Source organism: Spinacia oleracea, chromosome 4 (assembly GCF_020520425.1).
Source record: "Spinacia oleracea cultivar Varoflay chromosome 4, BTI_SOV_V1, whole genome shotgun sequence".
NCBI lineage: Eukaryota > Viridiplantae > Streptophyta > Magnoliopsida > Caryophyllales > Amaranthaceae > Spinacia > Spinacia oleracea.
Genome location: NC_079490.1, coordinates 157237814 through 157309328, shown reverse-complemented (window position 1 = coordinate 157309328; position 71515 = coordinate 157237814). Strand labels below are relative to the sequence as shown.

The 71515-nt window shown below is 35.2% G+C and overlaps 6 protein-coding genes across 12 annotated transcripts; 3 read left to right on the top strand and 3 right to left on the bottom strand.

Moving 5' to 3' along the window:
- Positions 1 to 4236: 4236 nt before the first annotated feature.
- On the bottom strand, positions 4237 to 10765 carry LOC110784829 (probable LRR receptor-like protein kinase At1g51890). 7 transcript variants are annotated; one of them, XM_056827787.1, is made up of 7 exons: positions 10420 to 10765; positions 8953 to 9018; positions 8414 to 8529; positions 7101 to 7352; positions 6785 to 6978; positions 6500 to 6676; positions 4237 to 4472 (listed from the first exon to the last, which is right to left on the bottom strand). In XM_056827787.1, the coding sequence occupies exons 2-5, from the start codon at positions 8981 to 8983 to the stop codon at positions 6946 to 6948; spliced, it is 432 nt and encodes a 143-aa protein (XP_056683765.1). In that variant the 5' UTR covers positions 8984 to 9018; positions 10420 to 10765; the 3' UTR covers positions 4237 to 4472; positions 6500 to 6676; positions 6785 to 6945. The 7 variants fall into 7 exon arrangements, 3 of the variants coding, with proteins under 3 accessions (XP_056683765.1, XP_056683764.1, XP_056683766.1); XR_008920061.1 differs by lacking the exons at positions 4237 to 4472; positions 8953 to 9018 and adding an exon at positions 9704 to 9818 and having other exon boundaries at positions 6401 to 6676; positions 7101 to 7312; positions 10420 to 10753; XR_008920060.1 differs by lacking the exon at positions 4237 to 4472 and having other exon boundaries at positions 6401 to 6676; positions 7101 to 7312; positions 10420 to 10750.
- Positions 10766 to 26990: 16225 nt separating this feature from the next.
- On the top strand, positions 26991 to 29518 carry LOC130459225 (zinc finger BED domain-containing protein RICESLEEPER 2). The gene is made up of 7 exons (XM_056826463.1): positions 26991 to 27124; positions 27448 to 27487; positions 27637 to 27759; positions 28358 to 28446; positions 28530 to 28839; positions 28918 to 29082; positions 29211 to 29518. The coding sequence occupies exons 3-6, from the start codon at positions 27642 to 27644 to the stop codon at positions 29034 to 29036; spliced, it is 636 nt and encodes a 211-aa protein (XP_056682441.1). The 5' UTR covers positions 26991 to 27124; positions 27448 to 27487; positions 27637 to 27641; the 3' UTR covers positions 29037 to 29082; positions 29211 to 29518.
- Positions 29519 to 31512: 1994 nt separating this feature from the next.
- Positions 31513 to 35079, top strand: LOC110784831 (early nodulin-like protein 14). The gene is made up of 4 exons (XM_021989279.2): positions 31513 to 31841; positions 31950 to 32065; positions 32152 to 32538; positions 34819 to 35079. Exons 1-4 carry the CDS (start codon positions 31700 to 31702, stop codon positions 34894 to 34896), a joined length of 723 nt encoding a protein of 240 aa, XP_021844971.1. The 5' UTR covers positions 31513 to 31699; the 3' UTR covers positions 34897 to 35079.
- Positions 35080 to 37776: 2697 nt separating this feature from the next.
- On the bottom strand, positions 37777 to 44299 carry LOC110784809 (cinnamoyl-CoA reductase CAD2-like). The gene is made up of 9 exons (XM_021989254.2): positions 43983 to 44299; positions 43234 to 43361; positions 41773 to 42020; positions 41597 to 41681; positions 41447 to 41490; positions 40677 to 40871; positions 40409 to 40571; positions 40189 to 40245; positions 37777 to 37991 (listed from the first exon to the last, which is right to left on the bottom strand). Exons 3-8 carry the CDS (start codon positions 41869 to 41871, stop codon positions 40193 to 40195), a joined length of 639 nt encoding a protein of 212 aa, XP_021844946.1. The 5' UTR covers positions 41872 to 42020; positions 43234 to 43361; positions 43983 to 44299; the 3' UTR covers positions 37777 to 37991; positions 40189 to 40192.
- Positions 44300 to 58447: 14148 nt separating this feature from the next.
- On the bottom strand, positions 58448 to 60296 carry LOC130471487 (uncharacterized). The gene is made up of 2 exons (XM_056841660.1): positions 59616 to 60296; positions 58448 to 58938 (listed from the first exon to the last, which is right to left on the bottom strand). The coding sequence occupies exons 1-2, from the start codon at positions 59701 to 59703 to the stop codon at positions 58628 to 58630; spliced, it is 399 nt and encodes a 132-aa protein (XP_056697638.1). The 5' UTR covers positions 59704 to 60296; the 3' UTR covers positions 58448 to 58627.
- Positions 60297 to 62433: 2137 nt separating this feature from the next.
- Positions 62434 to 63456, top strand: LOC110784832 (uncharacterized). Its single transcript, XM_021989281.2, has 2 exons — positions 62434 to 62656; positions 62757 to 63456. The coding sequence occupies exons 1-2, from the start codon at positions 62515 to 62517 to the stop codon at positions 63263 to 63265; spliced, it is 651 nt and encodes a 216-aa protein (XP_021844973.1). The 5' UTR covers positions 62434 to 62514; the 3' UTR covers positions 63266 to 63456.
- The last annotated feature ends 8059 nt before the right edge of the window (positions 63457 to 71515 follow it).

Genomic DNA, 71515 nt, shown 5'->3' with positions numbered 1-71515 from the left:
CCATATTGTACAATATAATATATTAGGTTATGTGCACCCATTATTCTAAATTTGTCATTTGACCTTTTTTTATATAAAATATTTACCTGAAATATTTCTCCTCCTAAAGCTATTGCATGATTAATAAATTTTGAACGTACTCATTTAAATTTTTTTGTTCTATTATATACTTCGTATTACATACATATTTTATATGCTTAATTGACCAAAATATTTTATTTGTTTAATATACTAACTAGATTAGGTTTCATGCACACATCACCAATTCTTAAATGGACTCGGTCCACATGTGTGTCCTCTTCAACTTATATGACCTTAAATTACCTAAACTTATAGGGCCTAAGGCCCCATTTAGTTCACCTTATTTCTCTTGATCTGGTCTGAACTTATTTTTTCTGATCTGATTTGGTCTGGTTTGATATGATCGAGCTGGTCTGGTCTGATCTAATCTGATCTGATTTTTCTTTATTAAGTTTAAACAAAAATCTATATTTATTAATATAAACTACTTATGTGTAAAAAAATGTTACACAAATTTATAATATTGTTATTATTTATTTGACTTTGCTCATGATTCAATTATTCCTTATATTAGATAGACCTAGACATGATCTAGATAGATCGGTTATGATCTGGACATATCAATTTTGATCTGGATATGATATGTACATATTGATTATGACTTGGGGATGATATGTACAAATTTGGTTTTGATCTGGATATGATCTGGACAGATTGGTTCTAATATCGACATGATCAGTACAGATCTGGACATGATCTATACAGAGAAGTTTTGATCTTGACATAATCTAGACATGATATGTACAGACAAGTTCTGATTTGGACATGATCCGGACATATCAGTTTTGATCGAAATAGATCGATTCAAATTTGGACATGATCTGGATATGTAGGTTTTGATATGGACATGATCTCTGCAGATCAATTCTGATATGAACATAATCTGTACATAGTCGATATCTAGACCGGTTCTAATATGGACATATCGATTCTGATCTGGACATGATCTGTACAAATCAGTTCTAATCTGAACATATTGGTTCTGTAAGAATCTTACATGATTGTAAGGATTGGTTCTGATCTAGACAAGATCTTTGCAGACCTGAACATGATCTGGACATGATTCGTACATATCAGTTATGATCTGCATATTATGTGATCATACTGATTCTGGTTTGGATATATAATGGTTTTGATCTGTAAAAATCAGTTCTGATATTGGCATGATCTGATCATATTGTTTCTGCTCTGGACTTAATGGTTTTAATTTGGACATGATGAATTTGATTATTTTGTTAATTTTTTTTATGCCTTAAATAATAGATTTCAATCGCATCAAAAACAACATTCCGTTTTATTAAAGCAATAATAGTAATAATAACAATGATATAAATATATACCAATAATAATAATAATAATAATAATAATAATAATAATAATAATAATAATAATAATAATAATAAATAATAATAAATAATAATCTGATCTGGTCTGGTCTGGTATGGTCTAGTCTGGTCTGGTCTGATATGATTAAATTTGAAATAAGTAATAAAGTCCTGAAATAAGGTGAACTAAACAGGGCCTGAAGGACCTTATTTAACTTATAAGACCTTATTTATCTTATACTCCGTAGGACCGTATAAGACCTTATAAAACCTTATTAAATCTTATTAGACTTTATTTGAAGTTTATTAGTTTATTAATAAACTTCTAACCGTTAGAATATTGATAATAGTTTATTGTAATATTAATAAATTAGTACTCTGTATAAATATTACAATCAACTATTATCAAACAGATGGCAAAGTAAGATGCTAAAATAAAACAGTTGGTTCTTAAGATAGGCCAGCAGTTCATCAAAATCAAAACTGGTGATTAAGCAATCAAAATTACCTGACTAACAGCTTTCAGAAATAAAATCTATATGCTAAAAAAGAACAAAAACCTTACTTAGCCCGAAACTCTGTTAACATCTATTTCCCTCTCCTCTTTCCACCCCCTGAAATTGTCACTGCCTACACCACCATCATAAATAATACCACGAACCCCTTCCCCTCCACCTCCAACATATTCACATTTACCAAACAAAAGGGTATAATATAAGAATTTGATACTCTAATAAGCATAAACGACAACAAATTCATACCCCTAATTCATTTAATTGAAAAAAATACAAAAGAAACAAACCTAAAATGACCTAAACCAATCTCTCAACCAACAGAAATCCATATATTTACATCAAATAACATGTCAAATGAAGAACAACAAATCAACCATAAAATAATCACATAAGCTAAATATTAATCAAGCAAATTCGAAGAAAACTAAGGGTTTAAGGATCGAATTCTTACCGCAATCGACGAGGCGAAGGTAAAAGAATAAGCAGTACCCTGAACACATTCAACAACCAAAATTAATCAAAAAGTTGAAGAAATTAGGGATTTAGAAAAACCCCAAACCAATGTAGACGAAACCCTAGAAAAAGACAGCAATGAACAATTCGAAAAGAGAGAGATTACCTTGCCTACTATGCAACAAACTGGAAGAATCATGGTTGAATTCGTGTGGCTTCGCTTCTCCTACTATGGTTGTCTTCTCCATGGCTTCGCTTCTCCAACCCAAAGGAAAATAACAAAATTAAATTGAAGCTTCCTCCATAAATACAGGTCATGAAAGGCTGAAATAGCTCCAAAATCAGGTGGAAAAACACCAATCTGTTACCTAATTTATGAAAATTCTTGGTGAGAGCGTAAATCGTCACCGAAATTCGCTCAATATCTGATGATAACGCCGACATTCCTTCGAACATTGGTGAAAACGGCGGAATTCCAACCTTGGAGATGTTAGATGTGAAGAAGAAAGTGAGAGAGGGGGGGATGCTAGGGTTTGAGGGACTGTGAATGGGCGAGCGGAGAATTTCGAGAGACGGAGTGACAAAAAAGGTAAGTCGCAGCGAGCCCACTTCAAGACTAAGTTGCAAGTATACAACTTATTCGCAACCACCGCTCACCACACGCGTTGTGGTTACATTTCTGGATTTTTTATTCCATTAATTCGCAGCGTTTGGAGCCCGTAAAGGTTGCTAAAAGATCATTAAACAGTTGACCGGCGTTGACCTTAGGCTTTTCGTAGCGTTCAGTAATCACATGAGTTGTAAATGGGTTGCTGCAAATGGCATTTTTTCTACTAGTGGTATGATATTTCTAATACCTAAAAAAAAGTACGATATCTCTAATAATATGTGATTATGAACTACTTAATAATAAAAGAAATGATATATTATCTTGACATATTGTATGTTGGATCGGACCGTAGGATCGTATATATTAAGATCCTACAACCCAAAATTTTTATCGATCTAGGTCGGTTGCGTGTTTTTGGATCGTAAAGTCGTAGGATATACCGTAAGATCCAAATTGGGAGTTTAACGCCTGCCACGTAGGACAAAAAATTGGCTATAATGGGTAGTTTACCTGCTGGGCTATTAAAATTAAATGGGTCGTAAAATTGAGATTATTAAAAGAAAACTCATACTTCGTAGTTGGTATTATTCTAAGCGAACTATCCAAAGTTGGGGATTATTCTAATCATGTTTTTCCTATATGTTTTATATGCTTAATATGATAACTTAACCAAAATATTCGATATGCTTAATATGCTAATTTGACAAAACTATTGAGTAAATATTTTTTTATTGTTGATATAACAATTTGACTATAAATTACCAAAATTGTCTTATATTGCCATATTTTGTAGTTCAATGATATTTTCCATACATAAGTTGTTTTTAAAAAAAAAGAGGAAAAAAAAAGTAGCTATAATGTTTAGGAAAGGGTTTTCTGGCCTGAAAATTTTGCACCAGGGACTGACACATGTCATTCCACTAGAAGAAAAAAAACAACATAAGTTACCCTTAAAATAGGCTTATAAGTTGCCCTTTATAAGGGCAACCTATGGCTAGGTCACTTTTGTAAAATTATCAAAAGTTACCCTTAACAAGGGCAACTTATAAGCTTCACATAATTAAGTTGCTCTTGTTTGCAACAAGGGAAACTTATAAGCTTCACATAAGTTGCTCTTGTTGCAAACAAGGACAACTCTGCAATATAATTTCTGATATTTTGCAATATAAATTCTGATTTTGCAATATAAAATTCTGTAGTATAATTTATAGAATACTGTTTCACCAAACATCAGCTTGACATTCCTCAAAAATGATATAAATTTCAAATTTCCAATAATATTACCGAATTAATTCAAATGTAATTAATTAAGTCGATAAATAACAAAATAATGTAAGAGTCACGGATAACTACAAGCCTTCTCTATTTATTATGCTCTATTTATTACACTGAGGGTAGTTCACAATCGTTGAAGTAAGTAGCCCACTTGTCTCGAACTTCATCCAACTCCTCTTTGGTAAAGGGCCCCTCCCTTGGAGTTTTGAAAACCTTTAAAAGAACAACGTACATGCAAACTAATAAATTCAATTAAGTTTCATATGCGAAAACATATTGGTAGTAAAAACAACTTTCTGAGGTTACTAAGATTCATTTCAAGTTCGTTATGCACATCTAAGACTCATTTGGTTCGATATAGGTCATATTTGGCCAAAAATGACATTTTCGATCCCAAATATCAACAAATTAACCTAAGGACACTTTCTAAACCCTTTTTATGTTTCATATGCTTAGTTATATGTTTATAAGACTCATTTCAAGTTCGTTATGCACGCCTATGGTTCATTTGGGACGATATAGGTCATTTGTGGCAAAAAATGGCATTTTCGATCCCAACTATCAACAAACAAACTTATATTCAAATTCTAAACCTTTTTCATGATTCATATGATTAGTATGTTTATAAGACTCATTTCAAGTTCGTTATGCACGCCTATGGGTCATTTGGGTCGATATAGGTCATTTATGGCCACAAATGGCATTTTCGATTCCAAATACCAACAAACTAACCTATTTCCATGTTCTAAAAGTTTTTCATGATTCATATGATTAGTTATATGAATATAAGCCTCATTTCAAGTTCGTTATGCACGCCTATGGGTCACTTGGGTCGATATAGGTCATTTATGGCCAAAAATGACATTTTCGATCCCAACTACCAACAAAGGAACCTTATTTCCACATTCTAACCCTTTTTCATGATTCATATGATTAGTTATATGTTTATGAAACTTATTTCAAGTTCTTTATGCACGCCTATGGTTCATTTGGGTCGATATAGGTCATTTATGGCCAAAGATGGCATTTTCGATCCCAAATATCAACAAATGAACCTAAGGACACTTTCTAAATCTTTTTTATGTTTCATATGCTTAGTTAGAGGTCACTAAGATTCATTTCAAGTTCTTTATGCACATTTAAGGCTCATTTGGCTCAATATAGGTCATATTTGGCCAAAAATGGCATTTTCGATCCCAGATATCAACAAATGAACCTAAGGACACTTTCTAAAACGTTTTTATGTTTCATATGATTAGTTAGAGGTTACTAAGATTCATTTCAAGTTCGTTATGCACGCCTATGGGTCATTTGGGTCGATATAGGTCATTTATGGCCAAAAATGGCATTTTCGATCCCAAATATCAACAAAAGAACCAAAGTAGATGAGAATAAGGATTGGAAACCAAAGTAGATGAGAATAAGGATTGAAAACCAAAGTAGATGAGAATAAGGATTGGAAACCTAATACTAAGTATTTTAAACATGTAAAGAGTTAAGAATTCCTATTTTGGTTCATTAGTTGAGAGTTGGGAGCGAAAACAGCTATTTTAGTCAAAATATGACACACAACGATCGAACGAGCCTCAAATGTGCATAAATTGACCAAAGTAGATAATAATGAGGATCGTTAACCTAATACTAAGTATTTTAAACATGTAAAAAGGGTTAAGAATTCCTATTTTGGTTCATTAGTTGATAGTTGGGAGCAAAAACGACTATTTTAGTCAAAATATGACATATAACGATCAAACGAGCCTTAAATGTGCATAAATTGACCAAAGTAGATGAGAATGAAGATTGGAAACCTAATACTAAGTATTTAAACATGTAAAAGGTTAAGAATTCCTATTTTGGTTCATTAGTTGAGAGTTGGGAGCGAAAACGACTATTTTAGTCAAAATATGACACATAACGATCGAATGAGCCTCAAATGTGCATAAATTGACCAAAATAGATGAGAATGAGGATTGGAAACCTAATACTAAGTGTATTAAACATTAAAAAGGTTTAGTATTCCTATTTTGGTTCATTATTTGAGAGTTGGGAGCGAAAACGACTAATTTAGTCAAAAGATGACATATATCGATCAAACGAGCCTTAAATGTGCATAAATTGACCAAAGTAGATGAGAATGAAGATTGGAAACCTAATACTAAGTATTTTAAACACTATCTACACAATTCACAACAATAATGATTTTCTTTTTAATGATTTAGGATTAGTTTAGGTGTTCTTACATCATGATTTAGTGCTGGTTGTATTATATGAGACCTTAAGCTATACTTTTATCATGTTATGGCTGATTCTCGATTGATCTGCTACTGCTCTACTGATCTACCGATCTTCTGTGCAGCAGCAATAACAACAGCAGTATACAGCCCACTCCAGCAGCTACAACAACAGTATAGAGCCAACTGCAGCAGCAGTAAAGAGCAGTGTAGATCGAAGCATTAGCAGAGTAGTACAAAGCCGGGAAAAGCAAAACAGAAGAGAAGAACAGAGCAATACAGAGAAGAGCATACCCACAACAACAACAGTATAGCAGAAGCAGTAGCATAGCAGCAACAACAGCAGTACATCAGCAGTACCTGATAAATGGTCTTGCAGGTTACCGTTAGGCATGTATTCGTAGATAAGTGCAGTGCTCTCTCCTTTATCGCAATATCCAACAAGAGAAACCAAATTATTTTGGTGAACTCTCATCAACAGTTCTACCCTGTCAGACATTTAATAAGAGGAAAAATCAGAATCACAGATATACTAATGTATGCGCCTGAATTCAGGTTCAAGACTTACGGGTAGGTTTTAAAAAAATTTAATGGGTGTGGATTAACTTACCTCAATTCGAAATGATATCAGAGCAGATGGTAGATTGAGTATCTTGACTGCAACTTTAGTGTTATCTCCTAGAGAGCTGTAATAAACAGCTCCAAATCCTCCTTTTCCTAAGATTCTTTGAAAATTGTTGGTCATACTAATAACCTCAGTGTATGTAAACTGTCGATCCTTTGACTTCATTCTTCCATCACTTTTGGTTAGAGTAACAGGGCCTGTGCAGAAAAAAAAATGAAATCTATCACCTAGCAGGTTCTGCACCAACTCAAGCCAAAAAGGAAAGGATTAGACCAATCAGGCAAGCAGGAAGTTAAGTTGACATCAAGTTGTTGCTGAGGTGCAGAACTGATACTATAAGCTAGAATTTTGAACAAAGGACAAAAGAAATAAAAATAAAAACCAAGCAGTAAAAAGAAATTTCACTCTTGGAAAATAGGCCAGACTATTTTATTCTCATACAGCCAAGGTATTCAATAACTGAGATTTATTATTCAAAAATTAATTTTAATAGAGTACTTTCTCAATGATACAGGGGGTGGGGGATGAACAAGACAAATCCTGGAAAACCAATAGCATAACAAAAAAAGAATGCAAGCCAAAATGCTCCAGCACTGTTGCACATATGCCTCTGGGAAAAACCATTGGTGCATACACAATGTTTTTCAATATGAAATCCGTCGCAAAAATGAAATTGCGACTGAAGCGACTAAATTTTCAGGCGTCGCAGAAACCCTTGTCGCAATTTCATTTTTGCGACCCTTTTTCTTGTAGTCGCAAGGTTTGCGATGGATTCGCGGCGGCTTAGCGAGTACTATATTGCGACTGAATTTTAAATTTTTGCGACCACCTTTTCTGTCGCAAATATTTGCGACTAAAAATCAAATTTTGCGACTAAGAGAAAAGGAGACCGAATTTTGCGACTAATGAAAAAGGAGACCAGATTTGCGACTGAATTTAGTAACTTTGCGACTGATTTAGCAGTCGAGAATTGAATTAAAAAATAAATATATAAAGAAATTAGCAACTAATTAGCTGCTAATTTCTTTGTATTAAACCCAAAAAATACATACACAATAGTATTGAAGGTATCATTTCCACTACCAAATACGCCATCAGGCTTAAAACAACAAGATTACACAAAAAGATAACACAACCCCCTGTAATATACAGGTCTACATCGACCATCTTTGTTGAACTGATCAAGAGAACTTGATTCATCAAAGTAGCGTTAAGCGTCCAAGTTCAAATTCACACCAACATATCAATAGTAACGTAAATTTGTATGCTTGATCTTTAAATGGAATTCAAGAAAGCACCTGAATTGAAGCATCATAAAGAGCGCGGGCAGCCGAAATACCAGCAATTCCAGAACCTATGACTATAACAGATGGTGAGGAACCCTGCTTCCCCTCGATACCAGAGTAGCATAAACCTAAAAGATGCAAGTATGTTCAGACAAGTGCATAATCCATCAGAAGAGTCAGAAGTAATTTGCATCAATCAGTAAAAACCATACATTGGATCTAGATCAAACCATGAAAATTCAAACTATACATTAATTCATGTGAATAAAAGAGAAAATTGATGAATTGGCCAAAATCCTCCAACAAGGCTCTCACCTAGGGCTGAGTGTTCAGATTCAGACTAATGCATTCTACATACTGGATAAGGTTGTCTCTTTAAAATCATACTTTCTAGAATACAGAAGGAGCAGATCTTCTAATGTGATTAAGTAGTTGTCCATTTTCAGCTTAGGGCACAAAGAACAAACCTTCAATGTTAGCACTAGGTGTTTACCTAAAGGACACACACTAGCGCGTGCACAAACACTTATGTGTAAAAATATGCAGAGTACCTAATCCGGTAATCCGGTTGAACAGGGCCATCAACTATTAGCTATGTGTATTCGTTCTTTGAGAGACTGGACAAAAAATTGAATCATAAAATACAAGTTAGCATCTCCTACAGTTTAATACTCCATATGTGATAAAGATAGTGACCCCAACTTTGAATAAGATCGTGAGAGTAACAAATCTCTTGTGTTAAAGGCAAGAACAGAATCATAAGAAAATAAAAAGACTGACAAATTCTGGCTTAAGAAATCTCCCAGTACAATCATGATCACTAGAAAAGCCCCACGTAATTTGGAACAAACCCTATCAAGATGGGCATATCATTCATAACAAATTAACGACGTTTCTTCCACCTTTATCCTTTCTTAAAGAAGATACCACCTTTATATTGTCAAAGGCAACAATATCACTCATAAGAAAAGCTGAAGGCACCATCACTGCTTTTTGTCCATAAATTTTCTTTACTGTTCGACATGCACATGCACCTATAGTTTGTAAAAGCAACAGGTGACATTCTTACAAAGCTAAAGCACATTCAACACTTTTTTTTCATTATTTTTTTGTTCATAATTAATTAATTACCCTTAAACAGTTCGACAATGGACATGCACTCTCCCCCCACCCCTCCTCCAACATTAGGCAACTACATTTCAACAGTTACGATGATAAATGTCCACAATTTTGAACTTTAAACCGTAGCAATGTCATGTTCACTCTAATATCAGCATCCAGTTCCTATTGATTCACATCTACCTGAACAGCAGCTTCCAGTAGGTGTTAAGGTACAATCATACAAGATCCAACCCTCATAAAACCATGACCAAATCAGTGCCCCAACACTGATAAAATAAACCAACTGAAAACAGGCCTGCATAAACCAAAAATCTATTTTGTAACTCCAAATTTAAATTCTTATGTATGTAATGAGATGTATTTTTACATAAGAGGGAATAACTACTATCAGAAATACTAATGAGCAAGTTGTCAATCTGATTTATGTTTCCTAGAAGCTTCCAAGCCCCTTATACAGAATGTAATGAGTAATGTATCTTATATAACTAGCTAAAACAAATCTGTTTGACAATTACCTAATTTCATAAAAAATATCAAAATTGAAATAAAATATGACGAACTAGATTAACTAACTGACTATCCTGATTCGTTGAGCCGCTAATTCAGCGAGGCAAAAAAGTAAACCCCAAATTACACAAATTCAAACTCATAATATGGAGGAACAAAAATCAAACAACAAAAGTAATCATTGACCGAATTAATCCCCAAATTACCTTGCACAAGACCTAAAATCTGGTGAGTGCGATAAATGAGAAATTAGGGTTGAAAGTTGATGAGTTGGTGAGTGTAAACATGAAATGATTGTATTGCCGACGAACTTCAAAGACTAGAAAAAAAGATCAAGAACAAAACATACCCAGAGATCGAAATTCAAAACGTGGGGGACAAATTAGTACCTCAAAGTCTTTAGATTTCGTTTACAATGTGTCGTATAGCTTCAAATTGAGAGAGCAATTTGAGCTTGAGTGTGATCTAGATCAATGTCGGCAGAGAAATCGAGAGAGTAATGGGGTTTAGGGTTGAGAGTAGATGGTTGAGAGAGGGTGCGAGTGTGTGAGTGTGGTTTCGCCGGTGGCTTCGCCGGTCACCTGAGAAGGAGGAGAGAGCCGGTGGCTTCGCCGGTCACCTGTGCAGGGAGATGTTTTGCAGGAGCTGTGAGAGACGTTGGATGCAGGGAGGAGAGACAGTGTCGTTTTTTTTTAATATTATTCTTAGGTTAAGGTTGCGCTTGTATTGGAGTGAATTTTCAGATTTTAATTAATTTTTTTAAAATATTTTTTTTCATTAAAGGTTGCACTTGTTTGATAAGGGCAACCTTTGATGAGCAACCTATAAGGATTTTGCCTCTAGTGTTCCTGTGTTTGTTTTAGATAGAGTTATAGATTTATGCAAAATATTTATATGTTTAACAATCTCACTTGCATGGACCAGGTCCACGCTATTATTGGTGTGGACCAGGATATTTTAGGTATTTTACAGCTTTTAAAGATGACATGGACAAGCAATGTTTATGTGATCCAAAAAATCCGCGGCCTATATAGTAACTCTTATGATGATATAGTTTACTTATATGCAATATAGTTACTCTACTAGTCATACAGTAAATTTTAAGAATATAATTATTAATATATGCGACATAATTACTGCAAAGATCATATAGTAACTGTTAAGTTGATATAGTTGTACTTGTATGTAATATAATTACTCTAATAGTCATACAATAACTTTTTAATGTCATTTTGATAAGAATTCAATTACTTAATAATGTATACACAAAGATATTGACTTCTTTATTCATATAGTAAATATTTCTATCGTATAGAAATAGTTATTCTTCTATATCATATAGTAACTCTTTCTATTCTATAGTTACTATTAAATCTTTCAAAAATATAGTAGCACGTCCTCTCCTTCCACGTCCGGGTGCTCTCCTTCCTCTACCACGTCCTTGGTTTTCATTGTTGTCAGAATTTTCTTCTTCTTCTTCTCCTGCTTTTGTTTTCCTTGCAGAAGTTATTCTTCGCACGAGTTCAATTCTAGATGAATCATCTTTGTATTTCTGAATTGATAATATATAAACTAAGTTAATAATAGAACATTTAAGTGTGCAAAAATGACATAGTAACTATGTAAAACATATAGTTTCTATTATGCATCATACAGTAACTCTTAGAATTAATGATGGTAAGATATTCGCAGAAATGCAAATATAGTTATTGTTATAATCATATAGTTACTGTCATAATAATATAGTCACTCTTATTACTAATAACATAGAGACAAAAAAAAGAACATAAAAAGAACAAAATGATAACATAGTAACTATTAAAAATATATAGTTACTATTATACATGATATAGTATATTTTAATATTAATGATAGTCATATATTAGCATTGTTGCATATATAGTTATTGTTATGATCATATAGTTAATGTGATCATAACATAGTAGCTCTTATTAATAATAACATAGAGGACAACAAAGAACATAAAAAGAACATTATAATATACATAATAACTATATCAAACATATAGTTACTATTATATAAGATATAATACCTATAAATATTATTGATGGTCATTTAGTCACATAGTTGCCGACATAGTTGGTGTGATAATAATATAGTAACTCTATCACTAAAAATATAGAATAACATCAAAAATTATGCACAGAACATAATAAATTAAAATAGTAATTATTTCAAACATATAGTAACTATATAAAACATACAAATACTGTTGAAGAAAATAAACATATGATAACTAATCATGATAAAATAAACATAATACCTATTTCAAACATATAGTAACTATATAAACAATATAGTAACTATTGATGAAAATAAACATATGGTAACAAATCATGATAAAATAAACATAGTACCTATTTCAAAAATATAGTAACTATATAAAACATATAATAACTATATAAACATATAGGGACTATTATTATAATATAGTAACTATTGTACACATATAGTAACCATTATAATCATATAGTCACTATCTAAGAAGCAAACAAAAACATACTCTAAAAAACATAGTACACAATGTAATCGTATAGTAACTTTTATTTATGAAAAAGTCACTATAAACTGTTCATAACATAATAACTATCTTAAGCACGACATTGTTACTGTTTTAAACTTATAATAACTTTCTAAAAAATATAGTAACTATTTTAAACACACAGTTACTGTTTTAAAGTAATAGTAACTTTTAAAAAAATATAGTTACTCTAAAAACTACTACTAACATAAGCACAACGAACATTCCAGTGACTATTAAAAATACTATTTCGCAACATAAACTAAAGGTAACTATATCATTTGTATACTAACTATGTGAAACACTAACCCTAATTTCAACAAAACAACAAACATCTCAAATCACTCAACAAAATAATAACTATTGTACACATATAGTAACCATTAAAATAATATAGTAACTATTGTACACATATAGTAACCATTAAAATTACATAGTACCTCTTTAAACCATATAGTTACCGTATAATTACTCATATAGTTACAATTTAAAATCGTGAAGTCACTGATCGAATTCGCGAAGTGAAAACGTTATTTCGGCAAAACACAAACATTAATTTCTCCAAAACAACAAATATTTTCAATTTTAAATAAAAATAGACTTAGAGCAACAATAAGGGGGAGCTCTTAGGTGACTCTTAAGGAGAGAGAAAAAATAAGAGCTAGCTCTTAAGTGTGTAATGAGAGTCTCTTATTTGGAGATTGTAAGAGAAATTTTTGAAATAAGAGCTAGCTCTTACATATAAGAGCTAGTGTCATGTCATTGTTTTTATATAAAAATATAATAAAAAAAGAGAATAAGAGAGAATAAGAGTTGGTATTAAGAGTTAGTCCATTTCCACAAATTTTTGGAGGGGACTCTTATTTGAAGTTGAAGCTTATGTGGCATAGGAGAGAGACTAAGATACACCAAAATAAGAGTCCCTCCGTTATTGTTGCTCTTAAAATTCTTTAAAAAACAACAAACCAAGATGTGATCTCTAAAAATTCTTGCGAAGATTTGTAGACGGGCGCAAATTCTTCAATTCGGTTTCGGCAACGACGAACCTCCTTCTTGATATACTACTTCATCCAATTTTTCCTCACCTAATAGATCAAATTATAAGAATTATAAGATAATTACGAAAAAAATCGAACAAAACCTAGAAATTTGGGCTAAATTTTGAAAAGCATAGAGAGAAAATGAAGAGAGGGAAATGAAAGAGAAATGAACAAAATGCAGATCTGAAATTTTGAAAAATAAAAAAGTTTAAAACTAGTGGGCTAGACAAAAATCGCATTGAAACTCTACAAAACACATAGTAACTCTTTAAAACACATAGTTACTGTAATACGCATATAGTTACTATTTAAAATCACAAAATAACTGCCACGTGACGTACATTTACACATATTGTCCATACAAATTACTTTGTTGTCCTGATCCACGCTAAGTTAGCGTGGACAAGGTTTACATTGGTGTAAATATATGTTTAATATACTAATAAATTGACTAAAACATTGAGTAAATGTATTTTTCATTATTAATATACTAGTTTGACTAAAACATTACCTAAAATAATTTCTAACAAATTATTACAGTATTATTTGGTATCTGTTACTGTCACCGTAAACCAATATTTTCCCATATATGAACAATTTATAAAAGTTGATATTAATTTAGTAAGATTCTTCTTCTTACGTAATAAAAATATTAAATAAATTAAATGAACTTGCGTCTTAGATAGCATTAATCAAGTTGCATATATACACAAAATGCGTTAAGTAGAAGAATATTGTAATACTCAAATTTTCAAAAGGAAGTATATTGAGGTTCAAGTGTGCAAAATGAGGAATCCTGAATTCGAAAGCAAAGCTAAAAAGAGTGTGCCCTCAAAATTTGGACGTTAATGGCCTGATATCATCTCATTCGTTTTGTATGCAACAGCCAACCTGCCTTTTGGTTTGGCGTATCTTTTTATTTGTCATCTACGGAATACACTTTTTTATCACGGCTTTCTAGGTTCAATTTAGGCGAATTACCGGAAAAAGAAACAACATTTAGCTATGTGCCTATGTAGCCGAGTAGGTCTTTCCTCGAGTCAACAACAACGAAGAACCTACTTTAAGGTCCAATTTAGTTCAGCCTAATCTGATTTGATTTGAATTAAACTGATTTAATCTGAACTTATTTTTTTATCTAATATGATTTTATTTTAACTTAATTTTTCTGATTTAATTTGATCTAACTTATTTTTTCTGTTCTAATTTGATCTAAACTGGTTTGATCTGATTTTTCATAATTAAGAATTAAATAACAAAAACTATAATTATTAATTTTAAATGATTTACATGTAAAATATACTTTATCCAAATTTATAATATTGTTATAATTATAAATTATTTATTTGACTTTAGTCATTATTTAACTATTCCATATATTAGATAGACTTGGACATGGTTTGGATAGATCGGTTCTAATCTAGACATGATCTGGACATATTGATTTTGATATGGACATAATGATGCTGACCTGGACATTATTTGGCACACCGGTTCTGATCTGGACGTTGATCTGGACGTATGAGTTCTGATTTGGACAGATTGGTTCTGATCTGGACATGATCTGTACAGATCGGTTCTGATCTGGACATGATCTATACAAATTGGTTCTGATCTAGACATGATCTATACAGATCGATTCTGAGCTAGACATGAGCTGTACATATCGATTCTGATTCGGGCATGATCTGCACATACCGGTTCTGATTTGAAAATAATGGTTTTGATCTGGACATGATCTGCACATATTGATCATACCAGTTCTGATATGAACATATCATTTAGATCTAGACATGATCTGCACATACCGGTCCTGATCAGGAGACCATGTCCTCTATCAAGCGACTGCAAAAATCAGCATTCAAGCTGACTGGGCCACCAAGAAGCTTGAATCCCTCCAAGGGGCGGCCTATATATATTATGAAGGAAAGTGCGGGATCATTTCCAAAACACTTCCAATTGAGGGATTAAGGCAGACGATGCACCCAAGACAATTCAAGTGTGTTTTGTGCTATCGCCTTGTGATTCCTACGTATCCTGCTGACTTTACTGTCCTTGTTGCTCATACAAAATCATATATCATTTTGGGGATCATGTTGTGCACTATGGAAATGATATTGGCATTAATTTCCGCCATGACTTAGTCCGGGATGTATTAGGTGATGTTTGTACTCAAGTTGGTGTGGTAGTGCAAAAGGAGGTGCCGTTAGGATTTCTGTCCGAGGAAGGGAAAGATCTCCGACCTGCGTACCTTCTTGTATATTCTTGGGACAAAGGTAAAAATGTATGCTTGGATGTCACAGGTGTCTCTCCCTTCACGGGGGAAGATGTTGATGCTTTTGTTCGTGGAGCTGCTGTCTCTAATGTTGTTGCCAAGAAGAAGAAAAAGTATGAAGCGAAGTGCACATTTAATGGCCTGGTACAATTTTATTGCTTTTGTCATCTCAACTTTTGAAGAACTAGGGAGTGATGCTCTTGAGTTTATGTCTAGGATCACACGGGCTGCTCAGAGCAACGAGGCCAATGCTAGCTTTCGATCTTTTCTTTTTCATCGATTGGACTTTGACTTGAATAAGGGAGTCGGTGCTCAATTAGTTGCTAGGCTCCCATCCAACTTTGTGTAAACGATTTATAATAATAATACTAATAACAATAATAGTACTCCCTCTGTCCCAAATTAGTTGTTACACTTTCCTTTTTCGTCCGTCCCAGATTAGTTGTTACACTTCTAAATTAGGAATGTCCCCACAATTATTATATTGTCTCTCTCTTCCCACTAAATGTTTTTTTTGTCCCTACACCCTCTCTCATTCAATTAAAAAATACCCCACTAACTCCTATCACATCTACTTTTTCAATAAAATAACAATTGATAACCAAACAACCACTTATCACCTAAAACTTTGTGCAAATGTAAGTGTAACAACTAATTTGGGACAGAGGGAATAATAGTAATAGTAATAGTAATAGTAATAGTAATAGTAATAGTAATAGTAATAGTAATAATAATAGTAATAATAATAATAATAATAATAATAATAAATAAATAAATAAAACGTCAGCCAAATCTTCTTGATTTGGGCGATTAGGTTAGCTGTCAGCCAACGGCCAAGGTGCGCCGGTGTTACACGTCAACGTCCGGCAAACGGTTAGTGGTGGTCTCCGGCGACAGAGGTTCCGTCCGACGGTCTGGGGTCAGAAGTTGCGGGTTATGTACATTGTTGGTTCGCAGTTCACACGGTTTCTCGGTGCTGTTTCAACGGTGGTTTTGGTTCGACGGTGTGTTGTGGTCCTTCTCCGGTGTGTTCTGGTGCTGCTAGGGTAGGTGTGCCGACGAATGCTTAGGGTCGGTCGATTTAAAGTCTTTTCGGGTTGGGCATTTTGTAGTCTAGAGTTGTGTGGGTGTTTCGGTGTTTGCGGTGGTTTGGGCTGTTGTCGGTGGGGTTTTTCGGTGTGTTGTTGTTGTCTCCGATGTTGTTGTTTCCGGTGGTTCGCGGTGTGTTGTTGTTGTTGTTTCCGATGGGCTCTTTGCGGTGTGTGTATTCTTTGCGGGCGCGGTGTGCGATGGGTTCTTTGCAGTGGGTTCGCTGGTGAGGGATTGTGTGTTGCGTTTTTGTGCTTTGCCCAGGCTACTCCACAGCCACACTGTGGCATAGAGACTTCTGCCGCGGCTTGCCCGTGGTCACTGCTGCTACCACACCATGACATTGCTGTTTCATTTAGTTTATTCGGGTTCCTGGGCTTTGTGGTTGAATTTTGTCCTCTAGTAAGATTTTTTGCCTTGTTTTTGCCTGCTTTTTGTCTTGTAGTTGGCTTTTTGTTATGTAGCTTGGTATTTGTTTTGCTAGCTTCTCTTGGTATTTGTTTTGCTAGCTTGGTTTTTGTCATGGCTTGTGCAATTACTGTTCGGATCTCTTGTCCTCTAAAGGGTTGTGATGGTTGCAATAGTGGGGGTGGTAGGGGCTTACTAAGAAATATTTTATTGATCACCTGGGGTCTCGTCATTTTAAAAGTGTTAATTTGATAGCTTCTCATAAAGCACGTGTTGAGTGTGACTTTTCTTTGTTTTCTGCTTTGGACTTCGCGCTTCATCAAGCTGGCATCTGGCTTTGCGGGGAGTGTTTTTGCACTCATACTTTTAGTAAGAATTGCAAACATGCGGATGGTGTTGTGGTTCTTGCACCTAGTTTTGACGAGGTTGCTATCCATGGTATCCCCGAGCCTCCTAGGCTTGATGTGTTGGTTGTTGATGGTGCAGTTGATGATCGTACTCTTGAGGTCCCTTCTTCTCAGTTGTCTTCACATGTGGATGGTCCCACCTGCTTTGACATCGCTCTTCTTGATCGTGTTTTTTCGAAGAAAATGAACGGTTAAGTGCATTCCACCTAAGTTGCGGCTTGCTTTTGCTAGAGTCTTTCTCAGTGCTCTTGACAAGGTCCTTGTGTGTCCGAATGATTTGTCAGCTTGGGTGCAACTCCTTATTTTGCCGTGTTGTATTTTGGCAACTTTTGTGCCTACAAACAGAGCTCAGCGGCGGTCAGGTGAGAGAGAACGGTGTCAGTTTGACTGTATTTCCCGCGCCATTCGTAGATGGAGGGATCCCGAAGATAAACTTTGTTTGGTGTTGGATCGCTTGCCTGAGGCGACCTCATTCTCCAGGGGTTCCAAAAGCCCTGACGAAGTTAACCTCTTTCATTGCAAACGGAAGTTAGGAGATGGACACTTTAACGCTGCTATTAAGGTGCTCACGTCTTCTGGTGTTACTCCATCTAATCCTAACACTCTCTATGACCTGGAGACCAAACACCCCTATGCCCCCTCTCCGAGCTTGCCTTATTCTCCACTTGGTGGGGATGCACTTTCTGTCCATAAAGATCTGGTGTTGAATAGGACCAAAAGCTTTACTAAAGGGACTTCCTGTGGTCGCGATGGGCTTAGAGCACAACATTTTATGAATATTCTTGGAGGGGCTGCTTCTCCGGTCGCCGATGATTTGTTAGGATCCATCACTGGGGTTCTCAACCTATTCCTTAGTGGAATGTGTCCTAGCCAGCTTGGAGAGTTTATTTCTAGTGCTCCTTTGACTCCCTTGGTCAAGCCGGGTGGTGTATTCGTCCTATTGTTGTTGGCACTCTGTGGAGGAGGCTTGTTTCTAAGGTTTCTTCTTCTTCTGTTGGAAATTCTATGAATATCTATTTGCAGGATTTTCAGTTTGGCGCCGACGTTTCTGGTGGTTGTGAGGCTGTTTTTCATTCTATGAACATGCTCATTGAGTCTAAGGGAAATCAGGTTGGTCTTTCTATGCTTTTTGTGGATTTTAAGAATGCTTTCAACCTTGTCGACATGACTGTCCTTCTTCAGGAAACTAGGTTGCGGTGCCCTTCCATTGCTCCATAGGTTGAGTTTTGCTATTCCCAACCTGCTAGGCTCTACTATGATGACTCTATCATTTGGTCTTGCCAAGGGGTACAACAAGGCGATCCTTTGGGTCCTTTGTTGTTCGCCCTTGTTCCGCACCCTCTGGTTCAGTCCATTAATCATTCTTGTGAGCTTGCCCTTCAGGCTTGGTATCTTGATGATGGTACTATTGTTGGAGATACCCTTATGGTTGCCAGGGCGCTGGACATTATCAGGATTGATGGACCGGCTCGTGGTTTGTTCCTGAATGTGGACAAGATTGAAATCTTCTGGCCTGTAGAAGATCCTAGAGGTAGAGTGGAGGGTGTTTTTCCAATAAATATTTCTCGCGTCGGGTAATAGTGTAAAACTTCTTGGTGGTTCAGTTAGTTTGGATGCAGGATTCTGTCGGGATCTGGCTTTAAAAAGGGTCTCGAAAACCATCGCCTTGATGGAGGCAGTGAGCAGACTTAATGATCCCTAATGTGAGCTCCTTCTTCTTCGCAATTGTGATGGGGTTGCGAAATTGTCCTATGCTTTGAGAACTTGCTCCCCTTTGGCTTTCTTGGATGCCCAAGTTCAGTTTGATATAGCGTTACGTACCTCCTTGGAGAAGATTGTTACTGCTTTAGGGCCGGGTTTCGGTGACTGGCAATGGCGGCTCGCCACTCTCCCGATCAACTTGGGAGGGTTTGGCATCCTTTCTGCAGGGGATGTAATCCGTTATGCTTTTCTTGCTTCTCGCCTGCAAACGAGCACACTGCATGCCAAGATACTGTCGAAGACAGGTATTGTCTCCTCTGGCTCTTCTTTTCAGCACGCTCTTGATGATTTCAATGCGTTCTGCAACGTTGATGCTCTCTCTTTCACCACTGCCTCTCCAGCCCCCCGGATGATGAAAGCTCTGTCAAAGTGTTACTTTGGTGTCATTGAGAAAAACCTCGTTGCTAGGTACATGCTAAGCCCAAGACAGGTCGTTGTTCTCAGTTGTATCCGTGCCCCGCATGCACAAGATTTTCTGTTCACCATACCCATTGATGGCTTGGGGGCAGAGAATGAATCATCATCAATTCCGCTCTGTGTTGTGCTATAGGCTCACAATACCTTTGTTCTCTGAAGCTAGTCTATGCTCGAGTTGCAATTCTTTTTCACCGCTAACCGCGCCATGAACAGGACCAATAAGGAGATCATGTTGTCCATTGTTCCAGCGAAGTGGGTGTGAAGTTCTGGCATAATTTGGTGTACGATGTTCTTGTTGACATTTGTTCCAAAGTTGGGATTGTGGTGCGCAAGGAGGCTCCAATGGGTTTCCTCTTAGAGGTTGGGAAGGATCTTAGGCCTGCCGACATGTTACTATTTAATTGGTTCTAGGGTAAAGATGCATGTTTGGATGTGACTGGCATCTCTCCCTTTGCTGGTTTGGGTGTGAGCTCTTGGGCTCCTGGGGTGGCCTTGCACAATGTCGTGGAGAAGAAAAAGAAGAAGTATTCATCCAAATGTGAGGACAACGGATACAAGTTCATCCCATTTGCGTTCTCTACATTCGGGGAACTAGATAGGGTGGCTTTGGACACACTTTCGCGTATCAAGTCTGTTTCTATTAGTCACTCCAACAATGTTAATAGTAGTGCATTTATCTTTCATAGATTGAGATTTTGCATTCAGAAAGAGGTGGGAGCACAACTTGTTTCTAAACTCCCATCCAACTTTATGTAAAATGTTTACTAATTAGAATAATAAAAATTATTATAATAAAAAAAAGTAATAATATTAAAAATAATAATAATAATAATCTGAACTTATTTTTTTTTAATCTGCTCTGATCTGATTAAATCTGAAATAAGGTGAACTAAACATGGCCTTAGTTGAGCGGGAAACTTGTAAGGAAACATTTATCTATCCTAATATTTTAAAACATTTGTATGACATGACGCCACGTGTCATGCCATTTAATTTTCTACTTTTATTTTATTTTAAAAAAATAATCTATTATACATTTTCCTCTCTCAAAATATATTTACCCATTTCTCTTCTATCAAACCATATCACTGTCTTTTTTTCCAAAAAAATAGTTTTACTAGCTTCACATTACTCCGACAATACATCCTAATTCAATTTGTTGACATTCAATAAAAGTACTAAAAACCAAACCAAAAGAAAAAATCTAGTCGGATTCTATAGCAAAGGTTGATAATGTAGCGCCTCCATTGATTGCCATCTGCGCCAGCACATGGGCCGTACTTACTGATAGGGTGTTTTTCCGTCGTTGAAAGATCAACACCTCACCAAAAAAAATTTATAAAACCGCTAGACTAACCGGCTATATGAACTATAGCGGCAAGTATAGGGATCGTCCCATAGAAACGATGGTTATCGAGTTTAGATGTCAAGCTAGTTCGAACAAGAATTTGGTTTGAATTGTCACTAAGAAACTAAAACTAACAATTATGCGAAGTTGAATCAAGAAAAGGAAACGTTAGGGAGTTGGGGATAGGCTAGGGAAATAGAGGGAAATGAACTAAACTATCTAGCAATGATGATCATGCAACGACTTGGCAAATAGGCAAATAACATCAAATGACGTGCTCGCCACCTCTCGGATGGAGCACGCGAAGCAACCTAGCCTAAGGAAGATCTTTCGCCTAATCCTAGACTAAAGTAACTTGCATATAATAGGAACAACTATTTTCTAACACAAGATAGGCTCACAATCTCTTGCCAAACCTAACCTATGCTTCCAATTGAATCTAATCAAGTAGCATTTGCAACTACCACTCAATTAGCATGGATATCCTATCACCAAATCATATTTAATCACATTAATCAATCAACAATCAATCATCAATTTCCCCTAATTAAGCCCCTAGATTCTCCCCTTTCTCTAACCTAATTCTACTCACTAATCATTCTAAGAATCAAGAAATCCATTAATTCTAGACTAGCAAGCATGAAATTGAAAGATTAGAAAGAGAGAATCTAAGAGTAGAACAACCAATTGAACAATCACTAGAAAATTAAGAATCAAAGTAACTAAAGTCAAGGCAACGAAGAATTCAAGAATTAAAGGAATTCAAGAACAATCAACAATCACAACAAGAGCAAGACGTAAGAAATTGAATTGAATTGCAAGAAATTAGAAGAAGAGTTTGAGAAATTACAACTTGATGCTTCAATGGAGGAGAATTTCTCTCTCTAGAAATTGCTGAAAATCTATTTTGGGATTCTAAAATGTTACAATTCTACACCAAAATAAAATAAAATAAAAAACTATTTATAAGTTTCCCCAAATAGAAGCCGAAATTCGAAAATATGCAGCCCGCGCAGCCATTCGGTCGCACATACCCTCTGTGCGACCGAAAATAAGAAATCCATTCGAGCAAACATTAAGCCCTGTGCGAGCAAACGCAGCGAAGAACAATTCCTTCGTCATGTGCGACCGAACGAGAAATCCTGTTCGGTCGAATGGTGTTTTCTTGGCTCATGTCTCCTTTGCAGTTTGATTCGGTCGAACGAAAAGACCTGTGTGGGCGCACAACTTTTGTGCGGTCGAACACAATAACCTGTGCGGTCGTTTACCAATTTTGGGGCATTCTGTCTCCAAAAATCCATTTTGTGCGACCGAACAAGAAGGAACGTTCGGTCGCACAAAACTGCAGATTCCTTGATGCCATCAACCCTCCTCTGTTCGGGCGCACAAATCACCACTCGATCGCACAAGCCCTGTTTTGGCTCAATTCTACTTGTTTTCCATCACTTTTCATCATAATCACCTATAAAGCACAAGATGGAAAGAAACTTATAAAAATCACACAAAAAGCTATAAAAACTATAAAAAAGCATAACAAACTAACATGAAATCCTATCCTAGGAGCGACATAAATGACGCTCATCACTTACCTGATCTCGATCAACTTTACGTATGTCACAATACGTAAGTTCCTTACCACGTTAAAGAATAGTGTCCAATGCATCTGTATATCCTGAGAACCACCTGCTATTAGATTAACCACAAGGTTCGCGAAGTCAGAAAATATTGTGACATTTGTCATTGAATTAGTGATTGTCCATTCCATTCCCTTCAAACACGTTGACGCCTCTACTTGAGTTTCTGAGCAAGCCAAACCTAATGCACAACCACCTACGATATTTCCATTGTTGATACTTTTATGACCAACCCCCAACCTATACCTCCCCTTTTTGTTCGTTTTTTCCAAGCACCGTCCACTTGAATGCAGGTAGAATTTGAACCTCCTTGTTGTCTTCCAATATCAATATGAAGAAATCCTGGGGGGTAAAAGGTTCCCCCTTGTGATTGATATTGATAATCCCAAATCCTTTTCTTTGAGGTCTTGTTGTAATACTTCATTGGTGGTAGAAAGAAATGAAACAGTATCTCTACTCTGTCCACTAAAGATGTGATTATTCCTTGTCACCCACAAAGCCCATAATGTACTAAGGAAGCATGGCAATATATTTCCTTCATTTCCATCATTCTTAAAACAAGTCGGGTTATAGTAAAGAATCCAGTCTTTAAGACTTAGATCCTCATTATGATTTGAGTGGATATCTAAAGATCCACCCCTCCAAACACTCTGCGCTCACGAACAAAATCGAAACAAATGTTGAAGATCTTCAATCATTATGTTGCAAGTGTCACATGTTGAATCAATGTCAATATCCCTGGACCGAAGATTTTCTTTAACGGCCAGAGCACCCTTGAACAATTTCCAAAGAAATAATTTCCATTTTGGGGAAATATCAAGGGTCCATATGAGCTTATAGCAACTATTAGTAGAATTCTCACCTTGCCTAGCGTGAGAATTTCCCCCTTCATTCCAAAGGAAAGCATATCCAGACTTAATTGTATATTGACCAGATTTATGACCTGACTAATATAAGTAATCTTCTCTACTAGTCGATGGCAGTTCCATGGCCAAGATATCACAAGCATCCTCATGTTCAAAGGTTGACCTAATCAAATGAGAATTCCAGGTAGTCATCTATTGTATAATAAATTTATCTAGCGCCCAAGATTTAGCATTTGACAAGTAAGCGAACATTTGAGTTGAGCACTGGAACCTTCCCAATTAACCATTTATCTTTAGCAGCTAAAAAACGCGTACCACAACCAACCTTCCATGTCGAGCCCTGAACCAACAAATTTCTGCTTTCCTAACACCTCTAAAACCCCAAGAGATATAACCTTGAATTGAAAAGCTTCTTCCTGCCTCCATAGTCGTTGTTCCTTTAGCTGTATACATCTTTGAAAGTAGTAATTGCGGATTGCGATATATTCTCCATGACTGCTTCATTAAAAAGGCAGAATCAAAAGTTGAAACATTGCGAATACCCAAACCTCCCATGTCTTTTGATAAGTGAGGAATATTTATCTGCACCCAGTGCATTCCTTTAGACCGTTGTTTTGCCTAGAGAAAATCAGCTATCGTTGAATCAATTTTGTTCCCAATACATTTCGCTATTTCCAGGAAATTTTTAACGTTTGAAATCATTGAAATAATCACCGAATTGATGAGAATACACTTTGTTGCTGAGACAAAAAATCTCATTCCATGATGTAATAAGGTTAGACGCCGTATCAATCAAAAAAGTAAAGTGAGATGTTTTGGGAACACCTAAATGCGCCTTGAAAGAGGAAACTTGTGGTATACGCAAGACTTCTTTACATTATTCTAGCTGATTATCTACAGTTGCGTTGGGCTGAACTTCACAAAAACTACATTCTAATTTCAATGGAATGTATTTTATCAAACTTGAAACTCGTCCTGTTCCATTATTTCATTTTTTTTGTTTTTCATACATCTTCTCCTCTATGTAATAGAGTATGACCAAATTTTAAAATTAAGAAAAACTCTGCTATCACACGAGTTTAATAATTAGTTTGTGTTAACTAGTATTTCTATTTAAAAAGGTAATATAATTTATTTTTGCAAAGTTTTTGCGTATGATTGCACATGATTTAGGGGGGGAAAAATCAAATAAACATCATTACACAAAGGTGAACAACCGTTTATTCCTTTTATCTTTAAAAGATATATTTTTTTTTTTTGCAAAGTAAGATGAATAGCCCTACCGGGTCGGAACCCCGCACGGGTCAACCCGGCCGGGTTAGCAGGCTAGACACTTTGAGAGAGTGGGGGGAGTGATAAGGGGAAACTTCCCTCAAAGTGCCCCTAGTGGGGATTGAACCCCCAACTTTTTTGGTTGGAAGGTGAAATCCTTTCCACTAGGCCAAGACACACTTGGTTTATCTTTAAAAGATTGTTCCAATGTTTTTATTCACTGTACTAAGAATTGAGTGTGCTCAAAAGCAAATATGTAGACAAATTTTTCTTTTTGTAATATAAAATAATATAGAGTAGGGTGTAAGGAGAGACATATGAAGACTACAACCAAATAAAATATGGGGCCAACAAATATGGACATTCATTTTATATTGTATAGATAATGGATTAATGGGACATCTATACCTAGTATTTAAAAAGGAAAACCACATTTTATTAGATGACATGTGTCAACACGTTTGATTAGATGACACGTGTTATCCATTCTTTCCTCCATCAATTTATCTTTTATTTTATTTTTTCTTTGTTGTTTGATATATTATACAACTCCAATCGCCTCTTTCACTCCATATTCCTCATACAACATCAATACACCAATCTATTCGTTTAACATTTTTCACTTCATCTTCTCGATTAACACTCAATATTAATACACTGTTTAATTTATGTATTCTTTCAACTTTTAAAATTTACCTCTATTTAAATCATATATTCTCTCTAAAATCACAAGCTCAATAAAATTTGAACTTAAAAAGATAAACTAAATATATAAAAACCAGTATACAACCGTCCGTTTTTTGAACGGGCTCAGAAACTAGTTGTTTTAGTAACGGATGGAGGAAATTGTACAATAATGATGCAACAATCTAGTTACATCAACACATTTATGGCTAAACTCGTAATGGAATGTTAGAACAATAGTACAATAAAATACATTAAATTTGTCACTATAATATATTGTCATTACTTTTATCACGGGTATATTCTGTGTCAGACACAAATCTTAACTTCACTACTTTGCTTAACAACCATTTAACATTTCTAATCTCTGATTAATTAGAAAGATCAAAGTCCCTCAAGTTTCTAAACTCGAGAATGATAAAGTGAAAACTGAAAACATGGGTTAAAAAGAGAAAAGCAAGGTAAGAAAAGGATTAGCAGAAAAGAAAAAGCTACTGCAGTAAAAGAGCAAAATATTACAGCACTAATAAGACCCATCTACAATAATCTCGATTCCCAATAAAAATTCATAAACTATACTGTATTAATGAAAGTGATCCAAAAGACTGCAAACTTGGAAAAATTTATAATCACTGTTGTAATCATTTTTGAATAAATGTTAATCATCTTATCATCTCAATCACAACCATTCATTTATTTCCTCCATCATACAAAATCATTCATACTTTTTGTTACAAAAATAATTGCACTACTAATACTTTTATACTACGAGTAATATTCTATTCTACCGGAGTAATGTTAATGTAAAACACCCCGCTAAATTATATAGAGCTAGAGCCGGCAAAAGATGACACGACACGATAACACGACACGAATCGGACACGAAAAAAGTGGGTTAGTGTTGAGAATTTCAACCCGTATAGTTAAACGGGTCGACACGACACAACACGACTATTAAATGGGTCGGGTTAGTGTTGAAAATTTAAACACGAACTGGACACGAGACAACCCGCTTAGTTATGCGGGTTAGACGTGTTTACCCGTTTACCCGTTTACCCATTTACCTGTATAAAAATTTAACACTTAATTATGAAGAACAAAAAGAAACTAATAAATAGGCCCAAAATAACAATTAATAAATAGGCCCAAAAAAGAGTAAACCCTAAAAAGAGTACTATATAAGTGTGTCAGTCAAAATACTTCAAACCCTACCAAAATTATTGTAGTCAAAAAAACTCAAACCCTACATTTTACTCCCTTGTGTTCTCCGTCTTTTCACTTTCTACTGGAGAGTGGAGACAAAAGCCTCCATTTTACTCCCTGATTCCACCTTCAACGTGAATCTAGCAAGGTAATAAACTAATTAATTATTCCTCTCTAAATCCTCATGTATTATTTTATTCTTTGATTACTTCGATTCTTTAGTTAATTAGTTCTTTAATTCCTCCATTCTTTAGTTAATTAATTCTTTAATTCTTTAATTCTTTAGTTAATTAGTTCTTTCATTCTTTGGTTAATTAGTTCTTAATTCTTTAGCTAACGTGTTTCACATGTTTATATACAAATATTATATTTTGGGATTCATTTATTAGTTAATTATTTTTGGGGTTTTAGTTGTTGTCAAATAATGTTAATATGTTTTCTGATTTTTTCTTTGATTTTGTAATTTTGTAGGTTACTTTGTTGGTGTTCAGCCTTTATCTAAGATTCTAAGGTAAGATTATATTTTCTTTTCTGATTTTGTTTGTTATTTTTAAATTATTGTTCTTTTTTTCGTAATCTGCTTATTTTCTGATTTATGGTTTAAAGTTTATTTCTTGTGAATTTCATATGTCTTATGTACGTTATTATTTTTTTGTTAAGGTACTATGGAAGCTACTATGGATCCAAAATCAATGAACATTGAAGGGGCAGACCCAGAGGTTGAAATTCTCTCTAAGCCTAATAGAGAGAAAGGAAAGAAACTTTGTCATACATACAAGCCTGGTAAGAATTTCAAACGCTCTAGAAAACTCACTTCTGGTGTGTGGGTGAACTTCACTTTTCTAGAACCTGGTAAGAATTTCAAACGCTCTAGAAAACTCACTTTTCTGGTGTGTGCCAACTCGTTGGAATTCTACTTTTTTGATGTTGGAGAGTGCTATATTTTATAGGAAGGCTTTTGTGCATCTTCAGAAAACTGACACTAATTATGTGAATTGTCCAACAAATGATGAGTGGTCTAGGGTTGAAAAGCTATTCAAGTTTTTGAAAGTTTTTTATGATGTAACCTGTGTCTTTTCTGGATCCAAGTATCCAACATCAAATCTCTACTTTCCTAATGTTCTCAAGGTGAGGTTATTGTTGAAAGATGAAATGGAAAGTGGAGATTTTTTTGTTAGGAAGATAGCTACAAGAATGTGGGGTAAGTTTGAAAAGTATTGGTCTGAATTCTCCCCCATTATGGCTATTACTGCCATTATGGATCCTCGGTACAAGTTTCAGTTGGTGGATTTTGCATACAACAGAATTTATGGTTCAACTAGCTCTTTTGAGGTGTCATGTCTGAAAGACAATCTCTTTGCCTTGTTTGATGCATATGTAGCAAGTTCGACCCAATCAAATGGTGGGCAATCCATCTCTAACCTTAATTCTGGTGGTTTGAATGTTGTTGCTGGAGATGGTTTTATGGAGGTATACTACTTTCTACTTACATATTTTTATATATATTTTGTATCTAATGCACAAAATAATTGTTTTTTTTTTTGGTTAATTAGGAGTTTGATTCTTTTTCTGGAGGGGAGTTTACCGGTATTCCAAAATCAGAACTTGCATTATACTTGGAGGAGCCTAGAGTTCCTCGTGCGAACAATTTGGATATCATTGACTATTGGAGATCTTGTCAGTTGCGCTTCCCTGTCCTTTCTGTTATGGCTAGAGACCTATTATCTATTCCGATTTCTACAGTAGCATCTGAATCTGCCTTCAGTGTTGGCGGAAAAATCTTGGACCCTGTTAGAAGCTCTTTGAAGTCATCTGTTGTGGAATCATTAATATGTCTAAGAGATTGGACTTATGGACATCAAGGTGATGCTTTTGACTTGTATTTTTGTTTACAATATAACATGTGATATTAAAAGTCTAATATTGTCTTTGTCCTACTAGCTGAAACGGTTCCAGAACTTGAGGAATTATGTGACAACGTAATGAGCTTGAAGTTGGATGTTGATATATATTTCTCCTCCCACTACTACTCCAAGTCCTCTTTCTGCCAGTGGAAGTGAAACCACTGCCTGCTCAGCCCCCGAAATGTCTATCAATATTGATTAGGTAATTAATCTCCTTTTTTCTATTCAATCGGGTTTATTTAAGTTTAAATCCTTTATTTTATTTACTTATTAATTATTTCATAGAGTTATTTATGTTCTTGATCTTTTGAACACTTCTTCTATTGTTAGGTCTCTGTTATTTGCATGAGGAACAAGAAGTGGCTGATCGTTCGTTGAAGGATCTTCTAGGAGTCAATATTAATATTTTGTCTAAATCCTCATCTTTTGCCAAAACTTTTAAACAATTACATTATGTGGTTTGTAATATTTTGGAGCCCGTGTTTTGAGGCTGTAACTTATTTGGGCTAGCTTGAACTTTATATAGCCAAATACATGTTGATTGTATTTGTGGTACTAACTTTTATGAGCAGCGTTGCTTATGGCCTCATGGATTTAAGTAATATTGGAAATTTATTAGGGTCATTGTTTGCTTTAAAGTATCAACATATTTAATGGGTTTAAAAGTTATGACACGAACACGACCTGTTTAGTTAAACAGGTAAGGCGTGTTAGGTTCGTGTTACCTGTTTATTAAACAGGTCGTGTTCGTGTTTGATTTTTTTGACCCGTTTATTTAACGGGTCGTGTTCGTGTTTAAGGTTTTCAACCCGTTTAACAGTGACACGGAAACGAACACGACACGACACGACCCGTTTGCCAGGTCTATATAAAGCCTACTATACCCTAACTAATCTAAATTCAATACAAATACGTCTTTTTTTTAATTCACTAAATGGGAAGTAATGAGTAGTGAGTATCAAACTTTTAGTACTTTGTACTCCGTATCAATCTTGTTAAATATGAGCTTGTTAAGCAACCAACGGGCGAAGAGACGATTCACTTCATATGATCAAATAAAGTTCCAACTTAAGATCATATGGCGATAAAGTAAGTAGCCTCGAGCAAGATCTCTCTTGTCTTTATTGCTTTGTGGAACGCCCTTACGAAGTACCAAATATGTTATATTTTAGGATGATGATAAAGGTCGTAAGTTGCGACAACATTTAGTTGTCGCAATCTTACATGTTGGAGTTTAATTGGTACATATAGGCGTCACGTAGACAATGCATCATCATAATATTTTTTACTATCAGTGCAATATTTTTACTATGGAGATATGTAAATAAGGTAGTCGATATAAAGAAAAAAACAAATTAGAATTTTAAGATTCTCATACCTTTTTTTGAAACATGTATAATATATTATATAAGTTAAATATTTTAGTTTTCAATTTAAATCATAACACATAAGCATGTCATGTCATCAATGTGACACGGCTTAAAGATCGCATGTTGCGACCTTTATCATTTTCGTATATTTTATGGGGTTAGATCTTAACACATTTGCATGTTATTCTCGTAAATGTTCCAGCTCAAAAGCTTTGAAACTTATGGGTGTTTGGTTCGCACATTGGTATGAGGTTGAGATAAAAAAAATGATATCAAGGTTCTATGGTATGAAACTTGATTCTTAATACAATGTGTTTGCTTCAATTTGGAGATAAACATTTACCCTTTTATTTGGTAACTAGAGTAAAGGTATGAGTCAAACCCACACTTTCAACCAAACACATTGTACTGTATGGGTTTAGACCATTCTAAACTCATACAAACATCCCCTTAACGGATTGGTGTCCTCCCATTAAAAATTGTTGCGGAGTATATTTCAATGACTCGATTAACAAAATCTAAAATCTATATTAATTACTCCCTACGTCTCTTACATTTTTCTTTTTGGGTGTTCCAAAATATTCTTTACATTTCCTTTTATATTATCACATAAATGCTTTAAATTCTATCAAAATTTGTGTCCAATAATTATTTTAACCAATTAAATTCATTGGGTCATTTAATCTCTTACATTTTTCCATAGAGACATTAATTTTTTTCTTTTCTAATATCAAAATTTTGATAAAAGTGAAAACATTATAAATAAACGTAATTTTCTTTGTTTAAATAAAAAAAATTAGAAGAATTTTAATGCACATTTATTGTTAAAACACATGCAAAATAACAAACGTAAAAAAACAAAAAGAGCAAGGGAGTAATTTTTAATGATAATTTTTTTGCTTTAATAAAAATTATATTTTCAAAATCAATTATAATAAAGTAATTATGTAAACCTTTAAAATGTTTATCCATTAAAAAATTATAATATAAAGTATAAAATTAATTAAACCATGTTAGAAGTTATAAAAAGTTAAGTAAAAATTATGTCGATGTAATAAATTTATTATACACCGAATACATGGAAAAACTTTTTGTTAAACAATTCCCTTACCACTGATTTAAGCTTGAATCGCGACCCTAGTCTTTTACTAATAATAGTCCTGTAATTGATTAGAAGTTTGAATTAGCAAAAAGGAAAATAAATTACAGAACCCAATGTTAGATGACTGTCATCCATTTAAACTGTTGCCATGAAAAGTCCAACACTCTGACACACAAACACCACCACCACCTCACTTTCTCTCTCTTCACAAGACTTCCCCTTCAGTGATAAAAAGTGAGCGCACCACTCTTTACTCTACAAAACAACAAATCCCCCACTTCATTTCTGTTACTGCATTCTCCCCTCAAATTCCCTTCTTCTACTTAGATAAATTCAGCAACAGAAAAATGGGAGTTTTCAATGGATACTCTACCTCATTCTTCTTGTCAATCTTCTTGCTTGCCTTTCAAAGATCGAATTGTGCAACTGTAGTTGTCGATGGAGTTACAAACTGGAAGGATCCCACTGCCAACATTGGAGATACAATCAGTAAGCATTTTCCATTTTTGCTGATGAATTTTCTTGAATTAATTTACCAATTAATCCACTTTTTGAACTACATTATGCTAATGTCCAACTTTTTCCTTTCTCCTGCAGTTTTCAAGCACAAGAATCAGTACAATCTCTACATATTCAGAACCAAAGAAGCCTTCAATTCCTGCAACTTCACCCAAGCAACTCCTCTCTCCAACCTCAATTCCACCACCTACACTGTAAGTCCAAACTTCACATCCTTTCATTTCTTATTTTTTGGTTGACGCATTTTATCAAACACTTAGCGTGCAACATTTTTTCTTAGTGGCACCCATCAAGAACTGGGTACTTCTACTTTGCCTTCAACAATGGCACCAACATCCCATGTGAACAAGGCCAAAAGCTAGCAGTTGATATTACATCAACAACCTCACAGTCTTCACCGCCGGAAAATCCACCTCCAGCGACACCAGGAGGCGAGGTCTCGTCTTCTCCGTCATATCCTTGGCCGTTCCAGCCCCGTGAGAAGGAAGGAGCTAGCCCTGGGCCCGCCTACACTTCTGTGGGTATTTCTCCGATGCCTGCTGTCTCTCCGGCGGCAATGGGAAGCATACCGTTCATTAATAGCAACCCCGCTGTTCCTTTGCCTACCGGTGAGGTTGATTCCGCTACCATTCGACCTTTCCCTACTCCAGCCAATCAAGCTTCTCAGGTATAATATCTTTCCTTTCTTTTAACTTCGATTTTTATGGAAATTTTCTATTTTTTGGAAAATAAAAAACAATACTCCGTACTTTTGAGTTCTGAGGGCAATACTTTTTTCCTGCATTAATTAATTATTATTTTCCTGTATTAATTAATAGACAATTTGTTAAGTGCATACGGGGAGATATTGGAGGGCAATGATTCTCCCAGCTTAAAAACAAAAGATATTTGGGCCCTGTTCTTTTGGAATTTGTTGCAGTTCCATTCAATTCAGTTTAGTTTAGTTTAGCTCCATTAAATTTAGTTCAGTTCAGCCAAATAAAGTTCAGAAGAACAGGGCCTTACGGGTGATTAGCAACAATATTTCCATCCCTATTAGACCAAGTTACAAAATCAATATGTGAGCTAAAACCAAGTTACAAAATCAATATGTGAGCTAAAAAATAATACATCATCAAGAATTGTATCCAAACCCGAGAAGTAGGTAGTCCCTTTCGAGTTTTGCAACTTTTAATTTTCAAATTTAGTCAAATTTCCTTGAATGTTTTTGTTTGTTGTAGGGTCATTTTTTTTTAATTAAGAGAATAAAAAAACTCTACATAAGAATCTAAAACAATTTGTTGCCCTTCAAATGAAAATGTTATTAATTCTAGGTACCAAAATCGATATTTCACAGGAATTTTCTTGTAATATTTTTGTTTAGGCTCCTAGAACAATGTGTTGCTTTATTTCTACGTCGTTTTGGTTTGGGTTCAGGTGAATTTCAATTTGGACTTTTAATAGAACCCTGAAATATTTCTGGTCATTTTAGGATTTCAGCTTATAGGGTGGTTAGTTTTTCCCACTCTTAGGCTAAGTTTGTACTTGTTTTAGGTTACTTTTGGTCATATGAATGATTAACGGGTCTATCTATGTTGGAGATATTCTTTTATAAATTCTTTTAACATGAACATTGGTAGTAAGATTTATCAACAATTTTTGTGTAAGACCGCCTTACCGGAAAGACCAATTTGATTGTTGAACTAATTGGTTCTATTTGTTAGCTAATTAGTTATAGTGTTTAACTACTTATTTTCATTCCTTAACTAATTGGTTTAAGTGCTTAACTAATTAGTTCAAGTGCTTAACTAATTGATTCCATTGCTTAACTTATACGACATCAAGGTGGTATTTTGTGTAAGACCGTCTTATATAAAAGTTTGTAAAGATTTATTTGACTTCAATTAATGACAACTTTAAGTGAAAATGAAGTGGGAACTCAATGTCAAAACACCCGCGGTTCCTAATCACACCAAACTTTAATCGGATTGTTCTTTTGTAAGCCCGTGATCCTCTTAATCTCCTGTCTTCTATTGCTAATTTGCTATGAGATTTGAACCTAAAACCTATCGTACAAGTACCCTTAATTTTAACTATTAGGCTAAGTCCTTGTTAAATTCTATGTATGCATCATTTGAATTTTGTCAATCAATATTTGTCTAGGCCTAGTGGTTAAAAGCTAGAACTAAGGACATTTATAATCTCCTTCCCAATTTATAGTGTTTAACTACTTATTTTCATTCCTTAACTAATTGGTTTAAGTGCTTAACTAATTAGTTCAAGTGTTTAACTAATTGATTCCATTGCTTAACTTATACGACATCAAGGTGGTATTTTGTGTAACACCGTCTTATATAAAAGTTTGTAAAGATCTATTTGGCTTCAATTAATGACAACTTTAAGTGAAAATGAAGTGGGAACTCAATGTCAAAACACCCGCGGTTCCTAATCACACCAAACTTTAATCGGATTGTTCTTTTGTAAGCCCGTGATCCTCTTAATCTCCTGTCTTCTATTGCTAATTTGCTATGAGATTTGAACCTAAAATCTATCGTACAAGTACCCTTAATTTTTTTTTTTTTTTGGTGCAAATGAGCCACAAGGGCGGGTATGAGAATCGATCCCAGGATCACCTGGAACCGGGATGGAAGCTCTAACCAACTGAGCTATCCATCACTCTCACAAGTACCCTTAATTTTAACTATTAGGCTAAGTCCTTGTTAAATTCTATGTATGCATTATTTGAATTTTGTCAATCAATATTTGTCTAGGCCTAGTGGTTAAAAGCTAAAACTAAAGACATTTATAATCTCCTTCCCAATTTATAATTTGCATTGCTCTTGTATGGAGTAGCTCATTCCAATTAGAACCAAACTTTTTGGGATGGTTCCAAAATTATGGGCCTTAATGTAAATCTGTTAATTACTCAAATTCTGACGCCCCCTTTTTTTTATATTTTATTTTTCAGGGAGTGAAGATGATGGGGTTTGTCAAAGGTGTAATATCTGTATGTTATGTAATTATTGTCATGGTAACAATAATATAAAAATAAGAATGATGAATGTTTAATGTAAAATGTGATAGTATAGAATTAGTAGAATTAGCCAGCTGTTAGAATTGTGGGGTTAGATTAGGAGTGTGAGATAAAGTAGCTTTAGAGAGAGGTTCATAATGATATATAATATGCTCTTTTGGACTTTTAAAATTAATTATTAGCATTTTTTTCTTAGTCCTTTCTTTATTTTTAACAACCCATTCCTAGTTTTCTTGTATTTTATTTAATAATCATGCTTTATAATTGTCTCGGCTTTCTTTATTCTCTTCATTATTATTTTTATCCAAACTTCTTAACAATCATGCAATCACGGGCACTATTTTAAGGTTATTTTGAACAAGGGTAGGGGTAGGGGTAGGGTGATTGAGCCCAAGGCTTGTGTTCCATTGTAGTTTTTGTGAAAAGCTGAAGTTATTTTAGTAAATTCACTTTTGGTGTCCCTCTTGAATAACTAAATACCTTCTACATTTATAGAATAGAGAATACAATGACAACTTAATCAATAGGAAAACCCGAATAAACATTTTTATTAATCTAACCCCTTAAATAAATTCTTACTATTTTATCAATATGTTTATATGTGTCCGACTTATCTAACTTATCTGTATCTTATATTCGCACGCTTCGCATTTATATTATATTTTTTACATGTTATTTCAGGTTTAAATGTAATAACACAAATCTGTTTCTTATATTCGCACGCGTCACATGCATATAAGACTAGTGCTAAATATTGTAAGACAAATGTAAAATAAACTCAAAATATTTAATAGTAAGTGCGATATGATGTAAGTCGTTTATTTTTCACTATAATAAAAATTACCTCTTTAAAATCATAATACTTCTATGTAAATATAACGATATATATAACTCTTTAAAAAGTTTACCAATCAAAAACTACTTTATTAAATAAAAATTTAATCAAAATATGTAAAAAACTTCCATGATGTATAATAAACTTATTTTACGGTGAATGCATACAAGATCAGGGGTCATTTTTTTGGATATCAGATATGTGTGGCAACACATATATCAGCTAAAAGACAAAAAAAGAAGTACCATTCTGTAAAAAAAAGTACAATTTTGTATAAAAAGGTACTATTTTTGTTTAAAAAGTACATTTTTTGTCTTTTTCCTACTCCTATTTTATGCTATGATATGCATTAGCAAACACATATCAGATATGCAAAAATACTTCTTCTACAAGATCATTTGTTTGATCTAAAACAGTGATTCAAGATGTCCATCGGAGTTTCCTTTTTTGTTTTATATATAATAAAAAAAACAAATAAATTTAAGGTAGGTCAAACTTGTTTATCAACGAGAATTTCAAGAAAAAAAAAAATGGTGATAGTGTTTAGCGGTATCACCATTATGGCATCCTATGTAGTGTACGATAATGCAGTGTGCAAGATTTAGAAAGGGAGTCCTCTATATTTGTAAGTTGGTAACTGCCTCGAATTCCAATCTTTGTCCCCTATAACATGGAGTAAATAGGTCTGGAGGTCCCTAAACTTTGCCAAAAGGAGCAGTTAGGTCCCTCAAGTTTCAAAAGGAGTATTTAGGTCCCTCAAAATGGATGGAAAACGCTGCTTTTTGTTTTCCGTCACTAACGGCCGTTAAAATTCAATTAAATTAAAAGGAAACTAAATAAAAGGCACTAAACGACAAAAAACAGTTACATTTACCATTTATCAATAATTAAATAAAGGAAAATTCATTTCAGTTAGCTTTTTACAAAAATATAGCCGTTGAGGCTCTCAAAAAACAGAGTATTTAACATTCCATGCCCAACAAAACAATAATAAAACACTTAAAAAAAAAATCTTTCTTCTCCATCTTCTGCTCTGTGTTTTTTCTCTGTTGCTCCACCATAGCTGACTCTTCTCAACAAAAAGGTATTTTTCTGTCATTTTTTTTAAAATCTTAAGTTATCTTATTTTAACAATAATTAAACATATTTAGGAAATAATTATTAAAACGTAATTTATTTGAAGAATGATGAACAGGGCTATCTCTTTGTTCAACAATGGTGATAATGAACACCCTAAGAGGTGCTACTGTGGATTCACAGTATCCATTCAAAAGGCATGGACAAAAGAAAATCCTGGAAGGAGGTTCATTGCTTGTCCAGATTATGATGTTGAAACAAACAGAAGGGGTTGCATCTTTTTTAGATGGATTGATGAACAAGAACTAACAACTTGGCAAACAATCGTCATACTAGGGTTAATGCAAGATAAACAAAGCCTTGCTGCTGAAGTTGATAGTTTTAGGACAAAACTTAGTGAAGCTAACAATTATGCAAGGAAGAGGGAGGCAGACTATGTGATGAGCAAGATGAGAAGACCTATTAGTGTGAAATGTGAAGTGTGGGTTGTAATCCTAGTGGTTCTGTTTTTTTATCTGGTTTGTTTTAAGTTAACACTAGTAGAAAAAACCCTTATTGCAGCGGGCTTTTAGACCCCTGTTGCAGCGTACATCGTATGCTGCAACTGGGGGGCCTGCAACAAGTCTAAACTTGTTGCAGCGTACAATGTTCGCTGCGAAAAGTGGTTTTTTACAGCGTACAGGCAACAAGTGTCTAAATTTTGGCCAAAATCTTGACTTGTTGCAGCGTACAAATAGGTGTACGCTGTAAAAAACCCAACCTGTTGCAACGAACATCTATTTGTTCGCTGCAACAAGTCAAGATTTTGGCCAAAATTTACACCCTTCTCGCAGCGTACAGATATATGTACGCTGCAACAAGGGTGTAAAATTTAAGTTTTAGGGATACCTAGAGTGCCCAAATACAGAAACCTGTCACAACAATAATAGAATATCGCAACCTGTATACAAATATAAAAACAATAAATGGAGTTTTGAAGATATCCCAAAACAAAAGTGCACGTACCATATATATTTAAATATATGTATGTTCCAATTTCAACGTACGCATACATTTTAACATAGAATATTGTTCTATAACATCTAAACTAACTCGATCAAGCGCCCTTAGGCCAATAATAAATACTTGCAACCCATTGCTCACGAACCACATCAATTTCCTCACTAGCATAAGACGTATTCCTTGGAGTATAAACCTTTACAAAAACAAAATTTTGATGGGAGCATTAAATTAAAGAGCAGATTAAATGCAAATTAAATATCACATTTTAACATTCAAGCAACTAATGGCAATGTCCTAATAGTCTAAAATACGAATCAAGAGTAAGGAAAATTAATTAATTACCTCATCTAGCCTTAGGTTATGCATATTAAACATGTAATAAGTTTAAAATGAGTATTAGGTTCTATAGTTCAAAGTTGAGAGCGAAAATGCCTCATTTAAGCCTAAATATGACCTACAACGACCAAACAAGCCTTAAATGTACATAAGTAGATTAGAATAATTCTTAGAAACTTAAAAATAAGCATATTAGTCATATAATAAGTTTAAAATGAGTCCTTAGGTTATTTAGTTCAAAGTTGGGAGCGAAAATGTCTAAATATGACCTATAACGACCCAATGAGTCTTAAATGTGCACAAATAGATTGGAATGGGTATTATAAAGTTAAAACTAAGCACATTAATCATGTAAAAGGTTTAAAATGACTCTTTAGGTTCTTTAGTTCAAAGTTGGGAACGAAAATATCATTTTAGCCTAAATATGACCTATAACAACCCAATGAGCCTTAAACTTGCATAAATAGATTGGAACGAGTCTTAGAAAGTTAAAATTATGCATATTAAACATGTAATAAGTTTAAAATGAGTCCTTAGGTTCTTTATTTCAAAGTTGGGAGCGAAAATGCCTTATTTTAGCCTAAATATGACCTATAACGACCAAACAAGCCTTAAATGTACATAAGTAGATTAGAATAAGTCTTAGAAACTTAAAAATAAGCATATTAGTCATATAGTAAGTTTAAAATGAGTCCTTAGGTTATTTAGTTCAAAGTTGGGAGCGAAAATGTCATTTTAGGCTAAATATGACCTATAACGACGCAATGAGGTTCAAATGTGCATAAATAGATTGGAATGAGTCTTAGAAAGTCAAAACTAAGCATATAAAACATTTAGTTAGTTTAAAATGAGTCCTTAGGTTCTTTATTTAAAATTTGGGAGCGAAAATGCTCATTTTAGCCTAAATATGACCTATAACGACCAAACAAGCCTTAAATGTGCATAAGTAGATTGGAATGAGTCTTGGAAACTTCAAGCTAAACATATTAATCATGTAAAAGGTTTAAAATAAGTCCTTAGGTTCTTTTTTTAAAATTTGGGAACGAAAATGCTCATTTTAGCCTAAATGTGACCTATAACGACCAAACAAGCCTTAAATGTGCATAAGTAAATTGGAATGAGTCTTGGAAACTTCAATCTAAGCATATTAATCATGTAAAAGGTTTAAAATAAGTTCTTAGGTTCGTTAGTTCAAAGTTGGGAGCGAAAATGACATTTTAGCCTAACTATGACCTATAACGGCCAAAGAAGTCTCGAATACGCATAAATAAATTGTATTAATTCTTGGAAAGTTAAAAATAATCATATTAATCATGTAAAATGTTTAAAATGAGTCCTTAGGTTCTTTAGTTCAAAGTTGGGAGCGAAAATGCCTTATTTTAGCCTAAATATGACCTATAACGATCAAACAAGTCTCAAATGTGCATAAATAGATTGGATTGAGTCTTGGAAACTTAAAAATAATCATATGAATCATGTTATAAGTTTTAAATTAGTTCTTAAGTTCGTTAGTTCAAAGTTGTGAGCGAAAATGTCATTTTAGCCTAAATATGACCTATAACGGCCAAAGAAGTCTCGAGTATGCATAAATAGATTGGATTAAGTCTTGGAAAGTTAAAACTAATCATATGAATCATGTAGTAAGTTTGAATTGAGTTCTTAAGTTTGTTAGTTCAAAGTTGGGAGCGAAAATGTCATTTTAGCCTAAATATGACCTATAACGATCCAATTATCCTTAAATGTGCATAAATAGATTGGAACAAATATTGAAAACTTAAAACTAATCATATTAATCATGTAAAATGTTTAAAATTAATCCTTAGGTTCTTAGTTCAAAGTTGGGAGCGAAAATGCCTTATTTTAGCCTAAATATGACCTATAACGACCAAACAAGTCTCAAATGTGCATAAATAGATTTGATTGAGTCTTAGAAATAAAATCAGTTTAATACTTGTGTTTGCGAGGGGGTATTTCACAAGCAGAAGATGACTAGTTTGAATGATGTATAAGGCTATTTATAATTAAGGTAAATAAAAAGCAATTTAAAGACATACCAAGTCATTTGTCAGCATGACCACCTTTTTCATTCCCTTGGAAAAAACCAACGGTGACTGCACATTTTAAGAAAATTACAATTAGTACATGAAATATCAATGGAAGTCAAGTATGGTATGGAGTACTTTAGACACTTGAAGTTCTATGTCTCATGAGATGACATATTATTAGAGAGCATAAAATTCCAACAACATATACATAAAGCCAAGATGATCATACCATTAACCAAGCTTAAAACAGCAAAAGAACTGGTATTGATTATTGGTTGCAGCAAAGGGCCTATAACAATTGCAAGGTTTATCGACACCATATCAAGCCCATGTTCTTTAACAAAATCCCATGCAGCTTCTTCAGCCAATGTCTTTGAGAAAAGATACCACTTCTGCATAACATACACCAGGTTTTAGTTAGTTATTTTCTGTCATACCAACCATAAAATCAGATCAAAAAATCAGATCAGAATTTAATGGTAAGTAAGTGTGCAAACCATTTGTTGTTTCTCGCAGATTTCTGGGACAGAAAACCATGTTTCATCAACTATAGTTTCAGCAGTTAGAGGTCTACCAGTGAGCAGAACTGCAGCCATTGATGATGTGAAAACTACGCGTTTGATGGTTGGGATTCTGGCGCAGGATTTAAGGATATTCAGCGTTCCTTTTACTGTTGGATCAATTAGCTCAGTCTGAAACAGGATCAGGAAAAAATGATTAACAGTTAGTAACTACTAATTGCTAAAGTGCTTACTGCATTTTCATATTAGACTCGATCAACTTGAGCCCGGCCCAAAAATAGAGGGGGTTGGGACAGATTTTAAGCCCAATTTGAGCCCGACCCGTCAAGAATTTAACTTTTGTTGACCAGGTTTTGGGCCAGGTGAGAGTAAAGCTAGGGCTTTACATGCATCCCTTCAAAAACTTTCGGCTTCAGAGACACTGCCAACAACCAAGGCACCCAAATAAAAAAATAAAAAAAATCTTCATGATGAATATCAATCATCCAGCTCCTTCTGCACTAATGTTAGCAGTTCATATTGCATTACAGTTATAAACGCACTAAAGAACTACATTTTCTCAATCTGCCACTATTTACCCGATCCGCTATTCTGAAGGACTATTCATAGGACTCAACCCACATACCAAATTAGAAACGGGGTCTCCAATAAACACCAAATTCCGCTGTGGAGATATATTCTTTAAAGTTGGAACACAAACACATGATAACTTATCCTACTAACAACAGGAAGTATGGTTTTCGAACCTGAAGCAAAGCATATATTAAAGTACCAATGCTTGGAGAAAATCCTGTACATATAAATCAAATTTTAGAAGACAATGGTTTTGCGCATTTAGTAAAAATGTACTAGTATTTTCCTTTTTTAAAACAGAGTTTTAAAAATAGAGTATTTACCAGCCGTCTCAAAGATATTGCTGACATAGAAGCAGATACCGTTAATTCCCCCAAACTGTTGGCAAACTATCAATCCAACTCCTATCTGACATCAGAAAATTTCAATTATTTTGTTTGAAAACTTATTGATTCACAAATTTGACACTGATAAAATATAACAAGGGTAGAAGTCTTACCGTTACAGAACGTAGATACCTCTTTTGAAACAAGTCAAACATATTAGCTTTGGGAAGCTTTTCGAGTTCTTCTATGTAATCATGTCGATTGAAAGCCATAATGTGCAAATATGAGTAGGCCACTTCAGTGCTTGAGTATAATAATAGTCAAATTGAAAGAACCAACTTAGAACGTTGTGGGAGTCTTGCCACCTTCTGATTCATGCCCAACAACAATTTGGTTTTCATTCATCGTACCTATGTTGTTCCTGCATCAAGTAAAACATACAGAAGGGTGGTTAGTGAAATGTGCGCGCAGCAGCCAACAACAAAAAATACAAAAAATGCAGCAGTAGATCAGTGCACTAGCATACAGAAGGATATCAGATCAGTGCAGATATCACTGATCAATGCAGATCAGATCAGTGCAGATCAGATCAACACAGATCAGTGCAGATCAGATCTAGCTTTTATCCTTAGCTCTAGATTATGCTCATCAAGAGCGTGTTTCAACACCTCATCTTGTGCACGAGCTCTTCGTTCAGATACTTGGATTTCCATCAGATCTCTGGAATTCAGAAATAAAAATCTACATTAGACCTACAACATGTATGAGCGTATGATACACCTATGTGCAGCACAAAGGATAAGAAAACAAAGGAGGTATAACAAGCACGTGGTGCAGCCAAATCATTCAAGAAAAGGTACTTGAGGAGCCTTTCATCCAAACTCTCCAATAGCAGTGCGCAGGCATCTAACAGGGCACATGATTCAAGAAATTTTGACAACCCAACTCAACATCACAAGCTTCTCTTTTGAAGTCAAAGATCTAAGAAAATAATAAGCAAGCCGGACAAGGTGAAAATTAAAAGAAAATGAGAACACTTAGCCAAATGTTATTCCCAGATAACCCATTCAACCCTCGTTAATCTTCCCATACAAGACTGCATTTACACAAACAAAGAGTTGGAGAAGTGAATTTATCACAACAGAACTAGAGTACAGAGGATTATCAAAACAAAAGTTGTCTGATATTTTTTAACTTCAACAGGAAAAAAAATAATGGAACGGTTTTATCCAAAATATTCTTTTTAACATAAAAGTTTGTGGCATTAATTAAGGCTTGAACTAAGATCACAAAAAAAAAAAAACAAATTCAGGACTTAAGGAACATAGAAATTAGAATAACAAACAGACATCCACCTCATACAGACATAACGCATGACAGGCGCCTCATCCCAATTCCACAATAGTCACTACGACACCAGCCAAAACATAATGATTTGTAGTATTGAATGCATCTTTATATTGTTGTTTTTACATTAGATGTTTTCCCTTTGTATGAAACATAAGACCCATCAATATTACTCTGTGAAATTTAAACTATAAGGCACATATGGTTGAATATCAACATCTAAAACTGAAGAGATTCAGGAGCCCAGATAGTGTAAATAGTAAAACTTGCAGTAAGAAAGCACAAACCTTTGCTCAGACTCATACTCCAATTTAACCTTCTGTCCTCTTTGATCCGCCAGCTTTATGTTGTAGTCCTAAGTCAGTAGTGATCCATTATCATGTCTCGTCTCTTCACGAGCATACCTACAACCAACCTTGTATTTTCAAGAGAGAAATTTTTGAGGCATTAGGTCAGTAGAAATTCAGTCAGCAATCAACACACATCAAATTATGTTAAATCAAGTAATAACCATCCTCATTCTCCTTTACCTCGAGCAAATTACGTTGCATTTAAACCGACAATAGAAAATCTTGACAAAGTAAAATTTTTGAAAGAAAAACCCTAGAACATGGTATTTGAACTAAGAAAATACTTTAAACAAATTATAGGACTCCAATTTCATAACAAGCCAACATCACCGTTGTGTTTGTTTCAATTAAAATAGATACAAGGCAAAAGAATCCAACTGAAAATCCAAATTAGATCTTCAATGACCTAGTTATTATTCACAAAGAATGAGTTTTCTGAGTTTTGAAATTAGAGAGTTTCCTTTTTATTCACAAAGAATCGAACAACTCTAACTGCAATAATGAAGTGCGTGGAAACAATTCTAACTTCAATAATCAACTGCATATCTACTATCCTGCCCCAACTTAGTTTGGAGTTTAGACCCAGTCGGAGCCCGGAGAAAATAGGAAACTGTCTACTCTAAAAGAATTGAACAAACCCTAATTTGTAAAACAAATATCAAGAGGGGACAGGGAAGAATAATTACATGCCGCGGCGAGGAGATTGACGGAGAACCACCGGTCGAGCAACCTCTTTCTTGGAACCACCGGCCGAGCAAGCTAACTTCTTTCTTGGAACCACCGACCGAGAAAGCGAACAGGTGGAGAGGAGGTGAGAAAAGAGACCAGAACCACCGACGAGGAACCTGAACCACCGACGAGGAACCAGAACCACCAGAACAACCGATTGACGACGCAGGGAAAGATTTTTTGTCATAGCAGGGAAAGGGTTTTTTTTTGGAGGGGGCGACGCATCGAGGAAGAAGAAGGGAGTTGAGCGGGGAACTAAAATTTTCATTCTTGATTAATTTGTTCTGAATTAATTTTTTACTCAACCAATATTGTAGCGAATAATTTTTTACCCGGGCTATTGTTGGGGGCTTTTAAATGTACGCTGCAACAAAAATGGTTTATTGCAAGGGGCTTTTAAATTGTACGCTGCAACAAACGTTTTTGCAGGGAACAATTAAATTGTACGCTGCAACAACCCTTTAAAGGGTTTGACCCGCGTTGACCGACTGGTTGTTGAAGCGTATTAATACATGTACGCTGCAACAAGGGGGCTGCAACAGGGGTTTTTTCTACTAGTGTAAGTGGGTTAAGTGGGTAGGTAAAATGTAATGATCTGCACTAATGAAATGTAATGAAGACTTTAAATTCAATAAAATCTGACCTCATGGTCTTTTTTCTAATCTTCTAGCCATTGCAAGATCCTGCAATGCTTGGCTTGATATTGTGTGTCCTTGACTTGGTTGAGTCTATGACAATGGGAAGTCATGTGCAGGGAAGGAGTAGATGGTTTGCTCACCCCCATGATCAGAATAGAAAGCTGCAGGAGGTCTTTGCCTCTGTGGTGTGGGGAAATGTTGTGATATAGGCTGCATTAATTAAAACAAATTAGGAACAAGTTGGCTTCAGTACAGTAAAGTAACATGTAAGAAAGAATTTGAGTCTATTGAGTGACTTATAGTAGCTATTCTTTGATACCCATTTGGGTAGGTATAAATACCCACACTGAAGGAAATAATGCCCTTGGTCCAAGTATGCATTCTATGTTAAGTCTAATAAATGCGGTTCAGTATTAATTGACAAGTTAATAATTCAGTGAGATCAAGTGAGCTGAATGCCTAGCTAGAGGCCGCTTCAGTTCAAGTGGAATTAATGATATTAATCCACAGCTTACTCTTGACTGGACCCGTAGGGTCACACAAATAGTACGTAAACGGATCAAGTATCTAATGGCATTAGATACTCTATCTATGAATATTCGGAACCGACGGATCTTGGTTTCAGTGGGAGCTAAGATCGTCACAGGCAAGAAATGAATACTCCGGAAACGATGATATTGCCGGAAACGGAAATATGGATCGTATCGGAAATATAAATATTATCCAAGTCGTAGATGTTGCCGGAAACGGAAACATGGTACGTATCGGAAAATATTATCGGAAATGGAAATATTGCCAGAATCGGAAATATTGCCGGAAACGGAAATATTGTCAGAATCGGAAATATTACCGGAATCGGAAAATAATTCCGGAAACGGAAATATTAAATATTTGTTCGAAACGGAAATTAATTCCGGAATCGGAAATATTAAATATTGTTCGTATCGGAAATGAATTCCGGAATCGGAAAATTTAATCGGAAGCGCATCGTACGAATAAGCATCGGACGAGGCCTGCCGGACGAGGCCCAGCACGAAGCCAGGCCATCGCCCAGCAAGCCAAGCGCGCCGCACAAACAGCAAGGCCAGGCCCAGCAGGCTGCGCGCAGCGCGCAGCGCGCACAGCGCGCACAGCACGCGCAGCGCACAGCGCGCACAGCGCGCGCAGCGCGCGCGGGCGCTGAGTGGGCTGCTGCTCGCGCGCACGCATGAGGCCCATCGTGGCTGTCGTGCGTGTGTGTGCAAGTGTTTGTGTTCGTGCACGTTTCCTAAAACATGCAGAGTTCGGTTAATGATTAAATTCCTAATTCTATTTGATAAATTAATTAAATTAGAGTTCTTGTAGGATTCTAGGTTTGATTAATTTGTATCTGAATAGGATTTCGATTCCCTTTCCATACCGCTATAAATATGAGGCTAGGGCTCACAATTTATAACACAAGTTTCAAAGTATTCAAAGTGAGTTTTTGAGAGAAAAATTCAGTCACACATTTGCCTATAAAGTGCCGAAAATAATAGTACCTTAAGGGCGATTCTAGTTGGTCAATCTTAAGGCGGATCCGGACGTGCTGTGGACTATCTACGGAGGGACGACACTTGGAGTCCTAAAGACTTGTTCTTGTTCGGTTCGGGCGCAGCTAGGGAAGGCACGCAACAAAGAGTATGCATCTATTCTATGCTAAATGATTATGTGTAAATAATATGTTTTCCTGGGTTTATGGTTTTTCCGCATGATTTATGAATTGTCATATGTATCATAACCTAACAGTGGTATCACGAGCCCCTTATTATTTTCATAATCTAAATTGCATGAACATGGTTAAATATTACAAATTTGCAAGAATTAAAAGGGGTGATTAATTTTCGTAATTGTTAATTAATTGCAAATTGCGTTTATTTAATTATACGTACGCAGTTTTTCGGCAGTTTCTTCGTTACTCATCCGAATTGAGTGATTTTTGTGTCAATTCCGCATGTAAAAGGCATTCTAAAAATTTTGACAAAAAATAGTATTTTTCTGCCGAACCCAGAATTCTCAAATTCGAAGCCTAACTATGACTTTTCGAAGGTTTTAGTTTTTCGAATGCAAAATTTCGTAAATTTAAGATGTTAAATTAAATATTTGCGATTCTTGTTGATAAATCTTGAATTTTTGATTGACCTACTGCATATGTTTAACAAGTTTGAATGCCTAGTCTTGTTAATTATGCAATCTAATTATTAATTATGATTAATTTGTTGAAAATTAGAATAATTTAGAATTAATTTGATTTTCATAATTAATTGTAATTTAATTAGAAACCTATGATTAAAAACCACCATAAAAATTGTAAATTTACGATAAATTTTAAATTTTTATGACCTAGACTTGAATCCATATCAATCGGAAATCAATTGGATAATAAATTTTCGATTTTTCGCCCTAAAATTATGAAATTAATATTATTTATTAATTTGTCATTAATTTTAAATATAAATTTTAAATTTTATGCGATTCGTTCATAAAACTTGCACGCACGAAGCAATGGACGCTTCGTGTTACCCTTAAGGGGTGTTGTATAATGCGGGCATGCGACGACGAGCAAGGGAGCTCGTCGCCCGTGCGGCACGAATGCAATGAGCAAGGGCGTAGTGCACGAGCACAAGGCAGCAGCCCTGCCTTGTGTCGTGTGCCACGAGCAATGAACGAATGGGCATGGGCGAAGAGCGAGCCAAGGCAGTCGCGTGTGGGCAGCAAGCGAGCTGCGCCACAACGCGCGCTGCCTCGCACAAGAGCGCGCAGCCTCGCGCGCAGCGAGCGCAAGCTCGCGTGCCACGAGCGCTGCGCCCAGCATTACTCGCGCGCACAGCGAGCGATGTCGCCCGCCCAGCGAGCGATGTCGCGCCCCAGCGAGCGATGGCTCGCGCGCACAGCGAGCGATGTCGCGCGCCCAGCGAGCGATGGCTCGCGCGCCCAGCGAGCGATGTCGCGCGCCCAGCGAGCGATGTCGCGCGCGCGCACTGCGAGCGATAGCTCGCGTGCGATGAGCGCTGGCGCGCGCAGCGAGCACCAATGCGTGCGGAGGCTTGCGATAGGGAAGCAGCAGCTATGCGACGAGCGCATGGGCTGCGCGCACATGGCCAGCAATGGCTGTGTGCGTACGGCCCATGGGCGTGCAACGCGTAGGGTGTTTGCGTTACGATTAGATCGTTTTGAATGTTTAATTTGAAAATTTCAGTTCACGTAATTTTAATTAATTTTAAAATTAATAATTTGAATTATTTTCTTGGATTTTAATTTTGAATATTATAATTATAATAAATGTTATTTATTCTAATTATTTTACTAAAATTAAAATCATGAATTAATTTAAATACGACTGAAATTAAATTAAATTTTTGGATTCAATTATAAATTGATATGAGCTTTAAATTTTAATTAAATTTGTATGTTTCCGGTTGGACTAGAAATACATTTTTATGTTTAAAATTGGTAAAGCATATGAATTTATTGGTTTAAGTGGGAGCGCCTTTTAGTCATAAACTCTTGATTAGGTCTACAAATCCTTAAGGTTAAAACAACTTGATTAGAATTAATAAGGACTGAATAATTGGTAGATTATTGGTGCCCTTGATTAATTGCAGCAAATGTTTACGTGATGCATAATGTGTTTTACTAACCAGCTATGTGGGCCATTCATGATAATGAATGGGTGAATGGTATATATTGTATATGTACTGTTTTGCAGGTTATGAAGTGACTAGTATGGCCCAAATAGGATAGAAAATATGGTCTGCGTACCATTAATTTGAATGTAATTGGTCTAAAGTACCAAAGTTATTTTTCAATTCAAATATGGTCTGCGAACCATCAAATAGTTGTAATTAGTTATAGCTTATCCTATTTGAAGAAAATGGTGCCTCCCACGGAGATTTTCAAGACGGACTTTGAAGTCAAAGCTTCAAGATGAAGTCGGGCCATACTAGATCACAAATATCTTATGCATGTTTTAAGTTATTTATTGTTTTAAATATGTCTTAAAATGCATGAGATCAAAAGCTTGATTATGTTGCATGATTAAGGATTTTAGTTCACTTAAAATCTAACCAACATAGTAAGAGCCTTAAGTTCCAAACTTAAAAATTGAGTTAAAAGGTGCCATGCCAAAATATACACTTGCTTGGATATCCTTTACATCAATCTAGTAATAGTTTTCGCTCAGCGAGGTGTTACTTATTGGTCCTAAAGGGGCAAGGTACACAAATAATTGTGAGTACATGTTAGTTTTGGTGAAACTCAACGATATAAGTAAGGAGTCCTTTTATGTCGTGGCAAATTCGATAGGTTTACCTAATAAGTTCTTAGACGTACCTATCAACCAAGAATAGTTTCTAGACTATTAGCAAAAGGCTTTTGCTTACCTAAGATGTTCTAGGATTAAGTCGACAAACTGTGCTTAGTTCTTCAATGATTTTAGGATCTTGGAATCATTTTATTCACACCTGCCGGAACACATAACTTGAATAAAATGCTTAATAAACATTGAATTATGCATGTATGCTAGAATTTAAGTTTATTAAGAGAAACTGTGAATGGTTATTTATTTGTTTATTCTTTTCAATTGTAGTTTTTTAATATGGCAAACAACAATCAAAACATCATCATGGGTTCTGAGCTTATGGTCAAGCTGAACCTGACAAATTTTCTTGAATGGGAAGCTAAGCTAGTTGAAATAGTCAAACTCAATGGACTTGAGTATGTACTGTCACATCCCATGCCAAGCTACTATGCCAGAGACATGACCCCTGAGAGGTTTTACGCCTGGGATGCGGATCTCAAAAAGGTTATGAGTCTCATGCTGAACAATATCCCTGATGATTGGGCTAGAAGGTTTGTAGCCTATGAACCTTTTACGCTCATCAAGAATCTGAGGGATATCTGTCGTGGAAGTACGGAGGACAGGGACCTGAACGTCCATGAGTTGATTGAATCAATGTCTGGTCTAAAGGTTAGTTCTCCCAACAGGTGTTATAGGATGGAGGTCCAAGAAACACATGTTCAGCTCCTTCGCACTAAACAAAGGGTAGGCGTCCCACTGAGGTTCCATGTGGATCTTATGTGTTCATATTTTGATCGCCTAAGTCTACTAGGAACACCAATAAGCGAAAGGATGGCAGTCTCTGTCTTGCTCAATTCACTACACAGTGGGTTTGGTCGCTTCAAGCAACTATACCTAAGTGAACCAAGAGAAGAAACAGTTGCAGAATTTATTCACCTTGTCAGAAAGGCTGAAATAGTACTGGACTGTGAAGCCAAAGATTTACTCAAGGCTAGAAAGAGACCATTCAAGAAAGGTGGAAAGTCCAAGGGCAATGCTAAATCAAAGCAGGACAAGTCCACATCAAGCTGTCTTTATTGTGATGGAATAGGCCATTACAAAAGAGAATGTCCAAAGCTAAAGGAAGATCAGAAGAACGGAACAGTCGTTCCATCTTCAGGTATTTTCGTTATAGACTGTATACTTGCTAATTCAACTTCTTGGGTATTAGATACAGGTTGTGGCTCACACTTATGTTCCAATCCACAGGGACTAAGAAGAAGTAGAAAGTTAAGCAAGGGTGAAGTCGACCTACGAGTGGGAAATGGAGCACGGATTGCTGCATTAGCTGTAGGAACTTACTATTTGTCGTTGCCCTCCGGGCTAGTTTTGGAACTGGAAGAATGTTTCCATGTTCCAAGTCTTACTAAAAACATCATTTCAGTTTCTTGCTTAGATGCTAAGGGATTTTCCTTTATAATAAAAGACAATAGTTGTTCGTTTTATTTTAAAGAGATGTTTTATGGATCTGCTAGATTAGTCAATGGACTTTATTTATTAGATCACGACAAACAAGTATATAACATAAATACCAAAAAGGCCAAAAAGGATGATTCAGATCTCACCTATCTGTGGCATTGTCGATTAGGCCATATAAACTTGAAACGCTTAGAAAGACTTCAAAGGGAAGGAATTCTAGAACCATTTAACTTAGAGGATTATGGTAAATGCGAATCATGTTTACTTGGCAAAATGACAAAGCAACCTTTCTCTAGAGGTGGAGAAAGAGCAAATGAACTATTGGGTTTAATCCATACAGATGTATGTGGACCAATGAGTACAAATGCTAGAGGTGGTTTCAGCTACTTTATCACTTTCACTGATGACTTCAGTAGGTATGGTTATGTCTACCTAATGAAGCATAAGTCTGAATCCTTTGACAAATTCAAGGAATTTCAGAGTGAAGTAGAGAATCAATTAGGCAAGAAGATCAAGGCACTGCGGTCTGATAGAGGCGGTGAATATCTGAGCTATGAATTTGATGACCATCTGAAAGAATGTGGAATTCTATCAGAATTGACTCCTCCTGGAACACCACAATGGAACGGTGTGTCAGAACGGAGGAACAGAACCTTGCTAGACATGGTCAGGTCAATGATGGGTCAGGCCGAACTTCCATTAGAATTTTGGGGACATGCACTAAATACAGCTGCACTCACTATAAATAGAGCTCCGTCTAAAGCTGTCGAAAAGACTCCATACGAATTATGGTTTGGAAAGCCTCCAAATGTGTCTTTTCTTAAGATTTGGGGATGTGAAGTATACGTCAAACGATTAATTTCAGACAAACTTCATCCAAAATCTGACAAATGTATCCTTGTGGGCTATCCAAAGGAAACAAAGGGGTATTACTTCTACAATACATCTGAGAACAAAGTGTTTGTTGCTCGAGATGGTGTCTTTTTGGAGAAGGATCACATTTCCAAAATGACAAGTGGGAGAAAAGTAGACCTCGAAGAAATTCGAGTCGAACAACAAACTCTAGAGAATGCTCAAGATGACATTCAGGATGAAACTCAGAGATCTTTAGAAGAATCTGGTGAGAATCATGGTCAATCTAGAAATGTTACCCCGCGTAGATCGCAAAGATATAGATCTCAACCGGAAAGGTACTTGGGTATTTTGACGAACGAGAGCTATGACGTTCTATTACTTAAAAGTGATGAACCTGCGACTTACAAGCAAGCTATGACGAGCCCTAGCTCCAAGCAATGGCAAGAAGCCATGCAATCTGAATTAGACTCCATGTCTGAAAACCAAGTATGGGATTTGGTCGATTTGCCAGATGGCTACCAAGCCATTGGAAGCAAATGGGTTTTCAAACTGAAAAAGGACAAGGATGGGAAACTTGAAGTTTTCAAAGCTAGATTGGTTGCAAAAGGTTACAGGCAAGTCCACGGTGTGGATTACGATGAAACCTTTTCACCAGTTGCAATGCTAAAGTCTATTCGAATAATGTTAGCAATCGCTGCATATTACGATTACGAAATATGGCAGATGGATGTCAAAACTGCTTTCTTAAACGGCGTTTTAACAGAAACTGTGTTTATGACACAACCTGAAGGTTTTGAGGATCCAAAGAATGCTAAAAAGGTATGCAAGCTAAAGAAGTCAATCTACGGATTGAAGCAGGCATCCAGGAGCTGGAATATACGTTTTGATGAAGCAGTCAGTGACTTTGGTTTCATCAAGAACGCGGACGAATCTTGTGTATACAAGAAGGTCAGTGGGAGCAAAATTGCTTTCCTAGTATTATATGTCGACGACATATTGCTTATCGGAAATGACATTCCTATGTTGAACTCTGTCAAGATTTGGCTTGGGAAATGTTTTTCGATGAAGGATCTAGGAGAAGCACAGTACATATTGGGCATCAAGATTTACAGAGATAGATCTAAAAAGATGATTGGACTTAGTCAAAGCACTTATATCAATAAGGTGCTTGATAGGTTCAAGATGGCGGACTCCAAGCGAGGCTACCTACCCATGTCTCATGGAATGACTCTAAGCAAGACTCAGTGCCCAAAAACACTTGATGAGCGTAGACGAATGAATGGGATTCCATATGCATCATTGATTGGTTCAATAATGTATGCTATGATATGTACACGCCCGGATGTTGCGTACGCACTCAGTGCTACGAGCAGATACCAGTCAGACCCAGGAGAGGCGCATTGGACTGCTGCCAAGAATATTCTGAAGTACCTGAAAAGGCACAAAGATGACTTCCTGGTCTATGGTGGAGATGATGAATTAATTGTTAAAGGCTATACGGACGCAAGTTTCCAAACCGACAAAGATGATTTCAGATCACAGTCTGGGTTTGTCTTCTGCCTCAACGGAGGAGCAGTAAGCTGGAAAAGTGCTAAGCAAAGCACCATTGCGGATTCTACAACTGAAGCGGAGTACATTGCTGCACATGAAGCAGCAAAGGAAGCTATATGGCTAAGGAAGTTCATAGGAGAACTTGGTGTAGTCCCCTCCATTAAAGGACCAATAGCCCTGTATTGTGATGATAACGGAGCTATTGCACAGGCAAAAGAGCCTAGACACCACCAGAGAGTCAAGCATGTACTTCGTAGATTTCACCTTCTACGAGAGTTCGTTGAAAGAAAAGAAGTCGAGATAAGCAAAATTGGAACTGATGACAACATATCAGATCCATTAACTAAACCTCTGCCGCAAGCGAAGCACAACTCGCACACTGCAGCTATGGGAATCAAGCATATTGGAGAATGGCTTTGATGTGTCTGTTTAATGTTTTAAAGTTTTAGAGTTTGAATCTTTGTAAAACATTATTGGTTAATCATTCACAATAAATGAAAGGAATTCATTTTTCCATTTAATTTGTGGTTTATTAAATGATGAGTCCCTTCAATTTGACGATATATTCAAGATAGACTGTCAGGACCAGTCCTGTGACTAAGAAATGTCTATCAAGTGAACTTGAATGTCAAAGGTTGAAAATGGTCCCTAATCGGAGTTTTCTATAAAATTGGACGCATAGAAAACGTTAGACGATTAGAATGCAAGATGACTAGTAGTTCTGTTTCTTGAACTATGTGGACATGGCAATGTCATAATCATTTGCATAGATACTTACTTTGGGAAGACTAGTATCGGACAAGACCTATGAAACTTTACTGTAAGAGATGAAAGTCTGTCATAAGTAAATTTCATTAAATTATTAGACACTAAATCCTCAATACCTGAGTGATTTGAGATTACTTGTTTGAGAACTGGTTGCTTTGACGTTGACCAACCATCGCACCGTAAAAGGAGGCTATAAAGGCAACGCTCAGGTAATCACCTATCAAACGAAGTCTAATCTCAAGATCGCAAGATTGGGATTGTCCTCCCATAAATCGGGATGAGATGCTTAAAAGTTGTACAAGGCCACTCGGAGAGCTAGAAACTGTGAAATGCATGGCCGTGCTCGGATGAATCATAGGCTATGATTATCTGTTTATTTGATCAGTTGAACTCTGAAACCGAGGAACACCTCTGGACATAATAAGGATGACAACTCTTACCTTATGTTCAAGAGCAAGCATCGAGCGACAAAGGAATTAGGAAATGCACACTTGTCCCTAAGGACAAGTGGGAGACTGAAGGAAATAATGCCCTTGGTCCAAGTATGCATTCTATGTTAAGTCTAATAAATGCGGTTCAGTATTAATTGACAAGTTAATAATTCAGTGAGATCAAGTGAGCTGAATGCCTAGCTAGAGGCCGCTTCAGTTCAAGTGGAATTAATGATATTAATCCACAGCTTACTCTTGACTGAACCCGTAGGGTCACACAAATAGTACGTAAACGGATCAAGTATCTAATGGCATTAGATACTCTATCTATGAATATTCGGAACCGACGGATCTTGGTTTCAGTGGGAGCTAAGATCGTCACAGGCAAGAAATGAATACTCCGGAAACGATGATATTGCCGGAAACGGAAATATGGATCGTATCGGAAATATAAATATTATCCATGTCGTAGATGTTGCCGGAAACGGAAACATGGTACGTATCGGAAAATATTATCGGAAATGGAAATATTGCCAGAATCGGAAATATTGCCGGAAACGGAAATATTGTCAGAATCGGAAATATTACCGGAATCGGAAAATAATTCCGGAAACGGAAATATTAAATATTTGTTCGAAACGGAAATTAATTCCGGAATCGGAAATATTAAATATTGTTCGTATCGGAAATGAATTCCGGAATCGGAAAATTTAATCGGAAGCGCATCGTACGAATAAGCATCGGACGAGGCCTGCCGGACGAGGCCCAGCACGAAGCCAGGCCATCGCCCAGCAAGCCAAGCGCGCCGCACAAACAGCAAGGCCAGGCCCAGCAGGCTGCGCGCAGCGCGCAGCGCGCACAGCGCGCACAGCACGCGCAGCGCACAGCGCGCACAGCGCGCGCAGCGCGCGCGGGCGCTGAGTGGGCTGCTGCTCGCGCGCACGCATGAGGCCCATCGTGGCTGTCGTGCGTGTGTGTGCAAGTGTTTGTGTTCGTGCACGTTTCCTAAAACATGCAGAGTTCGGTTAATGATTAAATTCCTAATTCTATTTGATAAATTAATTAAATTAGAGTTCTTGTAGGATTCTAGGTTTGATTAATTTGTATCTGAATAGGATTTCGATTCCCTTTCCATACCGCTATAAATATGAGGCTAGGGCTCACAATTTATAACACAAGTTTCAAAGTATTCAAAGTGAGTTTTTGAGAGAAAAATTCAGTCACACATTTGCCTATAAAGTGCCGAAAATAATAGTACCTTAAGGGCGATTCTAGTTGGTCAATCTTAAGGCGGATCCGGACGTGCTGTGGACTATCTACGGAGGGACGACACTTGGAGTCCTAAAGACTTGTTCTTGTTCGGTTCGGGCGCAGCTAGGGAAGGCACGCAACAAAGAGTATGCATCTATTCTATGCTAAATGATTATGTGTAAATAATATGTTTTCCTGGGTTTATGGTTTTTCCGCATGATTTATGAATTGTCATATGTATCATAACCTAACACACACCCCTATTGTGCATTGGTATAGCTGAACTGGTTCTTGGGTGTTGTTGCTGTGGTGTGGTCTGCTCTGCAGTAGCATGATTGTTGTTGTGTTGTTGTTGCTTGGGGGCATTCTTGCAACCCCTTTTGTTGTGGCCTATCACACCACATAAGCTGCATTTCATAGAACAGCCTGTTCTCTTCAGCTTACCAGATGCAGTTACCTCTCCAACACCATATCTCCTCTTTGTTTTAGGTCTTCCATTGACCTTTTTCACCTTTGGAGCCACAACAATGCTATCAGAAGTAGGCCACTCTTGAGGACCATTTAAAGGCTCTAACAAAAATCATATGCCTTCATGTAAGTCTGTTTGCAGAAATATGCATTGACATATTGTTCTGGGTGGTCTACTTTATTCCATATAGCAACAATTGCATGTTTGCATTGAATACCACTCACCTGCCATGCATTGCAACTGCAAGTATGTTGGTTCAGATCCACCACATACTTAACCTGTGTTGCACCTTCTCTTACTCCATAGCAAAACCCACCATCCCAGTATGCATTCCAACCCCTAGCCCAAATTTTGTGTTCCTCTAACTGAATTTGGATCCTAGGACACAACATTATCTCCTTTTTCCCAATGAAATCTCTTTTCTTATGCAGTCTTTCCATCAAACCCTCTCTGATATCTTCCAACATGGTAATAATAGGCTTGTGCCTTGCACTCAAGATGTATGCATTAAACACCTCACTCATGTTGTTGTCTACACTGTCACAACAAGATAATGGAGTGTAGAATGCCCTACACCATTTCTTGTAGTTCCTTTTCAGTAGGTCTTCACCAGCTTCATGTGAAATAGCCCTCATTACTTCAATGTTTTCATTGAAGTGATTTACTGTGTTGCTTTTTGCAATAGTCTAGAATTGTTTTCTGTACTCTAAACCACCTCCAAACACTCCCCTAAAGTTACAGTACACATGCCTTGCACACACCCTACTTTCAGCTTGTGGAAACACATTTGACACAACAGCAAGTAAACCCTTTTGTTGGTCAGACATGAATGTGTACCCTTCTCCTTCACTAGTGCCTAAATCAGTAGCTAGAAGTTCTAGAAACCAACTCCATGTGTTAGTGCTCTCAACCTCACAAACAGCCCAAACCAAAGGGAACATTTGATTGTTTCCATCCCTCCCTACTTCTACTAACAATTGACCCCCAAATGGTCCCTTTAAGAAACATCCATCAAGTGATATGAAAGGTCTGCATCCTGCCAAGAACCCTTTCCTAAGTGCCTCAAAACACAAATACAGTCTGTCAAACACATTTGCATCCAACTTCAACTTCACTGTGTTCCCTGGATTGCTTCTTAGTATCTCAGCTGCATACCTTGGGAGTAATGCATACTGCTCTTTGTATTCACCAACAATGAGTGCTTGACCCCTTCTCCTAGCCCTGGAATCCTTGTCTTTGCTCAACCTTATACCCTTTTCTAACCAAATGGTTTCCTGAATATCTTGCACTCTCATGTAAGGGTTAACCTTAAACAGATTCTGGTAGTGTTCTGCAATCCAATGTGAAGTTATCTTCTTAATGATAGGTGTCCTACCACAAGTGTGCTCACTGACAAATGTTTTCACTGTAAATGACCTTCTTCCTCTCTCCCATGAAGCCCAAATTCTCCATTTACAACCTTTATCTTTGTGCTCACACTCTGCACAAACCCTAGTGGAATCATTTTTAGAAAATGGAATGTTTCTTCCTTTATCAATTGAATAATCTATGATTACTTTCCTAAATGTCTTTGGATTCTCAAACTGTTGCCCAACATAAAAAGTGGCTTCCCTCTCTTCAGTTTCAGTGTTGTTTTGCTTCTGTTTCCCTCTCCCCCTCTTATGGTGTTGTGGTGCAACTAAGTAACCAACATCATCCTCATCTTCTGACTCACTAGGGCTGTCTAAGTCACTGTATCCATCAAAATCATCCCCCAAATTCAGACCACCTTCTACTTTACTTTCTGCTAGTTTTTTCAGCATTACTAACTCCTCAAAATAAGCCTTTTCCCTTCTCATATCATCAGATATCTTAGACCTAGCAGTGGCTAACTCATCATCATCCTCATCTGTACCCTCTGAATCATAATCAATTTCAGGTTGAGGCACATTTTGAGGTTGAATTTGAGGTTCAGGTTGAGGTTCATGTTGAGGTTCAGTTTGTTTGGGTGGGAGTACTGTAAAAGGTGGTTCCACATAATCAGAATTTAAGTCAACCACATTAGTATTCAACAACTCAAGGAAGCTACCTCTCCCTCCTCCCCCTCCTCCACTCCTGTTTAGGTTAAAGTTGTAGGTGGGTTTGATTTTATGTTCAATGTATATATGAATGCTTTTGTATTCAAAGAGTAAATCTAAGAAAGGGTCACAAGTACTACTATCAAAACCTAAAAACCTAACCCCATTCTTGAATTCTTTCCTAGGGTCCCAGAAATGTACTTTCTCTATATCATTATAACCTAAACTATCGACTAATTCCTTAACATATTTGCCATCTGCATTGTCATGGATGTAATCAAAGACATCCACCCTCCCCCCACTATACCATATCACCTTGCACAACCCATTCACCACCATGATGCACATATATGCAATATGCAAGGGTTCAAAGTCAAATCATCAACATCTGATCAAAGTTAAACAATATCAATTAAAAAAACAAAACTTAAAGAAATCAAACCAAACCAAATCTTGAATAACAACACAAGAGATAACAAAAGGTTAAATTGCATTCATTCATTCATCCATCATGATCATTCATTCATTTACAAAAGGGTAGGCTTCAACCCTAACATTTCAAACCTCAATCCACTATTGAGGGAGAAGCCTACGGTTAGATATAAACTACCGTCATAGCAGTGACAAATACCAAAAACCAACATTTGTCACATTCACAAAAACCTAATTGCAATGACAGTAGTAATGTAATTGTCCTTGAAAATTAAAAATAAAAAAAGCTATAAACAAGCTGGATCATCATAAGTTTGACAAAAGAGGGGCCACCACCAGCGCCACCACCACCCCTGCATGGCCTCCACCACCAGCTACTCCTCCTCCTTGAAAAGGAGGGGGAAGCCGTCAAAGTAGACGGTCATGTCCTTGTCCATCCAGGCGTGGAAGTCACGGCCATCATTGTCAATGATGTCCATGATCACCCACTCCCGCAGCCACACGCGGTAGCATCCTTGAGGGTAGTGGTATGGGAGGCGGTACCGCAACTTGGCCCACCTACGCCACTGCTTGCATACCATCTCCACAGCAGCCTGCCCCTCCCAGTCCAGCTTGGTGAAGATCTGGGTGATGAGGATGTCTTGATGATGACAAAGGGGGTGTGCCTCCCTTAAAGCAAGGTCTCCTAAAGTCAAAGTAACGGCCAAAGTCAATAAAACAGTAAGTAAACCCTAATTATTATACAGAATCTAGATTAAAATACTTCCAAATTAAACAATAGTTTAAATAAACACCATTTTCAAGAACATGCAAGCATCAATTCGAATTAATCAAACTCTGTTTTTTATTTAAGTGAATCAAAAACAGTAAGTGAAACCCTAATTACTACAAAATCTAGTTTAAATTAATTCCAAATTAGGCAACAATTGTATAATTTAACATATTAAACACCATTTTCAAGAACATGCAAGCATCAATTCGAATTAATCAAACTTTGTTTTTTATTTAAGTGAATCAAAAACAGTAAGTGAAACCCTAATTACTACAAAATCTAGTTTAAATTAATTCCAAATTAGGCAACAATTGTATAATTTAACATATTAAACACCATTTTCAAGAACATGCAAGCATCAATTCGAATTAAATATTGGAAAGTAAAAACGGACGAAACCCTAATTCCAACTTGAATTGATAAATTATGCGAAATCAGCTCACGATTGTTTAAATTAACATATAAAACACCACAATCAAGATAATGCATGCACCAATTTTGGGAAAAAGTTACTTAACAAAAAAGCCCTAATTTATCATGGCTCAACTGCAAACATTTATTGAAAAAACCGACAAATTGAATGAAAATACCTTCGTCCCATCTGGAAATTCTTGTTCTCTTGGGGGTGCGACATTCCCACTTATCAGCAGTCCTCTTGTTGGATACGCAAGAACCCATTTTTGCAGAAAACTCAGAGCAATAACTTCAAATTCTCTTAAGTGTTTGAGTAAATGGGAAAAAGACAACTGAGAGTGAAAATGGGAGGGGGGACCATATAAATAGGAAGTGAAAAGGGGGGAAATAGGGTTGGGAACAGTAAAAAAAATACCGCCAAAACATTATTAGGAAGGAACCAGAAAAACGAGGGAAGTTGGAAGGTTTCCACGTGTACACATTGAAAAAGTAAGTTGAAAAGGCTAAGTAATTGGAAAAAGCTTATTTTCATCAAAATCATCTGTTTTCAATCATTAATCTACGTGTATATTAATTCTCCTTTTATTTTAATAATTTTTTATATTATTATATTCATTTTAACGGCCGTTAGTGACGGAAAACAAAAAGCAGCGTTTTCCATCCATTTTGAGGGACCTAAATGCTCCTTTTGAAACTTGAGGGACCTAACTGCTCCTTTTGGCAAAATTTAGGGACCTTCAGTACAGTTTACTCCTACAACATGCCTCGAATTCCAATCTTTCACCCCTATTCATTTTTTAAGGTAAGAAATGTCTTAAGTGAGAACACAATATGGATTTAGGTTATCCGGATCATCCCTTTCAGAATAGGGGAAATTAACTTGTCAAAATTGAGATTTGGATGTGAAACAAATAAATTAATGGTGTGAGAAAAGACGTACTTTGTATAATAATACTCATTTAAGGTGGAGAAGAACGAAGGATAGGTAAAGTGGGAAATAAATGTTTGGTTTTACAAAAAGAAATTAAAGTTAAAGAAGTGATATGTGACATCGTGATGTGAAAAACATTATGTTTTAAAATATTATAAATTTCGACAAACCGTAGAAAAAATGTTGTTTTACATCCTCGAACTCATGACCTCTCACATGTTAATGCACAGTTTTATCCATCACTCTAACAATACAACTTACAACTCTAACACAATAAATAAAGAAAAATGTTGTTCTATATATGATCTATGATCACAATTTTTCTTAATTGTATTCATTTACTAATCAAATCACATATATTTTCTGGAAATTGATTTGGATCAAACATAAAACCATGAAATTAACAGATAAAATAATAGGAAAAAAACAATGTTGCGCTTTTTTAGATAATCAAATGTGTTTTTCCCTTAAGAAAGAAGGGAATTTTATATTTAAGAGGAATGATTTTAGGTCTGCGTTGCTGAAGTATCAAAAGACAATCAAATGCTTTTGTGTCACTATATGTGGTGTTAGGCTCCGTTTGGTTTGGCTTAAAACGTTTTCATTGTAGAATGATTTTTCATGGAAAATATTTTTCAAGGGAAAACACAATTCCAAACTAGTTTTTCTTTGTTTGGTTCCTCAAAAGAAAATGGGAGAAGATGGTGAAGATTGAGGGGAAGAAATGAGAGGGAGGTAAGGATGAAAAGTGGTTTCCCTCCCTTTCTAATGGAAAACGATTTTTCCCCTTTTGGGGAGTTGTAGAAAACTGTTTTTCATCCCTTGCCCAACCCAACAACGTAAAATGATTAAAAATGGGAAAATCGTTTTCCATGAAAACGTTTTACACCCTACCAAACGGAGCCTTAGTGAAAACTTTCATATGCATGACATCAGTTTGGAGTTGAAAGAACTCGCAATCTCTTTTCATTTGAATTAAATGAGTTTAGCCTAGCTATTATCTCCCGCTCTTTAGTATTGGAGAGTGATGAGAGAAATGTGAAGGCTCTTTTTAGGAGGGGATTGACTCTAGCAAAATTGGCAAGGCAGGAGAAAGCATAAAAATATTTTAGGAAAGCAAAAGGAGATAGAACCAAACAACAAAGAAATTTTAAGGGAGGTATGAAACCTTGAGGGCACACACTCAGAAAGAATTGAAGTTAAAGCAATAAATGCTTTCAAGGAAGGCAAAGATCAAGATATGGATTTGGATGCTAAATGAGGGATTAAACGAAGGGAGGATGGTGAAATGGTGGCACCACCAAAATAAAAAGTCTAAACCACTGCACACTGGGTTGATAACCATGATAACCATGATAAGCAGGATTTAGCTAAGTCGAATAAGAAGGAAGAGGTGCCCCTTTGCTAATGGAAGTGTTTATTGGTTAGTAGATGGAAGTGAGAGTGTTAGCAGATGTTTGAAAGAGAGTTTGAGATGGATAAATTAAGTTTAAAAAAGCTCAACATAGAAGCTTTTTACATTAGAGGTTTGAGGAAGTATGTGTAAAATGACAATTTTGACCTAATATTATAAAATTTTACCATCCTACATAACTTTATTTCAATGTCTTAATAATGAACATTTTACAAAATAAATATCTAATTTTCCAAACACTTTAAACAAACAAACAAACCACTTATACAAACAACCAACGACTAGCAGCTAATTGTCAAAAAAATGGCTTAAATTAACTTGGCATCAGCAAGAAGGCGCGCTATCTTCTTGTCAAAAAAGAAAAAGAAAAAAAGAAGACGGTATCTTCCCGCCAAGGCAAGCTAACGTAACCCAGGCCAGTTAAAAGGTGAGAATTTAAGAAAAAGGCAACTTAAAGAAATGCATATGTTGTTTGCTTTTCACAACTTAAAGAAATGCATAAATGGTCTGTTTCACATTTATTTTACTTGTTCTACTTTGATAATTCACACACACTTTTGCTCCAATCCTTTTCCCTAGCTAGCTTTAATACCACCATTTTCCATAAATAACTTTCAGCATCATAATTCATAATTCATAATTCATAATTCATAATATATAAGATCGAGTAGTTTATTTAATTTAGATGAAATAAGCAACATCGATCCATATACTTTTTATTCTTCGAAAGATGGATCTTCAATTAGACCTTAAGATTACCAACACCACAGACAATGATCATCAAACGACTGACTTCCGGAATGCTAAAGTTTGTCCTATTTTTCTATCCAAAGAGACCCAACCTAACTTTATTCTTACTGCTCATCTTATAGGTATTACATTTCTTTTCTATCTTATAATGAATCTAATGTTTCGTTTTAGCCCCTATAAATACGATTTATTATTAAGATTCTTTTTTGGGTTGTTGTTTAGGGTATAGAATGGAAGATATCAAGATCGACATAAACGAAGATGGAACATTAATTTCAATTAGTTGTGAAAACAATTCCAAGGCGGTGCAAGAAAAAGAAATGGTAATGATGCACAACAAGGAACCAAATTTAATAAAGGTGTTCAAAATTCCTCAAGGAGTTTCATTGGATGGAATTAAGGCCAATTTTAATGATGATGAATCGACGTTGACAATCTACATGCCCAAGCTAAACAAAGGCATTAAGTATGATCAACATAATTTGGAATTGCTAAGTAATGGAGGAAGGGAAATCAACCAAGTCGTTGAGGAAGAGGAGGAAATAGTTGAGAAAAAGCTAGGCCTTGGAGATGGTTTTGAAACTAAACAATTAGGTGATGATTTGGATGAGATCAATGAAAATGATACTACAAACTGTAAGCTATTTGGGCCTTGTTTTTTTATTGGGTCCACTTTAGCTGCATCTCTTCTAATGTTGTTTCTTAGATTGGTTAAACCAATAAGCCATTAAGTGTTGCTCCTTTGAACGCCCCTTTACTTGTTCAACATTCCTCCTTTATCAACGAGGAACTTTCAACCTCATATATGCACCAACTATTAAAAAAGAGAAAAAATATTCTTATGAATGTATAAAACTTTAATTCCCAAAGTTATGTACTTGAATAACAATTTATCATAAAAAAATTTCTACCTTCATTTTATTCATTTATTAATCAAATTATACATAGTATATCTTTTTTAAAAAAATATTTAAATCAAACATAAAAATTAATAGAGATAAAAAAATATATAGATCAAACATAAAAATTAATAGAGAAAAAAATAGAAAAAATGATTTTCTTTTCTTTAGCTAATCAAATAAAGTTTTACGCAAATAATGTAAATTACTCAAAAATTTAGTCTATCGATTGTTGATTAACCAATTTTATTTTTCAACTGTATATATAATGAACTTCATATTATTCTTTAAATGCATACATACATAAATTTATAAGTAAATTTGAAATGATTAAGACAAACTTAAACTATATGCAACACTCCGGGACATTGCCCAGACCACTGACTAGTTTTCTTGACATATAGCTATCTCTCTCTCTTCTATGTCTTCATTAATATTGATAATTTTGTATAACCATGGATTCATGGGTTAGCAAATTACGTGCTGATGAACAATAACTTAACTTTTTCGTACCCACAATTTGGAGATTCTGGCTCCGCCGCTGACTGATTCGAAACCGATTAATACTCAATTAATTATACAACGTATTATCGATTGTGCATTAAAAAATGTCGTAGTGGACAATTGTTTCAAAGTAGAGGCGCCAATTATTGTCCATACCATAAACCATAATCAAATCATGTAGATAAGTAGATATATAGGGAAGCATGAAAGTTGATAATAGTAACATCATGCAAGTTGAAGAAAATAGAAGCAGGAAATGAAGGCACGTTATCAAGTGGGAAAAGAAAAGGGATCGAGTGCACGTTGTTGAAATATTGATAGTACGAATTGAATGAAGCTAACGAACGACGTGTTGGCATCAACAAATTGATATGGATTTTAAAATAGTATTAGATCCAACAAAATAACAAAGAAAACAAACAAACAAACAAACCGATTTGGATTAATGGATATTAATAATAAGTGATTGGATTCGCTGGTAATTTAGATTGTATATGCTTTGTTCATTTTATTTTACCTTATATTGTAGGATATTTTATCTTACATTTTAGGAAAAAAGTAATTAAGTTCAGTTAAGTTTATGTAACATAAGTTTATAAAAAATAAAGGTTGTATAAGTACAATTTATCCCTGGAAAATATAGATTAGGTATCGTTAGAACCATCAAGTGGTTAGAGTTTTAATTCTTATTACTTTTAATCTTTTGGTTTATAGGATTGTTGTGGTTATTTTTTTTGGTAAATAAAGTGTTTATGTATGATATTTTCACCTTATTTCATAAACTTATTGCTAATTAATTCTTATTAAAATCAAACCATATTTTACAATGAATAAAGCGAAGTTTTTGGTAAGTTTTCTCTACATTATATCTCGATGTTTCTTTGCTTTCTATGTTGTACCAATGTAGTTGTAAAGTGAATTAACTTTGTCCCTGCCGCCAACCCATTGTTAACATGTTCTGTTAATTTTCTTTTTCTAAATTAGTTTTTTTCTATATTAACGTTGAGTTAACAACAAAGAAAATGTTGATTATGGTATAGAAAAAACTTGGTCTGTTTAAAAAGTAACAAGATTTTTAACATTATGAATATTATTAGGTGCACCCAGGGATATTTTAATGCTCATTGGTGGTCTCTCTCACATTTTCTCCACACACTAAAGGAAAAATGTAAGATGGTGCACGGTGCACTTGAGTGTACCTAATATGCTATATTAACATTGGGTTAACAATAAGAATAAAGTTGATCATATTCTAAAAGTATATATAAGGGTGGGATGTGGATGATTTCAAAAGCATGGATATAACGTAGAAATTATTTAAAAAAAAAAAAAAAAAACACGCGCGCGGGGGTGTAGTGTATAAAACCTTTTATGTTTTCTAATTGTTAAATATCCTTGATTATGTATCAGCGTTTCTCATGTGTGACCAGCTACACCATCAACTTGATGGTGTGACGCGCGCAGCTAATATGGAGAGGGTTATTGATGGGTGTTACTGGACTTTCTATGCTGATGTTACTTATATGTTGTATTCGCGGTTACTTTTCTTGTTTTACTGCAGTTTCTTGAATTTCATGTTAGAGGTTCCTTGTATAGACTTGTGTGATTTTCTATGTTGATGTTACTTATATATATTGTATTCGTTGTTACTTTTCTTGTTTTATTGTAGAGTGGTGTTACTTGACTCTCTATGATGATGTTATTTATTCGATGTTATTTTCTTGTTTTACTACAATTTCTTGGATTTCATGTTCGAGGTTCCTTATATAGACGGTTGTTACTTGACTTTTTATGCTAATGTTACTTTTAGTTATTGCAGTTTCTTCAATTTCATGTTAGGGGATCCTTGTATAGACTGTTGTTACTTGACTTTCTATGTTGGTGTTACTTATACATTGTATTCACCGTTATTTTATTATTTTATTGTATTTTCTTCAATTTCATGTTAGAGGTTCTTTATATATATTGCAGTTACGTTATTTTCTATGTTAATGTTACTTTATTTTCTATGCCGATGTTACTTTATTTTCTGTACTTTAAACGCGCTGGGCTTATTTATTAGTGTGAACATGCCACACCATCGAGTTCATGGTGTGGCTGATCACATATAAGACTTGAGGATTATGTATTACTCATACTTCTTTGTAAATAAATTTAGTTAGACCCCAATTGATAATAGTTAATTGTCTTGTTTATTAATTAATAATACAAATACGATCCAGGTCCAATTAAATTTGGAAAATCTTATCTTGTATGAGTATGGTAGAAAAATTGAAACTATTTAAAAATTTCAAATCATAATACCAGTATTGGAATTTGATTCACTAATGACAACCTAATAATGACGGGGTTAAAAACTAAATAATGACGGGAACAACCGTTACAAATGTCTTAATTTTATAACGGGGTAACGATGTGATTTTCCATCAATGACAGCCCCCTTTTATGACGGGTTCACAACAGGAACTACTGTCACTATTGGCCTTTAACGACGGGATTTCCCATTATTAATGGAACAATTTCTTGTAGTATATCTTGTTTATCAAAATATCTTGCACGCATTAGGTGTATTATAACTTTTTTATACATCGGGATAATTTTTTCCCTATTTTTTGCTAATTTTTTTTTATGGATAAACATTTAAAAATGTTACATATATATTTAGGAAAATTTCGTATTTACTACCTTTTAAATACCCAACTTTTGTAATTACTACCTCATGAAATTTTTATTTTATTTTACTACCTTAAACTTCCTATAATTTTTTGTTTACTACCTCTTAACGGTTTCCATCCAAAATTCCGTCACGTGGGGCCCACTAACGGCTTTAATTCTTATTTTCCTCCTCCTTTTGAATTTCCTTGCACGATTTCCCTTTATGAGGCCAAGAAAGGCTTGAAACATGACCCTCAAATCTCACCCCTTATTATTCTGATGCGGTGGTCACTCTTAATCAACTCATTCTCTCTCCTCCGCAAACAGGCCACCTCCAACACGCTACACCAACAACATCCTCAACTTTCTCTCTCCTCAAAAACCACACCATGTCCACACCCGAACCCATCAGCCCATCCACCACCAACGTGGGTTGGATCGGTACCAGTGTAATGGGTCGTTCCATGTGCGCCCACATCCTCAAAGCCGGCTACAAACTCACCGTCTTCAACCGCACCATCTCAAAAGCCCAACCTTTACTCGATCAAGGGGCCCACTTAGCTACCCCCCCGCCGAAGTCGCCGCCCAATCTGACGTCGTTTTCACCATCGTAGGCTTTCCATCCGACGTCAAATCAGTCACCGACGGTGTACTCTCTCTCCTTCGACTCGGTGGAATCCTCGTTGATATGACCACTTCCGATCCCACCCTCGCCGTCGAAATCTCCACCGCAGCCGCCGCTAAATCTTGCGCCTCAATAGAAGCACCCGTATCCGGCGGCGACCGTGGAGCTCGCACAGCCACCCTCTCCATCTTCGCCGGCGGCTAAATCTTGCGCCGCAATGACACTTTTTTCTTTGACAAAGGAGAAGGAGGAGCCATTTTCCCTATCACTTACATTAATTCAAGTTAATTATGGTAGCAATTCGAATAATAGTAACCTAAATTTGATAATTCTTTTGAAGAACAAAAACCCCCAAATTGGATGTAAACCTTAATTAAAGAACAAAAACATAAAATTGATACCTATAATGAGCAGATTTATCCTTGGTTTGAGCAAAAAACGAACGATTCACAAATTAAAGTAAAACCCCTAACCTAATTGAAGAATTAAAAGTGATTGGATAATTTGGGTAAAATTTTGGGGGAAATATGAGGGAAATCGTGGAAGCTAGGTTGCAAGAATATAAGGAGGGAAATCCTAAACTAGCCGTTAGTGGGCCCCACGTGACGGAATTTTGGATGGAAACTGTTAAGAGGTAGTAAACAAAAAAATTATAGGAAATTTAAAGTAGTAAAATAAAATAAAAATTTCATAAGGTAGTAATTACAAAAGTTGGGTATTTAAAAGGTAGTAAATACGAAATTTTCCATATATTTATTTTATTACATTTTTGGTTTTAAGGGATAATTTTTATTTATAAAAAAATATTATCACTGCAAGTAGATTAATTTTACATTATATTGGAACATTTTGATTTAACTTTTACACCGATATACAATATTTATTGTACACTATCTTTGAATACAAATTTACCCCCTTTTTTTTTTTGACGGTCATAATACCTTATTCTAAGCGATTATAATATACTTTAGTTTTTTTTTTTTGCCCTTTGCAAACTAAAATTTTCTTATCTCCCCTCTCTATGCACTCTTGTTGAGTTGTGCTTTTTGATCGAGGTCCTGTTTCTTTTATACTTTTATTTATTTATTTGAAATTTCATCATATTAACTCAATCCAAAAGAACATAGCCTACAATCCCCTAAGGCCCCGTTTAAGGCACTTTATTTCTCCTTATCTATTCTGATATGAACTTTATGATCTGGTCTGATCTGATTATAATTACTCCGTAAGAATTAAAATTTAAATTAAAAATCATTATTATTAATTAATAGGTTAAATGATTATAGTCATAATCAATATTACTCGTAAAATAAACTTCATTCAAATGTATAATATTGTTATTGTAAACTACACAATATTGATTTGAGTTTGCTCACGATTAGTTAACTGCAGTACTTCTTATTTAAATAGACCTTGACTTATTCATCTAAATACTTTTTATTATCATTACGTATACTCAAAAAATAAAACGCATTAACTTGAAAATATTTTATTAATATTAGTATGAAAAAAGAAAAAAAAATTGCATATGATATTAACATAAAATATTGTATTAATATTAGCATTAACATGAAATGTTGTATTATTATTCTAACGTGGAATGACATGAGAAGATCAGTTATGATATAAATAGATCGAAATTGATCTCTACATGATTTGGACAGATCGATTTTGATTTGGTCATATTGATTCTGACCTGGACGTAAATAATATGGATAAATCAATTTTGTTCTAGACAAATCAGTTTTTATCTGAACAATAGGTATTGATCTGGACATAGCTGTTATGATCTGGACGTACATGATCTTGAAAGGTCGATTGTAATATGGACAGATGTATCGATTTTGATGACATGATTTAAACAAATTGATTATGGCTTACACATGATCTAGACAGATCGAATATGACCTAGATGTGATATGGACAAATTGGTTATGATTTATACACAACAGTTCTGATTTGGACATGATTTTCACATATTGGTTCTGATCTAGACATGATAGGGATAAACTGCTTCTGATCAAGACATGATATAGACAAGTTGGTTCTGATCTGAACATATCGACCGGTTCTGTTCCGGACAGACCAATTGACGTGACTTGGACAAATAAGTTCTGATCTAGACATAATCTACACAGATCGGGGTTATCTGGCAATAATTTGGACATACATGTGCTAGTCTGAACTTGATCTGGACAGATCGGTTCTAACCTGGACATGATACATACATATCGATTCTAATCTGGACATGATATGTATAGTTTGGTTCTAATATGTGAATTTGAAAGGTCTTATTTTGTTAATTTTTTCATGCCTTAAACAATAGATCACCATTACACCACCAGTATCATCACCAATAATAATAATAACAATAATAATACTCCGATCCGTAATAATTATTATCTGATCTGGTCTAATCTGAACTTATTTTTTGATCTGATCTGAACAATAAGGTGATTTAAACAGGCTATAATTCTCTACATACTCTTATATAAGGCGGTTTTACACAAAAGATCGCATTGGTGTCATATAATTTAAGCAATGAAACCAATTAGTTAAGTACTTAAACTAATTAATTAAGTAATAAAATCAATTAATTAAATAATAAAACCAATTAATTAAACAATTAAAATAGTATTTTCGATAAGACGATCTTACATAAAAGTTGTTTCATAATTCTTGGGGTAAAATAAAACATTAAGGCTCTGTTTGGCAATTGGCTGTTGGCTGTTGGCTGTCGGCTGTTTTACTTGGCTGGTTTGACTGGCTGTTCAAGTTGGCTGCTTTTGTTGGCTGTTTGACTATGGATTGGTTACAAATGTGTTTGGTAAAATCAGTTGTTGGCTGTTGGCTGTAGCTATGTAAAATGACATTTAAGGACATTTAATGTCTTTTATTCATTTTTCAATACATATTGTGTATTGTGTACGGAGTAAAACGTAATTACAAATAAATAAATATACATTAAAAATAAATTAATTTTTGCAATAGTATTAATAAATTATTATTTTAATTAATAATTCCGGAGTAATAATCAATGATTAATAATTAATAATTAATAATTAATAATAATTAAATTAATAATAATTAATAATTAATCATTTATTAATTAATAATTAATGATTAATTATTAATTAGTTATTCACTTTTAGTTATTAGTCATTAATTAATACTCCGTAATTATTAATTATTAATTATTAATTTTTAACTATTAACTATTAACTATTAACTATTAACTATTAACTATTAACTATTAACTATTAACTATTAACTATTAACTATTAACTATTAACTATTAACTATTAATTATTAATCATTAAGTATTAATTATTAAGTATTAATTATTAATTATTAATTATTAATTACTAATTACTAATAAATAATTATTAATTATTAATTATTAATTATTAATTATTAATTAGTAATCACTAATCACTAATCACTAATCACTAATCACTAATCACTAATCACTAATTATTAATTATTAGTTAATTAGTAAAAAACAAGGACAAAAAAGTAATTTAGATAGTGAAAAGCCAAAAGCCAACTCCAAAAAGCTAGTGTTACTAGCTTTTCATTTTTGGCGGAAAAGCTAGCTTTTCAGCAAGCTAAAAAGCCAGTTACCAAACACATTTTTTGGCTGTTTGACCAGATTAAAAAGCCAACAGCCAAAAACCAACCAAAAAGCCAGCAAAAAGCCATTTGCCAAACAAGGCCTAAGAGTAAGAAAATTTGAAAGAGTCAAATAACCCACAAACAATGTGCCAAATGTCAAGCAGATAGGTGAGATAAAATAGCATGGCTGGCTAAAATTAGCCACCTAGTCACCTACTTACAAGTCCATAACCTAATCCCACTTGCAAGTTGTAAGGAGCAGTAATCCGTTAGCAATGCATCCCCACCAAAATTACATTGTACTTAAATTGGTAAGCATATGGTCAAGAGTCTTTGGTCACCTATTTCAGCATTTCAAGATGAAAACAAAACAGTACTTTGGGGAAAAATGGATTTATTTTTGGAAAAATTGATGGGAATAAGTCAACCTTTAGCCTATTCTTTTAAAATAAGTTAACCTTTTGAAAATTCTAGAGTGAGTCAACCTTTGATACCTATTATTTTTAAATAAGTCATTTTACTTGTTACCTGTTGTGAGAGGGTCAATCGGTCACATTTAACCTTTAATTTCCAAAATGACGTTGGCATGGCAAATTAATTTCCCACATTTACTGAAAAATAAAAAGAGAGAGAAAAAAATCACTCAAAGCATCTCTCAATCTCTCATCTCTTTGTGGAAAATA

Excerpts from the sequence above, each read along its gene's own strand:
- LOC130459225 (XM_056826463.1), top strand. The coding sequence starts at position 27,642 with ATGGAAGCTACTATGGATCCAAAATCAATGAACATTGAAGGGGCAGAC. Across the intron at positions 28,447-28,529 it reads CTGGAGATGGTTTTATGGAG|GAGTTTGATTCTTTTTCTGG; the intron begins GTATACTACTTT and ends TTGGTTAATTAG. Across the intron at positions 28,840-28,917 it reads TTGGACTTATGGACATCAAG|CTGAAACGGTTCCAGAACTT; the intron begins GTGATGCTTTTG and ends TTGTCCTACTAG.
- LOC110784809 (XM_021989254.2), bottom strand. The coding sequence starts at position 41,871 with ATGGCTTTCAATCGACATGATTACATAGAAGAACTCGAAAAGCTTCCC. Across the intron at positions 41,491-41,596 it reads CAATATCTTTGAGACGGCTG|GATTTTCTCCAAGCATTGGT; the intron begins GTAAATACTCTA and ends TTATATGTACAG. Across the intron at positions 40,246-40,408 it reads TGTTTTAAGCTTGGTTAATG|TCACCGTTGGTTTTTTCCAA; the intron begins GTATGATCATCT and ends TAAAATGTGCAG.
- LOC110784829 (XM_056827787.1), bottom strand. The coding sequence starts at position 8,983 with ATGGCCCTGTTCAACCGGATTACCGGATTAG. Across the intron at positions 8,530-8,952 it reads CAACCGGATTACCGGATTAG|GTTTATGCTACTCTGGTATC; the intron begins GTACTCTGCATA and ends TGCATCTTTTAG. Across the intron at positions 7,353-8,413 it reads TTTATGATGCTTCAATTCAG|AACCTGCTAGGTGATAGATT; the intron begins GTGCTTTCTTGA and ends GAGTTGGTGCAG.
- LOC110784832 (XM_021989281.2), top strand. The coding sequence starts at position 62,515 with ATGGATCTTCAATTAGACCTTAAGATTACCAACACCACAGACAATGAT. Across the intron at positions 62,657-62,756 it reads TCTTACTGCTCATCTTATAG|GGTATAGAATGGAAGATATC; the intron begins GTATTACATTTC and ends GTTGTTGTTTAG.
- LOC130471487 (XM_056841660.1), bottom strand. The coding sequence starts at position 59,703 with ATGGGTTCTTGCGTATCCAACAAGAGGACTGCTGATAAGTGGGAATGT. Across the intron at positions 58,939-59,615 it reads AATTTCCAGATGGGACGAAG|GAGACCTTGCTTTAAGGGAG; the intron begins GTATTTTCATTC and ends CTTTGACTTTAG.
- LOC110784831 (XM_021989279.2), top strand. The coding sequence starts at position 31,700 with ATGGGAGTTTTCAATGGATACTCTACCTCATTCTTCTTGTCAATCTTC. Across the intron at positions 32,066-32,151 it reads TCAATTCCACCACCTACACT|TGGCACCCATCAAGAACTGG; the intron begins GTAAGTCCAAAC and ends ATTTTTTCTTAG. Across the intron at positions 32,539-34,818 it reads CAGCCAATCAAGCTTCTCAG|GGAGTGAAGATGATGGGGTT; the intron begins GTATAATATCTT and ends TTTATTTTTCAG.